This window comes from Chionomys nivalis, chromosome 10 (assembly GCF_950005125.1).
Source record: "Chionomys nivalis chromosome 10, mChiNiv1.1, whole genome shotgun sequence".
Classification (NCBI taxonomy): domain Eukaryota; kingdom Metazoa; phylum Chordata; class Mammalia; order Rodentia; family Cricetidae; genus Chionomys; species Chionomys nivalis.
The window spans coordinates 12,061,647-12,133,735 of NC_080095.1; the positions used below are offsets into that span (position 1 = coordinate 12,061,647).

The 72,089-nt window shown below is 39.2% G+C and overlaps 2 pseudogenes and 2 gene segments (V, D, J or C); all 4 read left to right on the forward strand.

Moving 5' to 3' along the window:
- The first annotated feature begins 12,961 nt into the window (after positions 1 to 12,961).
- Positions 12,962 to 29,458, forward strand: LOC130882872 (uncharacterized; annotated as a pseudogene).
- A 16,608-nt stretch (positions 29,459 to 46,066) lies between these two features.
- On the forward strand, positions 46,067 to 46,618 carry LOC130882873 (Ig heavy chain V region PJ14-like). The segment is given in 2 exon segments: positions 46,067 to 46,112; positions 46,197 to 46,618. Coding segments are annotated over 2 exon segments (468 nt in total).
- Positions 46,619 to 54,875: 8,257 nt separating this feature from the next.
- On the forward strand, positions 54,876 to 55,361 carry LOC130882874 (Ig heavy chain V region PJ14-like). The segment is given in 2 exon segments: positions 54,876 to 54,921; positions 55,006 to 55,361. Coding segments are annotated over 2 exon segments (402 nt in total).
- Positions 55,362 to 65,203: 9,842 nt separating this feature from the next.
- LOC130882875 (PC4 and SFRS1-interacting protein-like) lies at positions 65,204 to 71,229 on the forward strand (annotated as a pseudogene).
- Positions 71,230 to 72,089: the final 860 nt, after the last annotated feature.

A 72,089-nucleotide genomic window follows, 5' to 3' on the forward strand; every position in this document is an offset into this window, starting at 1 on the left:
CACACATTGGAGACTTAACAGCCCACCTGAAAGCTCTAGAAAAAAAAGAAGCAGACTCACCTAGAAGGGGTAGAAGACTGGAAATAATCAAACTGAGGGCTGAAATCAACAAAATAGAGACACAGAAAACAATTGAAAGAATCAATGAATCAAAAAGCTGGTTCCTGGAGAAAATCAACAAGATTGATAAACCCCTTTCCAAACTAATCAAACGGCAGAGAGAGAATTTGCAAATTAATAAGATCAGAAATGAAAAGGGAGACATAACCACAGACACAGAGGAAATTCAGAGAATCATTAGATCTTACTACAAAGGCCTGTATGCCACAAAACTGGAAAATGTAAAAGAAATGGACGCTTTTTTAGATAAATACCATTTACCAAAGTTAAACCAGGACCAGGTGAACAACCTAAATAGACCGGTTAGTCGTGAAGAATTAGAAGCTGTTATCAAAAACCTCCCTTCCAAAAAAAGTCCAGGACCAGATGGTTTCAATGCAGAATTCTACCAGAACTTCCAAGAAGACCTAATACCTATTCTCCTTAATGTATTTCACAATATAGAAACAGAAGAGTCATTGCCAAATTCCTTTTATGAAGCTACAGTAACTCTGATACCAAAACCACACAAAGACACAACCAAGAAAGAGAATTACAGGCCAATCTCACTCATGAACATCGACGCAAAAATCCTCAACAAAATTCTGGCAAACCGAATCCAAGAACACATTAGAAAAATTATCCATTATGATCAAGTAGGCTTCATACCAGAGATGCAGGGCTGGTTTAACATACGCAAATCTATCAATGTAATCCATCATATAAATAAACTGAAAGAAAAAAACCATATGATCGTTTCATTAGATGCTGAAAAAGCATTTGACAAAATTCAACATCCCTTTATGATAAAAGTCTTGGAGAGATTAGGGATACAAGGGTCATACCTAAATATAATTAAAGCTATATACAGCAAGCCGACAGCTAATATCAAATTAAATGGAGAGAAACTTAAAGCCATCCCACTAAAATCAGGAACACGCCAAGGCTGTCCACTCTCTCCATACCTCTTCAATATAGTTCTCGAAGTTTTAGCAATAGCAATAAGACAACATAAGGGGATAAAGGGGATTCAAATTGGAAAGGAAGAAGTTAAACTTGCATTATTTGCAGATGATATGATAGTGTACATGAGCGACCCCAAAAACTCCTCCAAAGAACTCCTACAGCTGATAAACGCCTTTAGTAATGTGGCAGGATACAAGATCAACTCCAAAAAATCAGTCGCCCTCTTATACACAAAGGATCTGGAAGCAGAGAGAGAAATAAGAGAATCATCACCTTTCACGATAGCCACAAACAGCATAAAATATCTTGGGGTAACTCTAACCAAGGAAGTGAAAGATCTATTTGACAAAAACTTTAAGGCATTGAAGAAAGAAATTGAAGAGGATACCAGAAAATGGAAGGATCTCCCTTGCTCTTGGAATGGGAGAATCAACATAGTAAAAATGGCAATTCTACCAAGGGCAATTTATAGATTCAATGCAATCCCCATTAAAATCCCATCAAAATTCTTCACAGATCTTGAAAGGACAATAATCAACTTTATATGGAGAAACAAAAAACCCAGGATAGCCAAAACAATCTTATACAATAAAGGAACTTCTGGAGGCATTACCATCCCTGACTTCAAACTCTATTACAGAGCTACAGTAATGAAAACAGCGTGGTACTGGCATAAAAACAGAGAAGTCGACCAATGGAATCGTATAGAAGACCCGGATTTTAACCCACAAACCTATGAACAACTGATTTTTGATAAAGGAGCTAAAAGTATACAATGGAAGAAAGAAAGCATCTTCAACAAATGGTGCTGGCACAATTGGATGTCAACCTGTAGAAGAATGAAAATAGACCCATATCTATCACCATGCACAAAACTCAAGTCCAAATGGATCAAAGACCTCAATATCAATCTGAACACACTGAACCTGATAGAAGAGAAAATGGGAAGTACCCTACAACATATGGGCACTGGAGATCGCTTCCTATGTATAACCCCAGCAGCACAGACATTAAGGACAACATTGAATAAATGGGACCTCCTGAAACTGAGAAGCTTCTGTAAAGCAAAGGACACTGTCATTAAGACAAAAAGGCAGCCTACTGACTGGGAGAAGATCTTCACCAACCCCGCAACAGACAAAGGTCTGATCTCCAAAATATATAAAGAACTCAAGAAACTAGACTTTAAAAGGATAATTAACCCAATTAAAAAATGGGGCACTGAACTGAACAGAGAATTCTCAACAGAAGAAGTTAAAATGGCCAAAAGATACTTAAGGTCATGCTCAACCTCCTTAGCGATCAGAGAAATGCAAATCAAAACAACTTTGAGATATCATCTTACACCTGTCAGAATGGCTAAAATCAAAAACACCAAGGATAGCCTTTGCTGGAGAGGTTGTGGAGAAAGGGGTACCCTCATCCATTGCTGGTGGGACTGCAAACTTGTGCAACCACTTTGGAAATCAGTGTGGCGGTTTCTCAGAAAAATTGGGATCAACCTACCCCTGGACCCAGCAATACCACTCTTGGGAATATACCCAAGAGATGCCCTATCATATGACAAAAGCATTTGTCCAACTATGTTCATAGCAGCATTATTTGTAATAGCCAGAACCTGGAAGCAACCTAGATGCCCTTCAATGGAAGAATGGATGAAGAAAGTGTGGAATATATACACATTAGAGTACTACTCTGCGGTAAAAAACAATGACTTCTCGAATTTTGCATGCAAATGGATGGAAATAGAAAATACGATCCTTAGTGAGGTAACCCAGACCCAAAAAGAAGAACATGGGATGTACTCACTCATAATTGGTTTCTAGCCATGGATAGGGGCCACTGAGTCTATAATTTGTGATCCTAAAGAAGCTAAACAAGAGGGTAAACCCAAGGGAAAACATATAGATATCCTCCCAGCTATGGGAAATAGTCATGACTGATGGGCAAAAAATTGGAATCTTGGGGGTGGGGTGGGATGGGGATGAGGGGTGATGGGGAGAGAAAAGTGTGAAGGAGAGGATGAGGGGAACTGGGGGAATCGGGGTGAATGGGGATAAAGAAAGGTTGGATAGGGGAGCAGGGAAACTCATACCTTAGGTAAGGGAGCCACCTAAGGGGTGACAAGAGTCTTGAACTTGGAATGGCTACCAGATGCCCAGGGCAATGTCCCCAGTTAGTTCATTGGGGCACCTGAGGATAGGGAACCTGAAATGAACCTATCCTATAATCTTACTGATGAATATCTTGCATATCGCCATAGAACCTTCATCTAGCGATGGATGGAGATAGAGCCAGAGACCCACACTGGAGCACCGGACTGAGCTCCCAAGGTTATAATGAGGAGCAGAAGGAGAGAGAACATGAACAAGGAAGTCAGGACCATGAGGGGTGCACCCAACCACTGAGACAGTGGGGCCGATCTATTGGGAGCTCACCAAGGTCAGCTGGACTGCTACTGAAAAAAACATGGGATAAAACCGGACTCTCGGAATGTGGCGGACAATGAGAGCTGACGAGAGGCCAAGGAGAATGGCACAGGAACTTTCATCTGGCGATGGATCGAGAGAGAGACAGAGACCCAATTTGGATCAACCGTCTGAGCTCTTAAGGTCCAAATGAAGAGCAGAAGGAGGGAGAACATGAGCAAGGAAATCAGGACCACGAGGCGTGCACCCACCCACAGTGACAGTGGAACTGATCTATTGGGAGCTCTCCAAGGCCAGCTGGACTGGGACTGAATAAGCATGGGTTGAAACTGGACTCTCTGAACATGGCGGACAATGAAGGCTGATGAGAAGCCAAGGACAATGGCTCTAGGTTTCGATCCTAATACATGAACTGGCTTTGTGGGAGCTTAGCCTGTTTTGATGCTCACCTTCCTGGGCCTGGATGGAAGTGGGAGGACCTTGGTCTTCCTGTAGGGCAGGGAATTTGGACTGCTCTTCAGTAGCGAGAGGGAGGGGGAATGGACTGGGGGGAGGAGAAGAGGAGTGGGGATAGGGGAGGGGAGAGGGGGGAGGGGGCAATGTGTGGGAGGAGGGGAGGGAAATGGGAAACGGGGAGCAGTTGGAAATTTTAATTAAAAAAGAATAAAAAATATATATATAATAAAAAAATAAATAAATAAAAAAAAAATAAAAAAAAAAAAAAATATTGCTGCTATGAACATAGTTGAACAAATGCTTTTGTCATATGATAGGGCATCTCTTGGGTATAGTCCCAAGAGTGGTATTGCTGGGTCCAGGGGTAGGTTGATCCCAATTTTTCTGAGAAACCGCCACACTGATTTCCAAAGTGGTTGCACAAGTTTGCAATCCCACCAGCAATCGATGAGGGTATCCCTTTCTCCACAACCTCTCCAACAAAGGCTATCCTTGGTGTTTTGATTTTAGCCATTCTGACAGGTGTAAGATGATATCTGAAGGTTTCACTGGCCTGCCTGCACCAAGCAAGGTAGGCGCTTTGTTTACGAACTACCCAACCAGCACGGAGATCTGAGCTCGGTACCAGGAGAGCCATCATTGGGGTGAGTTTGTGAAGCGGCAGCAGCCCCGGACAGGGAACTCAGAAGTTCCTCACTCCCACCCCCATCCCTCCTGGGCTCCCTGCAGAGACCCTACTCCACGCAGACTGCCTCTCTCTTCCTAGCCCACCCAGCTTGCATCCAGAACCCTTCTTCCTTCTGCCCCCTTCCTTCTTTGGGCACATAACACCACCTATCTCAGCCCATCTGGGTGCTGGGGGTGAATCATCAGGGCAAACAGGCGGGTGGTAGTTCCTTTGTTTCACTGGCCTGCCTGCACCAAGCAAGGTAGGCGCTTTGTGTACGAACTATGCAACCAGCACGAAGATCTGAGCTCGGTACCAGGAGAGCCATCATTGGGCACGGAGAGCTAATCTTGGCACCAGGAGAGCCATCATTGGGCACGGAGATCTGATATTGTCACCAGGAGAGACATCACTGGAGCACCAAGAGAACCATCACTGGGGAGTACCATCACTGGGAAGGTACAACAGTAGGCAAGGAGACCTGATCCTGTAAAGGAAGATCCATAGGAGACCATTCGGAGGAAGAGATGGGCAGGCGCCAATGCAAGAATTCACCCAACAATCTGAAAAATAATATGAAACCACCAGAACCCAGCGACCTCACAACAGGAGGACATGAACACCTTAATCATGAAGAAGTAGAAAAAATTGACTTTATGAAAGTGATTGACGCCCTTAAACAGCATGTAAAAAATGCCCTTATAGAAATGGATGAGAAGTATAACAGAAAGTTTGAAGAATTGAGTAAATCAGTGAATGATACCCTAGGAAACCAAGGAAAAACAATCAAACAGATAATGGAAACAGTTCAAGTCTTGAAAACTGAAATGGAGGCAAAGAAGAAAACACAAACAGAAGGCTGGCTGGACATGGAAAATCTAGGTAAAAGAATAGAGTCTACAGAAACAAGCATTAGCAACAGAATACAAGAGATAGAAGAAAGAATCTCAGATTCTGAAGATACCATAGAGAAAATAAACACGCTGATCAAAGAAAACAGCAAGGCCAACAAACTCTCATCAGAAAACATTCAGGAAATATGGGACACAATAAAAAGACCAAACCTAAGAATAATAGGAGTAGAAGAAGGAGAAGAAGCGCAGCTCAATGGTCCAGAAAATATATTAAATAAAATTATAGAAGAAAACTTTCCCAACCTAAAGAAAGATATACCTATGAAGGTTCAAGAAGCATACAGAACACCGAATAGGCTGGATCAAAAAAAAAAAAAAAACATCCCCTCACCATATAATAATCAAAACACAAAGCATACAGAACAAAGAAAGAATATTAAGAGCTGCAAAGGAAAAAGGCCAAGTTACTTATAAAGGTAAACCTATAAGACTTACACCTGACTTCTCTATGGAAACCATGAAAGCCAGAAGGTCCTGGATAGATGTACTGCAGAAACTAAGAGACTGTGGATGCAAGCCCAGACTACTATACCCAGCCAAACTTTCGTTCACTATAAATGAAGAAAACAAAATTTTCCAGGATAAAAACAAATTTAAACAATACGTAGCCACAAATCCAGCCTTACAGAAAGTAATAGAAGGAAAATCACTAACCAAGGAGTCCAACATTGACCACAATATCTCAGACAACTAGAGACCCTTCACCAGCGCAACTCGAAGAAGGGAAACACACAAAATTTACTACTAAAATAATGACCGGAGTTAACAACCACTGGTCATTAATATCACTTAATGTCAATGGACTCAACTCACCTATAAAAAGGCACAGACTAAGAGATTTGATACAAAAACAGGATCCAACATTCTGCTGTTTACAAGAAACACACCTCAACCACAAAGATAGACACCTACTCAGAGTAAAAGGTTGGGATAAGGCTTATGAAGTAAATGGACCTAAGAAACAAGCAGGTGTGGCCATACTAATTTCTAACAAAGTTGACTTCAAACTTAAATCAATCAGAAGAGATGGAGAGGGACATTTTCTACTCATAACAGGAACAATTCATCAGGATGAAGTCTCAATCCTGAATATATATGCCCCTAATATAAAAGCACCCACATTTGTAAAAGAAACATTGCTAAAACTCAAGGCAGACATCAAACCGCACACATTAATAGTAGGAGACTTTAACACTCCTCTCTCACCAATGGACAGGTCAATTAGACAGAAACCTAACAGAGAAATAAGAGAATCAATGGAGGTAATGAATCAAATGGACTTAACAGACATCTATAGATATTCCACCCTCTGTGACCACTGAGGATGCTTCCATGTATTGTTGTGAAAGAAATGTTGTGAGAGCACTTCTGAGTGAGCACAGGCACAAAATTTCTTTCAGAGGAACTTATCACCAGGAGGGCACAATCAGTAGACAATAAAGCCAAGGATTCAAATTCAGAACAGACATGAGGAAAAAACTAGGGATTTTACTCTACTCTTTTTTCTCATATTGTTTAGGACTGGTTAAAACAGAATATAATTGCAGCTAATGGCTTTGTGCATGCTTTCTTTTATGAGATAGGACATACTTAACAGAATTTGTACACACACAGGTGCATCAGACTGTGCAGTCACGTTTTTCATTGATGCTTAAGATGTGATAACTTACTGATATGACGAGGTCAGTTTAATTTCAAGCAAATGTTCCAACAAGAAATTTGTATGTGCACCCAAAATTAAGAGAAATGTGAATAAAAAGCTGAGCATAGTTTCACATAACACATCATGGCCAGAGAGAAAAGATGCCTAAGTCTATGCCTGTATATACAAATATCAAGTACTCACACATTCATCATGTATCATAGACATCTGTGATTCAACTATGTATCTACCAATTACAAATATTTAGTAACACAGTTATCCATCTACCTGCATAACATCTATCTATCATATATCTATGTACCAACTGACATGACATTCACCTGTCTATATTAACTGACTTAATAAGATGGGAGCAGAACTGAGTTTACTATATAAAAACTGATGTTTCCATATGTGAGTAAACACATAAGAAACATTGAATTATTGTTACTACTGTGTTAAAATTTTATCATTACCCTTTAATAGTTCCTGTTCTACATTTCTTCCCTGCGTGAAGCTTAAACTTCATTTTAGGGGACTTTTCAGCACACTCTACAAGTTACTACTACTGAGCTCGGGCTGTACATTGAAGTTACAGAGACTTCCCTTCTGCATAAAATTGTAATAATTAATCTCGGTTTTCAACTTGAAAGGATTTGAAAATAACTAATTTGTTGTCTACTAGGGATTCCCGTGAGGAACTTTTGGCTTTTTTATTATATTTTTTGTAAACTCCACACAGAGAATATAATTTATATCATGTTTATCCCTACCTCTCCCATCTCCAATGCCAACTTCACCACAATCCTTCTATCATTCCTTGTGTCTTCTTGATCATATTATTTTAGAAATGTCCTACTTAGATGAGTGTGGTCAGCACTGTTAGATAACAGACTAGATACCAGCACATGAAAGAAAGGAATCTAACTTTTTATCTTTTTGTTTTCATTCCTGGAAAGTTCATCTATCCTTAACTGCAGCATTCATGCCCAGATATTAAACATACAGTGAAAACCAGTAGTTCTCAAGGAATCCTGAAGGATTTTTGTAGTGAGATTGGAGCTGTTCGGGTACCTGAATTGTAGTCTGAAAAATTACCAGATTCCCGTATTCTCCAGTGTGAGACTCTTCTTTTGTACTACTCAGACCATATTCTGTAAGGAATTTCATTAAACTCTTTTTATATATCCTTTCCACTACTTTGGAAAAACCTGACTACATTAGAAAGCCCTGTCATCACCGCTTACTATTTTTTCTTCTCATCAATCAAATGACAGTCATCCTCCTCTTCAGTTCTTTCTGTGTTTTGTTTTTTTTTTCTTTTCTGCACATACAGGTAAATTCTTAAGTCAATTCCTATTCTGGATCAGGACATTTCTGCTCAATGTAGAGTCCATAAGATGATGAAAAATCAGAATTTCTTGCTTTCTGTAAGGTTATATTATTTCATAATACATATGTACACATATACAAAAACACACTTGCATCAATTTTATTAATCCATTCTTTCTACGATCAATATGAATGTCATTCCTATGTGTTACCTATAGTAAATAGTTCTACTATGAATAAGAGATTGTGGACATCTGAGACACTATTCAACACTCATTCATCTTCTTCTTCATAATTAAGGATAGTAGAAACCAACTCCTTTAAGTTCCTGTTGTACTGACTTTCTGTCGTAATGAACTGTGCTGTTGAAGTTTGACACAAAATAAATCTGTTCCCCTACTCATTGATTTTCTCAGGAAATTTTATAACCACAAAAGGAAACAAAGAAAAGTGTCATTTGAGACTCTTAGGAGGGAGTGTTGCCTGTTTGCCCTTAGCAGCATAATCTACAAAGTTAATGAAGTTTAAATTCAGCTTTGCACTTCTGTTCCCTGGTGGTTTACATTATCAAGAATCAGAACAAAGACCTTCATCTCCTACAAACTTTCTATACTGATCCTCAACTCAAGGTACTCAATTCCCCATGTATAAGCATGTTCTTCTCTTCACTACTTGCCAGCATCTCAGTTCTGTCATTTTTATTACCTCAGTTAACATAAACCTCAGGCCTGGTGGCATGCTATTGCTTTTTATGAAGTGTTATTTCCTGGTGTAGAAGTTTCTTCTGGTTGTGTTTTGTTTTCATTGGTTAATGAATAAAGAAACTGCCTTGGCCTAATAGACAGGGTGGAACTTAGGAAGGTGGAGAAAACAAAACTGAATGCTGGGAGGAAGAAGGGCAGATTCAGAGAAGCCATGGATCTTCTTCCAGAGATGTACGCCGGTTAGAATCTCGGAAGATGAGAGATCCTGTGGATTGCCTCCAGGCAAATATGGTTTCATGAATGAAGGCCTCTTGAAAGGTCACCATCAACACCCTCAAAAATTTACTTCTCCCAACTGCTGACTGAGATAAACCTAGCACACAGGATACACTATAAAACACCTGAGTAACAGTGCCCCCAATTAGCATGACGCAGTATGGATAAATCTCTTCCCATATTTCCAAATATCATTTATATGTTCATTTACATTTACAGAGGGATATGATATAGATATGAATAATTTGCATTGGTATGGATCTTGTTTTATTGATCCAATTTTAAGGTCTATTTTGTTATATGTATATTTCTGCTCTTGATTAAGGTATTGTGATTGTATAGTTCATTCAAAAATGTAATGTATATAAAAATAAGTAATAGATAATCTATAATAGTCATTTGTAGTCATGTTAGTTTGATTTTCTAGATGTATAGAGATACATTTAAGTTAGGTAAGTATTCTTCAAATCTTTCATAGACCTTAAAAATATGGCATTTAAATGTTTTAAAAACTTAGGACTTTTCATGACAATGAGTCACATCTGCTCCTGGCAGCACCAAGCTACTTCAAGAGGAAGATAGACATCAAAGGGCTCCTTATGGAGTTGGTTAGCCATTTGGGCAAGAAACTGCTCTTGCCTGAACTGCTATACTGGACATGCCGTACCCACAGAAAAATGACTGCTGAACTTGATTAAAGGTGAGATGATCTTTTGGGGTTTCTGCTTCATGAAAGAGTCTGCAAGACATTTTGCAAGATACAGAAGAAAGTGACTGAACTGTCTTTAACATCTCCTGCTTTGTGAAAAAGTCTGCTGGATATTATGGCCTGTAGGCTGAAGATGGATGCCCAGATTTATAGTACAATGAGCTATTCTTTATTTTACTTAAATGAAGGTGAAATGTTTGTATTCTGACTGTGTTAAAGTCTGTGTTTCTCTGACAGTCCTAGAAGATAAATAAGGGAGTTGTTCTCAAGGTACAGGATCCATAGGAAATTCTTTCCCTAGAACTAGATGTGACTAGTGTTTTTGAAGAACTCAGATTCCGTGAGAAGTGGAGGATGTGTTCAACACAATTGTTACACTGTCAGAACCTATTGAAAGTAAAAATCAAGATGTGATTGACTCAAGGGTTATTGGACATTATCTAATTTCAAGGACTTAAGTTTGTAATGAAAGGGAGTCATTGTTGGTGAACCAGATGTTCATAAGAACATTAGGGTTGGAGACCTTTAATGTTCTAAGGTGATGGATTTTACATGTTTGCAATGCATTTTGGTCATAGCCTCACTCAAAAATTTCCTTCCTGTTTCCCTACCTCTGGCCAACCACATACAGCTTCCTAACAAATTCAGGTCCTCTTTTTTGACACAACCAATCTTGTTAATGCCGACCACATTTTTGTGTGTGTGGAGTCACCCAAATGACAATGGCAACCAAGAGTAGCCACATCCTCACATAAAATTACATCAGCAGCAACTGTTGAATGCAGAGACTATGACTGTTCAGTACTAAGAATAAACAACTGTGTGAGTTTTTATTCACAGATAGAATCACTATATCAAAATTTACACATGATCTTCTTCCATATCCCTCTATATACATCCTACTTAGACACAAGAATATCACTAAAGAGTGGTTTGAAACCAGTGGTGGTGGTGCACTCCTTTAATTCCAGCACTTATCAGGCAGAGGCAGGCATATCTTTGTGAGTTCTAGGCCAGCCTAGTCTACAAGAGGTATTTCCAGGACAGGATCTAAATCTACAGAGAAACTCTGTCTCAAAATAAAAAAAAAAAAATAAGAGTGAGTTGAAAGAAGTACCAAAGAATGGGGAGGAGTGCTTAGAGACTGTAATCTCTGGACATCGCACACTTGAAATTACAATAGCTATGACTCCCTCTATAAGACATATGCAAAAACAAGCAAAATAAATGGTCTAGCAATTAGAGGAGAGGGGTCACTTATGTCCCACCAACCTAATATCTTCAATAATTTTTTGTGAGCTAATTATGCCATGGGTTGTTTGTGTCCGTGGGAGACCTGCCCCTTTCTGAATGGAAACAATAGATGAAATTGGATGGAGGGATTGAAGGGAGGCTGAGGGAGGAAATGAAAAGAGAGAGGGAAAACTGTGATCAGTGTGTAAAATAAATGTAAAAATTAATAAAGGAACTAATTTTCACCACTTCCCATGTTACAAAATATAAAAAAATAAATTAATATTAAAACACTTTAAGTTACAACACAGAAATATTTTAAAATCTACAGTACAAAGCTCACATAACAATAGTTACTACTTGTATTTTGCTAAACAGCATACACTTTAACTGTCTTCTAACTTTTTACTTATAGATCATTTATACCTTGGACAGAGAAATTCTTTCTGAAGCATATGACTTCTATAGCAGTATAAATGACTCTCACCACGTGTGTGTGTGTTTGTTTGTTTGTGTGTGTGTGTGTGTGTGTGTGTGATGTACCAACTGGAGCCTAAGAAATATAGCCTCAGACAATTGGAGGAATACTGTTGAGTTGGGCAAGGTCTAATAGATACAATTTATCTAATGCAATTATGCACATGGAGCAACAGCAAATTTCAGCATATTGCCAGAAAAAATAAAAAGATGGAAGTGTTTGAAAAAATGATGTGGGAGTGAGAGAGAAGGAAGAGAAGAGAAAGGAAATAAAGAAGAAGGTTTGTTGTCAGGAAGACAGTAAACAAAGAGAGGAAGAAAATAATAAATGAGAAATGAGAGAAGGAGAAGCAAGAAAGGTTCATCAGGAATGAGAGACAGAGGAAAGATGGAAGTAGGAAGGAATGATTCACAGAAACTTTTGGGTAAGCTTTAATCTAGCTTGATTGAAAGAGAATTCATAAAATGTCTTTCACAATAAATTCCCTTTGCCTGTTTCAAAGTAAATATTCTCCATCTCCTTAATAAAGAGATAAAGGAAATTGTGCCATTCCCATGTTTCTAAAATGTCACTCCAGGCAGGTTTGTTAGAGGCACTTTGTTTAAAACTGAGGTTCCCATTTTTCAGATGATCACTGTTTTAGCTACAATGACAAATATCTCACCACCATAAATGTCTACAAACTTTTCCTGTATCCTTACATGTACCATTAAATGAGTGTCCACGGGTCCCCTACACATATGTAAATTATTAACTGAACAAGCACTTAAGTATAAGGCTTTACCTCTCAAATGGAAAATAATTATAAATAGTGTATTTTTAATTTGAACTCTTTCCCTGTGAAAGTAATGTTTTCTTAATGACTTTCAACCATTTCCTCCAAGAAGTACAAGGAAAATATCAGTCACCTGAGGGAAAATTGTAACCCTTGCTCTGTTCTTACTTTTATTCTCTCAGGGACCTCCCCCAATACAAAGCAGTCCTTAGGCTCAGGCTAAAAGCAAAAAGCCTAGCTGGAAAGTCCCATCCCCTTCTAACTAGAGCCTCCAGGATAACATGGTTGTTGAGGAGCTGTTCCTCTGCATGGTGATCTCTCCAATCTGTAAGTGTTTCAGTGTTTCAGGAAAGACATATAAAAGATGTATAAATGATGGTGATGTTGCTTTTCCCTGGGTGTCTTGTCCCAGGTTCAGCCATCTCAGACCCCGTCCATCACCTGCACTGTTCCTGGATTCCCATTAACCAGCTATCATGTACACCGTGTTTACCAGCTTCCAGGAAAGGACCTGGAGTGCATGGGAGCAATATGGAGCAGTGGGTGCACTGATTATAATTCAGCATTTATATCGCAAATCAACATCAGCAGGGCCACCTACAAGAGCCAGGTTTCAAAAAATTGAACATTCTGCAAACCAAAGACACAACTATGTATTACTGTGCCAGAGATACAGAGAGGGATCCCCAGTATGAGCCTGCACAAAAGCTTCCTTATAGAAACAATATGAACTAGTAGGGGGCAGCGAGGACCAGCATCTTTCCTGAGTACCACCAGGAAGATTCATTTCAGAATCAAGGAAACTCTGGACTATGCTACATCAGCATGAGTTTTAATGTCAGAACCTGTGGTTTTCTCTTTCAGCCAAGGATGTCTTTGGAGGACCCTCTCCACTGTCATATTCTATTCAGCTCTCTATGTGTGCACTCATTAGAACAATTTTTTTTCTCACATACACTCTAAGCTATCCAATTCCTTCTGATTACCTGACAGACATACATTTAATTTTATATATTATGTATGTGTATATATACCACTTGAATTACTGATATATATATATATATATATATATATCAGTAATATCAAAAGTGTCTGAAATTATGATACTTGTTTTTTTGAGTATCTTGTAATTTATTCTATTTGCTTTTTAACATTTGATGGAGAAACTACAAATTAACTTTCCAAAAGTAGATTTGAAACTGAAATATCCATTATTTCCTTCTAAATCAAAAGAACTAACCAAGTATACTTGGTTATCATTTGTGAAAAAAAATGTTTTTAAACATCTTGGCAAAAGTTAGTTTGCACTTCAAAGTCTAAAGTAATTCTTCTGTAGATAAATTTGTGTTCTCGCAAGCTCCAAAGTTCTCAGCCACCCATCTGCATATTTCATCTGGAGTTAGCTCCATTCCATCTCTCATCAGCCCTTTCCATAGACAACTGAGTTCTATGATTTTCTGTTTGTGATTTGTTGATGCTTTTGCTAACAAAGGCTTCCAGAGTTACACCTACTCTCTGTTGATGATGATGAAGAGCCTGCTGTCTTATGTGTAAGCTAAGGAAGTGTCATTCAGAGACATACATTCTCTGAGTCCTGACTGATCAGGTTGGCTCCAGTCCCTTACTTCCCTTCCCCTGTGGTTTATACTACCAATACATGGAGGAAATCCCTGCAAGCTCTTGTTCCCTATGGTGATTTAAACCTCAAGGCACAGGATTCCTAATGATCCTGTCTTTCCTCTTTTCCACTTCTTTTTATGATTCAGCTTCCCTGACTTATATTTTACTTTTGATAATATAACCCTTAAGACTAGTTGCATATTTTGTAGTATGAATTTTAGTTAACAGCTAAACTTCTCATACCTTACCAATGCAATAATCATACTTAGGAATCTGGGTTCTTCTGCATTACATCCTAAAAAGAGAAACAGAAAGTACCCAGAGAAAGAGAGACTGTCAAAAAATTAAAGGTACTAAAGCTTGTCCCCATATATGGTGTTCCGAATGAAAAGGTGAATAGATTGATCTAAGTGAGGTGGGAACAAAATCATCTCTGGGGTCTCCTCTCATATAAACAGACAAAAATATACATACTAAATATTAATGAGCTGATTCATCACAAATTATTTTCTAGATGGTGATGAGAACAAGAATGATTCCATTGTCAAGAAGAGAATAATTTTTGTTTTCTTTTTATTATTATTATTGTTATTATCACAAATTTTCACCTCCTCACCTCCTCCCATTTCTTTTCCCCTCCTTCCATCCCTCCTTCCCCTCCTTCTCCAGTCCAAAGAGCATTCAGGATTCCCTGCCCTGTGGGAAGTCCAAGGTCCTCCCTCCTCCAACCAGGTCTAGGAAGGTGAGGATCCAAACAGACTAGGTTCCCACAAAGCCAGTACATGCAGTAGAATCAAAACCCAGTGCCATTGTCCTTGGCTTCTCAGTCAGCCCTCCTTGTCAGCCACGTTCAGAAGAGAATACATTTTAAGTTGCTGATTAAGCAAGGTTTCTGATTAATAGGAGGCCCAATTCCATTCCAAACCCACTGCTGGAATTTATAGAGATGTATAAATGCATTTAGGACATGGTACCCTGTGCTGCCTTTATTATGTGAATGTGGGTTCACTTAGTATAAACACTCCTAAGTTTATTTGCCAGGCCTGCACTGTGTCACTCATACTATTTCCTGTTTTTCAGGGTCTAGAAATCCAGACAATAACAAGGAAATATTCCAGAGTTTCCATCGCCAGTTCTCTAAGAAGCACAAAGGTAAATCTGTTCAGCTGAGGGAAGTGGGGAAACCTTATCCTGTGCTCATCTCAGGAACCTCCCCAAATACAAAGCATCCCTGAGGCTCAGGCTGGAATTCTAGGCCTACCTGAGAAGCCCCATCTTTTTCTCACTAGAGCCTCAATCATGGCTGTCCTGGAGCTGTTCCTCTGACTGTTGACCTTTCCAAGCTCTGAGTGTTTCAAGGATTCAGGAGAAGGTCCCGGTCATGATACGTATGAGAGGATCTGCAGATGGTAATATTGCTTGTTCTCAGATGCCCTGTCCCAAATGCAGCTGAAGGAGTCAGGACCTGGCCTGGTGCAGCCTTCACAGAACCTGTCTCTCACTTGCCCAGTCTCTGGGTTCTCATTAACTATTTTTACTGTACACAGGTGCTATAGGATATCCTACAGCAAGTAGTTACCCGCCCACTGGAATATGGCCTCTTATGCTATTTATGCCAATGTGGAGCATGCATTCTGCCTCTTTTCTGGCTGTGGGATTAGTTTTCTAATCTCCGTTCAACCAGAGGATTCTGATTTATGAGTCTACTCGTAAATAAATAACCATCTATTTCTCAGTTCTGAGCTAGTGTGGCATTTCTTTTAAGTGTCCTTCTTCATGTGTCACCCACGCTGATTCAGACGCCACATCTACCATGTGGATAGCCTAATGGTATAGCTGGTACATGGCCCAAGCAGTCTCCCAACCCTGCCTGTTTGGCTTGTTTGTTCCTAAGAAGCTTTTTGTAGAACCCCACCACAGCGGAGCTGAGGTGGCAACTTTGAAATTTCCCAAGCTGCACAAACAAATGTCATGTTCCCTGGCACTGTGCCCTAACACCTTCATTTCTCCCCTGATGTTCCAATCAATCTTACATCATACAATCTTACTAGTCACTTTGAGGTTTATATACTGAAATATTTAAGTCTCTGGATGATTTCTTCTGGCTTTTTACTACTTAGAGGGATGCCAACTGAAATATTTATAAATGATTTTATAATTTTTATAATTTTCTATGTTCGTTGCTGTTTGCCTTCAGCTTTACTGATTAAACACCTGTGTCTTCTATGGTGGGGAATCTATGGTATAAATGATCTTTGCTTCCCACTATCTTGAAACTCATCAGATATTCAAGAAATGTAAATTAGATGTGTTTTCAACAAATTTATAAAACATAAAAATTTATGATTACTGTCATCTGCCTCCTCTAGAGATCCTACAATTGTCGCATAATTCTGGGTTCCCTTGTAACATACCTCCTCCTCCTATGCACTCTTACTGATGGGAATCCCAAATGCCCATCCACTATTCAACCGGTATCTGGTATTTCTCTTCCTGGTACCTCTTTACTGAGCACTGCCCAAATAATAAGCACAGACTATCAAGGGTCCTCCATTTGTGTCACTAAGCCAGCACAACAATACTGTGAATGATCGTGCACATTTTATTCTGTGCACATCTCCACTAAGGAATTCTCTCTCTCTCTCTCTCTCTCTCTCTCTCTCTCTGTCAGTCTGGTTTTCACTGGTCCCTGTGGGACCCTCACCCCTTATTCTCAAAGGGGTGAGAAGAAGTTTCCTAGCAGAATATTTTCCCAGGAAGATAGTGGCCTTCCCCCCTTCCCCTCTCCTACCCAGGAGATTCTGAGCACAAGGTCACTTAGCTCAGCCCAGCCAGCCACCTGGTACAGGCTGATAAAGATGGCCTAACTCAAGAATGGAGGCCTTGGTCTAAAAACAAGGAAAAAGCTGACTAACAGAATGGGAGGGAGCAAAATTCCTTGTACCTATGCCAAAGCGTCTTCAAAGATCTCTTTGTAGTTATCTCTTTAAAAGCTTACCCCACAGAGGAGATACGACTCCTCTCTACCTTGTTGTAACAGGGATAGAGATGAGTTCCAAATTGTTTGTATTATGCTGATTAAACCTTGCTTATTACAGTCTAGGCCTCTCTGATGGTCTCACTCTGGGGGTCTTAAACTGAATTTATTATCATGGTACTGAGTGTAGCACCTGTAATAATGTGTATTACACCTTCATTAGCATTATTTTTACTGAGGGTTGCCTTGACGACCCCCTGTATATGACATTTAGCAAAATCTTACTTAAGCATTTTTGGAGTTTTGTTTTGTCTTTAAACCATTCAGTTATTCAGTAGGTACTATTTTTCTTTATTTTAAAAATTATCTACTCTACTTGTATACAATTAAATATGATCACACATCTATGCTATTTCCCCTTCAACTCCCTGCCATATCCTCACCAACGTAAGTTTCTCACCACTTCATGACATGTACAAGGTCAGTTAATAATGGCGATATGTACATGTGTGTGGAGACAAACATTGCCGCCTAGGAAACTACCAATCACTACAGTCTCAAAAAAGAAGTATTCTTCTTCTCCAGGAATTGTCTACATCCGACAGCTCCTCAGTAAGTGGTAAGGTAAGGGAATAATCTCCACTAGGGTTTTAACTAGCTTGGTCTTCTTTAGGGCTTAAACATGAAACAACAGCCATTATGATTCATAAATGTGATTACCATGCCCAATAGACAGGATTTCCCAGCTCTGTTCCCCATGGTCCACCTCTTACATTCTTTCTGCCTCCTCTTTCTCTGTGTTCTTTGAGCATAGGGGAAATATGAATAGGACTAGAAAATTTATATGTCAAACAATATAATAAAGATTGAAGGAACAAACACTGCCTTTTTGACCAAATTCAGAGCCTAGATTATGTGTGTTTGATGTTATGGCTTCATTTTTTAAGATATTGGAACTAAAATGAAAACCCTAGGAAGGGAAGACATCTTAATTGAGAAACAAAGGGGATGAATGGCAGAGGTACATACATGATGTGAAAGCAAATATGAATTGTGATGAGAGAAAGGGGATGAGTAGGAAGGAAACAACAGACTTAAAAATTGTTAAATACGGCCGGGCGGTGGTGGTGCACGCCTTTAATCCCAGCACTTGGGAGGCAGAGGCAGGCGCATGTCTGTGAGTTCGAGACCAGACTGGTCTACAGAGCTAGTTCCAGGACAAGCTCCAAAACCACAGAGAAACCCTGTCTCGAAAAACCAAAAAGAAAAAAATATTGTTAAATACTTAAAAAAAAAAACAAACAAGGTCAACCTAAATCTATTAAGCTAATAATATTAATTGGAGAAATGAAAATGAGGCTAAAGCAACATAAAGGCAGTCATGAGTTGCCTGGTGTAAAGAAGGGAGATGATAATGGCAGAGATTTTAAAATAATCAAAGAGAGAACATCATGAGACAGACAAGTGAGCTTGATGCAAATGGAAATATTACTACATTGTAGCCACAAAGTGGTAGAGAGACAGTGACAAGACATGTCTTATTATAAGTGTCCTATTGCCTAAGGACAGCAATTGTCTCAGAAGTGAGAAAATTAATAAAATTCCAAACAGTTCCCATCACAGTCATGGAGTTCTGCAAACATTACCTGGAGGGGCAGACCCTATCCAGAAGACACACCAGGGAGAAGCCATGTCCAGACCAGACAGTGTGTCAGACTGAAATCATGTCATACAGACATGAGTGGAACTACTTAATTATACATTTATACAAAGGAGACATGACATCATGGAAAGAAAGCAAATTCTGTGCATATGCACAAAAGAGAACAAAACAAAGGGTGATGAATACTTAATCAGGAAAGTATGAATACCAAACTACAATAATGTGTTGATTTCTATAAATGTCATCATTCCAAAATACTTTTATTTGCTCTGAGAAATGCCTTCCCCTGAGATCCAACTCCAGGACTTAGTATAGCAGGAAGACATGCAAATAAGGCTTTTATATGACCATGAAAATCAGGCCTGCTGACCCTACAGCTCTGACAGTGGAGACTGGTCCTGGATTCCCAAGTCTCCCCATTCAGTGATCACCATTGAACACAGAACACTCATCATGGACTTGAGGCTCAGCTGGTTTTCCTTGTAATTATGTTGAGAGGTATTTTATAGAGATAAGATGATGTGTGTTCTTTGGACATGAGAAAGAAAAAAATGGCTCCTAGACAGTTTCATCACCAGATTTCTTTTTGCTTTCAGGTGTCCAGTGTGAGGTGCCCCTTTTGGAGCCTGGGGGAGACTTAGTACAGCCTTGAAATTTCCTGTGACTCTCCTATACAGACTCTAGATTCACCTTCAGTGACTACTGAATTAATGGGTTGGTCAGGCCACAGGGTTGGGGTTGGAGTAGTAAGCATTCATTAATGGTGGTAGTAGTTCAATCTACTCTTTTGGTGCCATGAAGGGCAAATTCACCTTCTTCAGAAACAATTTCCAGATCACTCTGTACCAGTAAATGAGCAGTCAGGCGTCTGAGGACACTGCCACATATTACTCTGCAAAGCACACTGTGAGATAATACTACTGTGAGCTCAAACACAAACCTCATTGCAGAATCCTAAGGTCCAGGAGTGGGTGCTAAAAGCTCACAGAACTCAGGTTCACAGAACCTCTTCAGAGAGACATAAAATCTGGATGCCTCTGTTTCTTGTCTCCCTCTTCACATAAAATTCAGGATTCTCTCTACAGGTGTAGCGTATAGTAATTCTTGAAGTGTCTAAATGTTTATTCAAATTTCTGTTTTCTAGTGTGATATGTGTTTTTTAAATTATTTATTAAACTGTTTTCTTCCCTTCTCTCTACCTTCCTCCCTCCCCCTCTCTGTGTATGTGTGTATTTGTGTACATGTTGATATGTGATTCATTCATCTATCAGCCCGCACCATATTTATAAAGAGAACTTCTATCACTTGGCCTGGATTTAACAAATGGCTAGACCAGTAAGCCCCAGTGATTATTCCACCTGTACATCCCCCAGATCAGATAACTTGGTTACCATACAGCTCTTTTTTGCAGTCTTAGAGACCTGAAATCGTAGTTTAGATCTGAATCAACAGTTCTGCTGCGGAATAATCTGAATTGCAGAGTTATTTTCCCAGATCCATTAAAGTGGCTTTTTAAATTTAGGATATGCTCTGATATGTACAAAATGCAGATAATCACACAAGGTAGAAGTGATTCTGTAGTGACCAGAAAAGATCTGGGAGAAGCTGAAGAACCTGGAGACTGTAAATCCTAGACTCAGGGCCTCTCATAACCACACATGAGTCCCAAGGACCCTGTGACCTCTGTTTTTCTCCACGATCACTGTAGCATTCACACAGAAGCATATACAAATAACTTAAAATAAAGCATTTATTTAAAATTTCTTATTCATTCCTGGGAGACAGCTCAATGGGAGAGTTCTGCTGTATTATATATGAAGCTTTTATTCAAAAAGTCCCATTAATCCAGAGGGGTAAGTGTGTGCTCGCCTGGGAATGGAGTAGAGGACCCCTCCAGCTCCTGTTGCAAGGGCTTCTCTTTTCCATGGTATTCTGCCCCCCACGTCTGCCCTTTTGTCTGCGAGGTCCTTGGGCCAGCAAGAGTTCCTGCTCCTGTACTGAGGAGACCCATCCTGAGGGGTAAGTTTGTGCCCGAACACCGGAAAGCTCCAGGAACAGAGTACAGGGCACCTCCACCTCCTACTCCAGGAGCTTCTTTGTTCCACATAACCCTCCCTCTCACAAGCCTACCCTTTTGTCTACAAGGTCCTTGGCCCACAAGAGTCCCTGCTTCTGCGCTAAGAAGATCCATTCAGAGGGGTAAGTGTGTTCCTGCCCAGCCCACTGGAACAAAGTACAAGGCCCCTCCAGCTCCTGCTGCAGGGACTTCTTTGTTCGACATGACCCTGCCTCCCCCAAGTCCGCCCTTTTGTCTGCAAGGTCCTTGGCCCAGCAAGAGTCCCTGCTCTTGTACTGAGGAGATCCATCCAGAGGGGTAAGTGTGTGCCCACCTGGCTGGACATTCCCAGGAATGAGTACAGGCCCCCTCCACAATCCTAAACATTTCTGGCCATTCAGAGGGTTGTCTCCCAGGCTACTGGCTTTCTCTAGTTACCCCATCTCATCTTTCCCCCAAGCACTCCTTTCCAAATGCATAGTCCTTAGATCCACCATCACAGCATACTTCAGGGCAGAGGGGATCTGAGAGCCAGCTCTAGTGCTGAGGGTGCTAAGAAAGGGCAGACCAAGAAAATCCCCCAAGTACAGTCACTCAGAGCAAAGATTTGACCAAATGCCAAGACTCTCCTGGCTGCATTTGAAGGAAGAAATAGGCAGGCAACAATGCAAGAATTCCTCCAACAACCTGAAAATCAACATGACAACACCAGAATCCAGTGTACATGCAACAGGAAGAGTTGATCACCATATTCCAGAAGAAGTAGAAAAAATAGACTAAAACGTAACATCATGAAAATAATAGAGGCCCTTAAACAAGATGTGAAAATCTCCTTTAAAGAAATGGAAGAGAAGACAAAAAAAAGTTAGAAGAAATTATTAAATCCCTCAAAGATACCCAAGAAAACACTATCAAACAGGTAATGAAAACAATTCAAGACATGAAGAACAAAATGGAGGCAATAAAGAAAACACAAACCAAGGAACGCCTGGATATAGAAAATCTGGGAAAACAAAAAGGACCTATGAAGTCAAGTATATTCAACAGAATACAAGACATAGAAGAAAGAATCTCAAAAGCAGGAGATACTTTAGAGGAAATAAACTTACTGATCAAAGAAAACAGCAAATCCAACTAATTCTTAACACAAAACATCCAGGAAATCTGGGATACCATGAAAAGATCAAACCTAAGGATAATAAGGGTAGAAGAAGAAGAATTACATCTCAAAGGCCCAGAAAATATATTCAACAAAATTATTAAAAAAAAAAAAACAACTTTCCCAACCTAAAGAACGAAATTCCTATGAAAAGACAAGAAGCATACAGAACACCAAATACACTGGTGGGACTGCAAACTAGTGCAACCACTTTGGAAATCAGTGTGGCAGTTTCCCAGAAAAATTGGGATCAACCTACCCCTGGACCCAGCAATACCACTCTTGGGAATATACCCAAGAGATGCCCTATCATATGACAAAAGCATTTGTCCAACTATGTTCATAGCAGCATTATTTGTAATAGCCAGAACCTGGAAGCAACCTAGATGCCCTTCAATGGAAGAATGGATGAAGAAAGTGTGGAATATATACACATTAGAGTACTACTCTGTGGTAAAAAACAATGACTTCTCGAATTTTGCATGCAAATGGATGGAAATAGAAAATACGATCCTTAGTGAGGTAACCCAGACCCAAAAAGAAGAACATGGGATGTACTCACTCATAATTGGTTTCTAGCCATGGATAGGGGCCACTGAGTCTATAATTTGTGATCCTAAAGAAGCTAAACAAGAGGGTAAACCCAAGGAAAAACATATAGATATCCTCCCAGCTATGGGAAATAGACATGACTGATGGGCAAAAAATTGGAATCTTGGGGGTGGGGTGGGATGGGGATGAGGGGTGATGGGGAGAGAAAAGTGTGAAGGAGAGGATGAGGGGAACTGGGGGAATCGGGGTGATTGGGGATAAAGGAAGGTTCGATAGGGGAGCAGGGAAACTCATACCTTAGGTAAGGGAGCCACCTAAGGGGTGGCAAGAGACTTGAAGTTGGAATGGCTACCAGATGCCCAGGGCAATGTCCCCAGTTAGTTCATTGGGGCACCTGAGGATAGGGAACCTGAAATGAACCTATCCTATAATCATACTGATGAATATCTTGCATATCGCCATAGAACCTTCATCTAGCGATGGATGGAGATAGAGCCAGAGACCCACACTGGAGCACCGGACTGAGCTCCCAAGGTTATAATGAGGAGCAGAAGGAGAGAGAACATGAACAAGGAAGTCAGGACCATGAGGGGTGCACCCAACCACTGAGACAGTGGGGCCGATCTATTGGGAGCTCACCAAGGTCAGCTGGACTGCTACTGAAAAAACATGGGATAAAACCGGACTCTCTGAATGTGGCGGACAATGAGAGCTGACGAGAGGCCAAGGAGAATGGCACAGGAACTTTCAACTGGCGATAGATCGAGAGAGAGACAGAGACCCAAATTGGAGCAATGGTCTGAGCTCTTAAGGTCCAAATGAGGAGCAGAAGGAGGGAGAACATGACCAAGGAAATCAGGACCACGAGGCGTGCACCCACCCACTGTGACAGTGGAACTGATCTATTGGGAGCTCTTCAAGGCCAGCTGGACTGGGACTGAATAAGCATGGGTTGAAACTGGACTCTCTGAACATGGCGGACAATGAAGGCTGATGAGAAGCCAAGGACAATGGCACTAGGTTTCGATCCTAATACATGAACTGGCTTTGTGGGAGCTTAGCCTGTTTTGATGCTCACCTTCCTGGGCCTGGATGGAAGTGGGAGGACCTTGGTCTTCCTGTAGGGCAGGGAATTTGGACTGCTCTTCAGTATCGAGAGGGAGGGGGAATGGACTGGGGGGAGGAGAAGAGGAGTGGGAGGGGAGTGGGGGGAGGGGGCAATGTGTGGGAGGAGGGGAGGGAAATGGGAAACGGGGAGCAGTTGGAAATTTTAATTAAAAAAGAAAAAAAAAAATCACTCGCCATATGAAAACCAAAACACAATTCATACAGAATAAGGAAAGAATATTAAGGGCTGCAAAGGAAATGGTCAAGCAACATATAAAGGTAAACCTATCAGAATTACACCCAACTTCTCTATGGAAACCATGAAAGCCAGAAGGTCTTGGATAGATGTGCTGCAGACACTAAGAGACCATGGATGCGAGCACAGACTACTATACCCAGCAAAGCTTGCATTCACCATCGATGGAGAAAACAAGATATTCCAGGATGAAAACAGATTTAAACAATACATAGCCATAAGCCCAGACTTACAGAAAGTACTAGAAGGAAATCCAAATGCAAGGAAGCCAAAGACACCCAAAGTAACACAGACATTCGAAAACCCTCTACCAGCACAATCCAAAGAAGGGAAACACAAACACTACCAACAAAAAAAAAATTAACTGGAATTAACAACTGGTCATTAATATCCCTTAATATCAATGGGCTCAATTCACCTATCAAAAGGCACAAGCTAAGAGACTGGATACAAAAACAGGATCCAACATTCTGCTGTTTATAAGAAACACACCTCAACAACAAATACAGACACTACCTCAGAGTAAAGGGTTGGGAAAATGTTTTCCAATCAAAGGGACCTAAGAAACAAGCTGATGTGTTATCCTAATATTTAACAAAATTGGTTTCAAACTAAAATCAATATGAAAAGTTGGAGAAGGACACTTTATACAGGAACAATTCTTTCGGATGAAGCACATTCCTGAATATCTATGCCCTTAGGTTCCACTATTATAATTTCCAGGGTCAGTGTGAGGATTAGCTTACATGGGTGCTCCTGAGAAGGATGAACAGGATAAAGTTTTTAATGAGTTTTTTGGACACAAAATATATCAGAACAATACCTCTGTTCTAATCCCAAGGATTTTACTTTTTAACAAGAATATCCAGAACATTTTATGCAGAGCCTACCAATATTAATTAAAAGACTTCATGTATCCACACTAACATAAATAAATTATTGAACAAATAGGCATATGCAAAGTTTTCCCTCTGGAGTAGAAAAGAAGTAGCAGTTGTGTATAGAGATGCCTTTGAAATTCTCTTCTCTTCAGTATGTCCTCTGGTTTGTTCTAGATAATTTATAGAAAAGGAGATACCTAGATGAGACCAGAATGACTGTTATTGCAGCATGAGCCCTGAAAGGGTAGGCAGGATTGATATGTGTTTCCCTTAATTCTAAATGATGATGGAATAATGTCACCTTATAGTAAAGTAACAACTAAACAAATTTGAAAAGAGATTTTATAAATCATGTATAGGATTATCTGCAAATAAATTTCCAAAAACTGAGAAGCCTCTTTAACACAAAGGACACAGTCAATAAGACAGAAAGGCATCCTACCGAAAGAGAAAAGATCTTCACCAACCCCACTTAAGACAAAGAACTGATTTTCAATATATATATATATATATATATATATATATATATATATATATATCAAGAAATTAGGCATTAAATTCAAAATAACCCAATTAAAAATTGGGTACTGACTAAACAGAGAATTCTGAACAGAAGACTATCAAATGGCCAAAAGATATTTAAGGGAATGTTCAACATGTTCAACATCCTTAGCTATCAGGGAAATGCAAATCAAAACAATTCTGAGATACTGTCTTACACCTGTCATAATGGTTAAGATTAAAAACACTAATGATAGCTTATGCTGGAGAGGATGTGGAATAGAGGAACACTCATCCATTGCTGGTGGGAATGCAAACCTATAAAACCATTTGGGAAATCAGTATGGTGGTTTCTCAGAAAATAGGGAATCACCATACCTCAAGATCCAGCAATACCACTTGGGCATATACCCAAAAGATGATCAATTGTACTACAAAATCATTTGTTCACCTATGTTTGTAGCAGCATTATTTGCCGTAGGCAGAACCTGCAAACCACCTAAATGCCCCTCACCCGAAGAATGGATAAAGAAAATGTGGTACGTTTATACATTAAAATACTACTCAGTAGTAAAAATCAATGGCATTTTGAATTTTGCATGCAAATGGATGGAATTAGAAAACACTATACTGAGTGAGGTAACCCAGATTCAAAAAGATGAATATAGTATGTACTCACTCATAAGTGGATACTAGCTATAAACAAAGGACTTTGAGCCTATAGTTCATGATCCTAGAGAGGCTAAATAATAAGGTAAGCACATAGAATATATATACCTACCTGGAAATTGGAAATGGACAGGATTGACTGTCAGGGTTAGGAGCATGTTGGAGGGGATAAAGAAAGGGGAGGGTAGGATGAGAAGAGAAGGGGAGAGGTGGAGGGTAGAGGAGAACTTGCAGGAATGGAATGGTTGAGATGGAGGAAGACAAAGATAAGAGCAAGGAAAGAGATATCATAATTGAGGGAGCCATTATAGGGTTAGCAGAAACCTGAATCTAGAGAAATTCCAAGAAATCAAAAAGAATGACCCCCCAGGACCCTGAGCAATAGAGGAGAGAGTGTCTAAACTTGACTTGTCCTGTAGTCAGACTGATGATTACCTTAAATATCACCATAGAGCTTTCATCCAGCAACTGATGTAGGCAGAGACAGAGACCCACATTGGAGCACTGGACTGAGCTCCCAAGTACAGTTGAAGAGTGGAAGGAATAAGAATATGAGCAAGGAGGTCAAGACCATGAAGGGTTCAACCACTGAAACAGTTTGCCTGAGCTGTTGGGAGCTCACCAACTCCAGCTGAAATGGGAAGGAACAAGAATAGAACAAAACCAGTTCCACTAAATGGAGGTGACATTTGTAAGGTTGGGGAAGACTGAGGCATGGCACCAGGATATATCTCTACTACATCTACTAGTTTTTTTGGATCCTATTCTCTTTGGATGTATACCTTGCTAAGCCTAGATATGGTAGGGAGAGCCTTGGACCTTCCACAAGGCAATGTGCCTTACCCTCTCTGAGGATTAGATCGGGGTAGGGTTCGAGGGTGTGTGGAGGTAAGGGGAGCATGGGAGGAAGTGGGAACTTGGATTGGTAGTTTTTTTTTTAAAAAAAAAAAAAAACTAATATATTTTAAAAAACTAAATAAGTGAAGGACTCCACCAGTTCTTAGTTGGATGGGAAGATGGTCCCAGATAAAGTTGCCTACCAAGTTATTTGATATTTACCAGTGTTCCTTAATCATTTGCTTTCTGAATTTATTGTTTTGAGCCTCAGTTATATAGTTTATATTATTTTCCAAATCTGGCAAGCATGGGACCATACCAATCTTATACTTATTTAAGCACAGTAAGTGCTACCCATATGTGCATGGATGTGAACCCATGGACTGCAATATTGGAAGCATACCAGTGACCATACCCTTAGAAAAGAGGGACTATGTCCCTTGTCCAGAAAATACATTTCCATCTGCTCCTCTGTAAGAATTAGGGCCAAGGAATTATCAGCCCTATCTATACCAGGCTGGTTTGGCCCTAGTTAGGATTATACAGACAACAGCAGCCCTTATGAGTCCATGATTATAATATCCATGACATGTCCAGAAGACAGCATTTCACAGCACCACTCTCTGTGCTCCACTCTTTACATTATTCCCTCAGTTCAGTGGTCTCTGAGCCTTGGAAGAAGTTGAATGATTTTGAAAATCTTATATCACACAACATATTGAAGATTGGGAAGGACATTTTCTGCCTTATTGAAAATCTAGATTGTATGTTTGAGACTCTGTGTATTTGGTTTTGTGACTTCTGTTTTGTAGGCTTGGAACTAGAATGGAAGGCAAGACAGGAAAAGATATTTTAAGTGAAGGGCAAGAGGGAAGGAAATGGCACAGGATAGGACAGAGATTTTTAAATGAAATTTTGGAGGTAATGAGAGAAGGATGAGTCGGTAGAAAGCATGAGAATTCAGGAAAATAAAAACAGTCTTCTGACACTACCAAACTGACTCCAACGTTCTGTGTTTTGTTATAAAAATTTATTAAATGCCCCCATTATGCTGATATAAATATGCAGAAACAAAAACTGACATAAGACAACTGAAGACAACCATGTGTTGCCTGGTATCAAGTTGGGAAAAAGAAAGGCACAGTGGGAAGTAGAAAGTGATCATAGGAAAAATTTCAGAATGCAAAAGATTAAGTGCTGCAAATATAAATATATCTCCATAGCAGTCACTGATAGGAAGAAAGACAAACACAAGGAATGTTTCATTTGCAAACTTCCAGTGATCATAGGACAAAATTTCTCAGAACTGAGGAAAAATCAAAAAAGTCTCAAGTGTTCCTTTCACAGAAAAGGAGTTTTTCTTAGAGACAGGTGTCACCCTCCCAAATTCCACCTCAGGAAGAAGCCATGTCCAGCAGAGACAAAGGGACAGACAGAGATAATACCTAGAAACACAGCAGTGTGGACCTTTTCAATTTCACATTGATCCTAAAGAGACATGACAGTGTGGAAACCCAACATTTTCTACGCATATGGTGAAAAGGGAACTAAGTACAGTGTAGTGAATCCCTAAGAGGAAAATATTTATGCAGAGCTATGTTAATGATTCAGTTTCTGTAACTGTCATCAGTGTGTATGATGACTCATATGTGCTCTGAGTACTGCCTTCTGTTCAGGTCCAACTACAGAGCCTGCTTTAGCAGAAAGATATGCAAATAAGGCTTCTTTGTTTCCATAAAAACTAGGCCTGCCCTGACCCTGCAGCTCTGGCAGAGGAGACCAGCCCTGGATTCCCAAATCCTCCCAATCAGGGTTCAGCACTCAACACAGGCCACTCACCTTGGACTTAGGGCTTATACTGGTTTTCTCTGTCTTTATTTTAAAAGGTAATTCACAAAGATGAGATGCCATGTGTTCTGTGTACATGAGAAAGAGAAAAAATGTCTTCTGTGTCAGTTTTCTAATCTGAATTCTTTGTGTTTACAGGTGTCCAGTCTGAAGTGCAGTTGCTGGAGTCTGGGGGAGACTTAGTGCAGCCTGGAAAGTCTCTAAAACTCTCCTGTGCAGCCTCTGGATTCACCATCAGTAGTTACGCAATGGGCCGGGTCCACCAGACTTCCGGGAAGGGTTTGGAGTGGGCCGCAACCATTAGTAGTGATGGTAGCACTTACTATATGGACGCTGTGAAGGACCGGTTCACAATCACCAGAGACATGCCAAGAACACTCTATACCTGGAAATGAACAGTCTGAGGTCTGAGGACACAGCCATGTATTACTGTGCAAGAGACACAGTGAGTGAATGCTACTGTGAGCTCAGACAAAAACACCTTTGTGGGGAACACAGAACCAGCAGGGGGCACAGAAAGCATTTAGAAATCAGGGTCAGAGAAGAGCCCGCTCAGAAGAATGGAAGACTGGACTTCTCTGTGTTTGCATTGCCTCTCCATATCACACTTAGTGATTCTCTCTACATGTATAATAATAATGTAATAATGTAGTAACCCTTGAATGTCCAAATGTTTTTTCCAATTTCTTTTTTCTGTTGGGTTGTGTGTTTATTTATTATAGTGTTTCTCCTTGTTTCCCTTAAATCTGTCTGTCTACCTGTCTCTCTCAATGTCTCTCTCTCTCTCACTCTCATTTTTTTCTCTCTCTTTCCCTCTCTCACACTTTCTCTCTAACTACTCTCCATTTGTATGTGTTTGTGTTCTGACATATGATGCTCGACAGAACCTGTCTTCACTTTACAGTCTGTGACACACACTGTTACTCATATGTGCAGACTGCTCTCATTTTTACTTTTTAATTCAGGTGTGTGAGTTGAACATGAATAGTGAGATTCCAGCACATGCTGTGGTTCAGCTACATAGTAGTCTTGTAAAGGTCATGGAGTCCAGACTCAGAATAGGGGTCACCAGCTGAGAGAGAAGTTTCCCTCTACTTATCCTTGTCCTCTTCCTTCTGTTTTCTTTGTTTGGTTTGATTTATCCTCAATACCCCAACATTCTTGAGATCCATGCTCAGTAAATTGATCCTTTACAGAATCAGTTATAAGTGCTGGGCATCAAGGAAGAAAAATTTGCTGTTTCTGGTGTATTTGTTAGAAGTGCATAAAAGCAGGCTTCAAAAATTATTTTCAGTAGAATAATGTGATGTTTTATTTTTTTTCCGTGGGTGGTCTGGACTTTCTTTTTTTTAATTTATTTTTTATTTAAAAAAAAATTTTTCCTGCTTCCTCCTCGCCTCCCATTTCCCTCCCCCTCCTCCCGCCCCTCTCTCCCTCTCTCCGCAATCCTCTTCTCCTCCCTCTCCTGTCCCAAGAGCAGTCAGGGTTCCCTGCCCTGTGGAAAGTCCAAGGTCCTCCCCTCTCCATCCAGGTCTAGGATGGTGACCATCCAAACTGTCTAGGCTCCCACAAAGCCAGAACATGAAGTAGGATCAAAACCCCATGCCATTGTCCTTGGCCTCTCGTCAGCTCTGATTGTCCGCCATGTTCAGAGAGTCCGGTTTTATCCCATGCTTTTTCAGTCACAGTCCAGCTGGCCTTGGTGAGCTCCCAATAGATCAGACCCACTGTCTCAGTGGGTGGGTGCACCCCTCGTGGTCCTGACTTCCTTGTTCATGTTCTCCCTCCTTCTGCTCCTCATTAGAACCTTGGGAGCTCAGTCCGGTGCTCCAGTGTGGGTCTCTGTCTCTATCTCCATCCATCGCTAGGTGAAGGTTCTATGGTGATATGCAAGATATTCATCAGAATGTTTATAGGATAGGTTCATTTCAGGTTCCCTATCCTCAGGTGCCCCAAGGAACTAACTGGAGACATTGCCCTGGGCACCTGGTAGCCATTCCAAGTTCAAGTCTCTTGCCAACCCTTAGGTGGCTCCCTTAACTAAGACATGAGTTTCCCTGCTCCCCTATCCAAACTTCCTTTATCCCCAATCACCCCGATTCCCCCAGTTCCCCTCATCCTCTCCTTCACACTTTTCTCTCCCCATCTCCCCTCACCCCCATCCCACCCCACCCCAAAGATTCCAATTTTTTTGCCCGGCAATTTTGTCTATTTCCCATAGCCGGGAGGATAACTATATGTTTTTCCTTGGGTTTAGCCTCTTGTTTAGCTTCTTTAAGAAACTAGACTTTAAAATGATAATTAACCCAATTAAAAAATGGGGCACTGAACTGAACAGAGAATTCTCAACAGAAGAATTTCAAATGGCCAAAAGACACTTAAGGTCATGCTTAACCTCCTTAGCAATCAGAGAAATGCAAATCAAAACAACTTTGAGATATCATCTTACACCGGTCAGAATGACTAAAATCAAAAACACCAAGGATAGCCTTTGCTGGAGAGGTTGTGGATAAAGGGGTACCCTCATCCATTGCTGATGGGACTGCAAACTTGTGCAACCACTTTGGAAATCAGTGTGGCGTTTTCTCAGGAAAATTGGGATCAACCTACCCCAGGACACAGCAATACCACTCTTGGGAATATACCCAAGAGATGCCCTATCATATGACAAAAGCATTTGTTCAACTATGTTCATAGCAGCATTATTTGTAATAACCAGAACGTGGAAGCAACCTAGATGTCCTTCAATGGAAGAATGGATGAAGAAAGTTTGGAATATATACACATTAGAGTACTACTCTGTGGTAAAAAACGATGACTTCTCGAATTTTGCATGCAAATGGATGGAAATAGAAAATACTATCCTGAGTGAGGTAACCCAGACCCAAAAAGAAGATGATGGGATGTACTCACTCATAATTGATTTAAGCCATGGATAGGGGCCACTGAGTCTATAATTAATGTGATGTTTTAAAAGATTGATCTAGACTTGACGCTCTATGGTAAAATGTGTTGGGACCATGTGAAATGTGTTAAATTTAAGAACCAAACTCTCTTAAAAATAGGAATTAAGCACTTAGATAAATATGATTTCTTACTTATAGAAATTTAAATGAGCCATGCACATTGCTGGAAAAGGAATGGAAGTCCTCATAACAGGAAATGCAGTTGTAAAGTTGTGGAGAAGAAACAAGTCTACAGGAAATCATCTCTTGACTTCCATAGCAAGCAGTTCATCCAAGGTTTGCAACATCCATGACACAGTTTTAAATAACTATTAACTGTGAATCCAATGCAGGCTAATGGCAATGTTTGGATGGCTTGAAAACCTAACTGTCTAGACTGTGTGTGCATTGTGTATGGTTTGCACATGTATCTGAAGGCAAGAGATGAAATTGAGTGTGTTTATTGGTTCATTTCTACCTTATTTTTGAGACAGGATCTCACAGCAAACCTGGAGCATAAATGTGCAGATACATTCTTGGGATGGCAAGTTTTAGAAAACCTCCAGTCACAGTCCCCTCCAGTGCTGGGAATATAAAATAAACCATCACACCAATCTTCTAAGCTAAGTATTGTGAATCAAGCTAAGATACTAATACTGGAAGGAAGGAATCTTACCACTGAGCCAACTGTTGAGCCCTAGATACTATTACTATACATTGATAAAAGAATTCTAATATGTAAAAGCAAACACATGTATTGTAAAATACTTTTTAAAAGAGAAAATGCATTGGCAATTATGGATTTTTTAAACTATTAACTGTCTCTGTGAAAATGAATGACTTGAGTCCTCATAAATAACCCTTAAAATTACCATTATGGAATTCTGGAAATGGCAAAATGGGTAGGATCTACAAAAGAAGAGATAATGTAAATAATTAACAGAATATATTGTATTGAAAGTTTTTCAAGGAAATAAATTCTTTAATTATCGACAACAGTGTATTTGATGGTAGGGCATGGTGAAATACAGTCTTAATACATTCAATAGAGAGACAGAAGCAAAATAATCTCTCATACCTTGGTCTATATGGAAAGTTCCCACCACCTAGATAGATGACCCTGTCAAAAATCAAAAAAGTCATCCCTTCTACCAGTAAATGTGAGAGTGTTTCTGACTGTGGGTGTGAAGGATGGGTATGGGACTGTATCTGGAAGTGGGAATCTCATTTTCTTTGTGTGTCTCTGTCTGTGTATGTTGGAATGTGTGTCTGAGGTTGCAGAGAGTTGAAAATGACTGATGAAACATTTAAGAATAAGGATCCACCTCCCAAATAAAAGATCATTGTAAATAATGTGTGACTTTACCATCAACTCTTTCCCTTTGAAATGACTTTTGCTTAGTGAATTCCTTCTAGACCAATTCACAGAAACAGAAACCCAGAAATTAAGAGAGTACAGAATAGAGATGCAAACTATCTCTGCAGTAGACAATGTCAAAAATATGTGAATAATAAGTTGACCTATACCAATTTTCCAAATGTAGTATCAGAAATGTTTCTTTATTTCTCTGATATTCCTTTCCTGATTTTTGTAACCTCAGTGAGAATATCAGACAAACCCAAGATGAGACAAACTAAACATGCCTGAAAAATATTCTTTTAACTTACTGAACATAGCAAATAAGTAGAACACAGCACTCATAGTGTTTATTCCCCATCAGTATTTGGAAGGATGACTGTCTGACATATGTTCTAGCTCCCCCACTGCCACTCACAGTAAATATGTTGTGCACAACAAATTGAGGGACATAAAATGTGGGATTCCAATAAAGGAAGTGGTGGGTGTTCTTTTGGATCTGACGTGGCAGGTTGGTTACAGCTCCTGATTTCTCTTCCCTACTGATTTACATTACTAAGGCATTGGACAAAGCCATGCAGTCCCTTGTCCTCTATGGTAATCCTAAGCACAAGGCAAGCAGTTCCCACTGTTCAAGTACACCCTGTTTCCATGTCTTGTCATCACATAGGTTTCTCTGTCTTTTTATTACTTCAGATCACATAACCCTCAAGCCTGGCTGGATAGTACTTCTTTTCATGAGGTGTTATGAACTGCTGACTTCTCATCCATTGACAGTAAAATAATCATAAAACCTGGGTTCTTATGTGTTACAACCTGAGGACAGAGAAAGAGAAATATAAAAATACAAAGAGAAAAAAAGACTGATGTAAATAAAGATGTTCAAGGACAAGTTCCCAGGTATGGTGCCCCTAATTAAGAAGGTAAATAGTCTGATCCTAATAAGATCCGATCCAAGTCAGTCACTTGTGTTTTTTCCCAATGAAGACATGAGATCACACATACTAAATGTTAGTAATTGCAAGTTATCTTATAGATGAGGGATAAGAATAAGATGTCTCTACTGACACCAAAAAAAATAAATTCTAAGTTTTCATAAGTATGATTTCTGATCACTATGAACCCCAATTCCATTCTAAATCCAATTTATGAATTTGCAGAGACAGGCAAATACATATAGTAAGTTAAACCCCATTCTACCATTGTTGATTGAATGTGGACTCACCCTAAGCATTTCCATCTTTTCCTGGCAGATCTGCACAGTGTGACTCAAAATATTTCTTGTTTGTCAGGAATTGGAAACCCAGCCAGAACCAGGAAAATGTTCCTGAGTATCCATTTCTATTTCTACTAAAAAGCAGAAAACAAATGTCAGTCACCTGAAGGGGAAATGGAAACCTCCTCTGCTTCCTTTTACTCTCTCAGGAACCTCTCTACCAATTCAAAGAAGCCTCAGGCACAGGAAGAAAGCCAAGGCCTAGATGAGAATTCTAGAGCCTCTAGCAGAGCATGACTGTCCTGGTGCTTCTCCTTTGCTTCATGACCTTTCCTACCTGTAAGTGTTTTAGGTTTTAAGGAGAGAGACCCAGGTACACCATGTATGAAATGTTATGACTGATGATGATGTTGCTTGTCCACAGGTGACCTGTTCTAGGTCCAGGTGAAGAAGTCAGGACCTGACCTGGTGCAGCCATCAGAGACCAGACCTAGATAGACCCTGTCTCTCACTTGCACTGTCTCTGTGTTCCGAGCCAACTATCATATACAGTGTCCACCAGCCTCCAGAATAGGGTATGGAGTTAATGGAAATAATATGGTATAATGAGAACACTGATTATAATTCAGTTCTCAAATCCTGGGATACAATCAGCAGGGACACCTCCTAGTGCAAAGTTTCCTGAAAACTGAACAGTCTGCAAACTGGATATACAGCCGTATATTACTCAACCAGAGAAACAGTGATGGACCTCTACAAAACCTTCCCACAGAGATCTCAGGGCCAACTGAGACTCCCCAGAGCTAACACAAAACATTTCAGTGTGCTGAATCACAGCAGGTGCACAAGCCCATGACAAGTTTGCTTCTCTGTTCCTTGGCTTGCTCTGTGCATCAAAGTCGTGTATCTCATTGTACTCTTCTAGAATTTACTCTGTACTAATCTATAATGTATCTGAATATTTTCAAAGCCCTGTTTTCCGCTATAATGTTTATTTTTCTCTGTAATCTAATGTCTTTATGCAGCTGCTGTTCTATTCTTATTAGCATTAAAAGTTCAAGTTTATAGAGCTTTATGCAATCTATTTTGGCAGTCTTTCTGATTACTTTCTGTTAGTTTGACATATTCTTTATAGTTCAGTTCGATCAATCTATAACTGCCTAACTTGAAGGATTGTTAGCTATACCTATAATATATGCTATATTATAATAAGAAAAAAACTGTTTCATTTTCTTAGAGACATATACTGGAGCAATATCTGTTTTTATTTGTGCTGGTATAAACATGATGGACATAACTTCAAGCAAATCTATGATACTGAATCAGCCTTTCTTGAACTCAAGACAATTGCCCATTGAAAATGTGAATAGGTATCAATCGTGTGGGTAACCATACTTTAATTTTCCAAATTCTAAAAAATAAAACACACACACCTGCCAAATTTCATTCTTTTGAATACTCTTTGGGTTACTTCCTACAGGGAGTGGTGTTTTGTTTTAAAAAGAACAAGTACAGCATCTCCTTATAATTCCCTTGTCTTGTTGCCACATAATGAAAAAGTCCTTTTTTAAAGCTTTGCTCTAGAAATGATGGGGTTATTTTGTGAAATTCTGAGATGTTTAACACATTTCCAATCAATAATGTGTTTTTGGTTAATTTGTACCCCAAATTTGAACACCAAATGTAACATGATTAAGAAAACTCAGAGACAGAAATAGGGGTTAAATCTGAAGGTCAGATAAGCAAAACAGCCAGCTACAGGCTCTTAACTATACCTCAGTCCAAAATGACAACCCTGCCTCCAGGAAACTCAGAATGAGACAGAGACTGAGAGCAGTTTCCTCCTGCTTTATAATCCACTCTAGTGCTAGGATTAAGGACCTGTACCACTACTGCCTGGTTTCTAAGGCAAGCTAGTGTGGCTACTGGGATTAAATGTGTGAACTGGTCTGTAAGGTTGGCCATTGTATTTGTTTACTTGTCTGATCCTCAGGTAAGATATAATTTTTAAAGAACAAATGTAATGCCACTGCACCTTTCATTGGGAACATGGTTCTGCTAGACATTGGTTAATAATGTGTAGATCTTCATAGAATCAGAAACAAAGGTCATGTGACCAGCAATGGATGACTTGTGTAGAAATGGAGTGGAATTTCCATTTAGAATAGATTTTTTTGCATTTCCATGTTTATTTCCTGATACCACAGTTACATACACTATCTCTCAGTCTGAATTCTCTGTCTGAAATCCTGAGCCCCATAACGTCCCATAAAGACCCCCTCAGTGAATGGTGCTTCTACCTCTCACATTCCCACTGTCCTTATATTATGGACATGGAGCATGGAGCTTTTCCTTGAATTAAAAAGCATGGAGCTTTTCCTTGAATGAAAGTGGGGACTTGCAATGAACTGGCTCAGCGAGGGCACTAGGATTGATGGAACAGGGTGTCCAGGAATAGGTGGGAAAGGAGTCAGTGAATGACAGACACAAGACTCAAAAGAATTGCATCTGAATGCATTTTTACTAGGCATGAGGCTCATCATTTATACAGAAAAAAAATGCTTAACAGCATGCATTGCTTTTTATGTGATACAGATTATTCTTAGAATCATTATATCAGATACATGAGAATAGATTTTCATCAGACAGATGTTCCTGGTATGAGTCTGTGATTGGTCATGCTTATCATGGCTTGGCATTAGTTTTGATATAAATCTTTATCTTGGATATGAATTCAGGCATTTTGAGCTGAGGGCAAGGAGCTGGGGTTAATAGTCAAATAGTCTACAGTCTTTTTATATTTCTGCAATCTATGCAGAAGAACTTTTTTTCTTCTCCTCCATGTTTCTAACTCCTTTTCAAACTTTCCCCAAAGCCAATCTCAAGATGTTACAGGCATTTGTCTCTCTCTTCTTAAACTTATCTTATCTTTGCTGAATCTGTCTTAATTCCTCAATTAAGTTTTCCTTTTGCTCTTTATTTACTAAGCACCACATTAAATCTGGAAACTTTTTCTCTTTAATGTTAACCCATTGTCTTCCTTTAGCCTTATATACTCCTGTAGAGATGACTCATCAGTAGACTCTAGAAACATAAACATACTATCTTTCCTTCCAGAAGAAATCAGACTGTATTCCTTAGAACATAAACAGGTAATGCCCAAAGTTCAAGGGATCCAATGCAGGAAGGACAGCACACGCACACCTTCTTTGCAGGTACTCTTCCTTGAAGATTGTGCCACATCTTAAATGAGTAGCCACACAGACTCTGCAGAAAGTGGCATGACAGGAACTGAAGTTACATTAGTCAGAATTTTAAAAAGAAATTTATTGAGATATTTTCAGCACTACCATCTCTGCTTACTAATGTATAACTTGATATACATTAAAAGAGTTGTCTTGGGAGTAAACACTAGTAAAACATTCATTTCCCATCAATACTACATCATACAATTTTGTAAACCACTTTGAAGCTCATGTATTGAAATATTTATGCTTTCTGGATGAGTTTTCCTGGTCTTTTCATCTTTAGAAAGATGCTCACTGAAATTTTATAATGGATATTATATTTTTTATAATTTTCTAATCTCATAGATTGTTTGTCTTCAGTCTTCCTGGTCAAACACCTGAATCTTCAAGGGTGTAGAATCGATGTTATGAAGGATCTTTGGTTCCCACTATCTTGAAATTCAGTAGATATTAAGGAAATTTTAATTAAATGTGCTTTTACAAATTCATGAAACATAAAAGTTTATGGTTATTTTCATCCCCCCCCCCACACACACACACAAAGATCCTACAAATATCTCGTAAGCCTGTGAGGCCCCATGAATACACCTGAACCTCCTAATCACTCTTATCAATAGGAAATTCCCAAATCCCCATTCACTGTTGAACCAGTATCTATATTTATCTTCCTGGTCCCTCTTTATTGAGGCATCCCCAAATCACAAGCACAGACTATCAAGGGCCCTCTACTTTTCTCACTAAGCCAGCAGATCAATACAATGAATGATGTTACAACTTTTACTCTGTGAACATCTCCACTTAGAAACATCATAAAGTCCCACTTGCTAATGCCCCACTATTCTGTCTCATTCCCTCTCTGTTAAGAGTCTCTATAGTTATATTTTCATCAGTCATTGATCCTTCAGTTGCCCCATGTGTTGAGGAAGTATGAGTGGTAAATTTTCATTTTCTCCTGGGCCCTGCGCTCTTCCCCAAACTCAGCCATCATCCTTTATCCTGCACATCTTCTGGTTTTCTACATTTCAAATATCCCCAATGTCCTGCTTTCAGTATATCTTTTGTCCTTAGATGGCTAAAGTAACCCATTTAGTGACCTAGCTATACTCATTGTACTCTTGCCATCTCCCTAAACATCATCCAGTGAGGAACACTGCGTGTTTTGATTATTTTTAGAACCTAGATTATGTGTTTGGTGACAGTTAGCACTAAAAACAGGCCACTCACCATAGACTTGAGGCTTAGTTCACTTTTTCTTGTCATTATTTTAAAAGGTAATTTATAGAGATGAGACCGTGTGTCATGTGTATTCATGAGAATAAAAAATAGATTTTGGTCAGTTTTATGATGAGATTTCTGAAGGGCGTGGTTGACCAGTAGTCAGAATTAACCAGATCAGCTCAAAAGCAAGGAATATAATTTTAATAATTGGGAGCAAGAGAAATTCCACGACCGGGATCCAGTGAAAATCAGGCACAGCTGTATGAATACAAAACAAGGGGCGGGCACCTGGATGCCCAGTTTCTTCTTCCATCGCCCCAAGTGGCCACACCCTAGCCAAATGTGATTGGCTGAACTTCCTCATCAATTTTCTCTGTGCTTTTAGGTGTCTAGTGAGGGGTGCAGTTGGTGCAGTCTTGGGGATTCTTAGTAAAACCTGAAAAACTCCTGAGACTGTGTGGATGCACCTTCAGTAACTATAACATGAACTGGGTTCTGCCCAGCAGGAGGGAAGGGGCTGGAGTGGTTTTCATGCATTCAGGGTGGTAGTAGTTCAACAACTACTATGCTGATGCCATGAAGATCTGATTCACCATCTCCAGAGACAGGGACAAGAACACTCTGTACCTGGTAATAGGCAGTCTGAGGTCTGAGGACACAGCCATGTATTACTGTGCAAAGTACACAATGAATACTATTGTGAGCTCAGATGCAAACTTCCCTGCAGGAACCTAAGAACCAGCAGGGGGCACTAAGTTCACACAGAGCTCTGGGTCACAGTAGAGCCTATTGGGAGAGGCATAAAAGGCCGGACACATCTTTGTCTGTGCTGCTTCTCCAAATCACACTCAGGATTCTCTCTACAGGTGTGGTGTGTAGTAATCCTTGAAGTGTCCAAATGTTCATTTAAATTTCTGTTTTTAGTTTGATAAGTGTTTTTGTATTTATTTTATTCATTTTTATTTTATAAAATTATATATATATATATATATATATATATATGTCATACTATTTTTCTTCCTCTCTCTTCCTCTAACCCCTCCCACATGTATGTGTGTATTTCTGTACATTTGATATGTGATTTATTCATCTATCAATCTGCTTCTTATTATAAGGACAAGCTGTATCACGTAGCCTTGTTGCCAGAGGCTGTTTGTTCATTTCGCAGTCTCACAGACTCCCATAATAATCACATAGAAACTACATTATTTAAATCACTGCTTGGCCAATCACTTAAGCATGTTGATAGTTTGCTCTTATATCTTTGTCAAACCTACTTCTATTTACTTTATATTTTACCACAATGCTCATGCCCTACTGAAAAGATTCTGGCAGGTGGCTCATATCTTCCTCCTCTGGTAGTTACATGGAGTCTCACTGACTCTGCCTAAGATCGCTACATACATATATCTTCCAGCCTGGCTATATTCTGTTAACCCATTGGCCGAAAGCACCTTATTTATTAATCAATACAAGCAACACATAGACAAAAGGACTTCCTGCACCATGGCTATCACAAATGGTTAGACTAGTTTTAGTGAGTACCAGTGATTATGCTGCCTCCACATCATATGAATGTGAAAACTTGTTGGCTGACACACAACTCTTTTTGTAGCCTTGAAGACTTGAGCTCATAATTAAGATCCCAGTTGAAGGTTGATCAGCAAGAACCTAAACTGCAGAGCTATTTTCATTGTCCCATTTAAGTTGCTTTTTAAATTTAGGGTGTATTCAGACATGAACAAAATGAAAACCATCATAAAGGGTGGAACTAATTCTGTGGTTACCAGCATCAGATCTGAAAGAAACTAAAGAAACTGGCCGGGCGGTGGTGGCGCACGCCTTTAATCCCAGCACTCGGGAGGCAGAGGTAGGCGGATCTCTGGGAGTTCGAGGCCAGCCTGGTCTACAAGAGCTAGTGCCAGGACAGGCTCCAAAGCTACAGAGAAACCCTGTCTCGAAAAACTTAAAAAAAAAAAAAAAAAAAGAAAAAGAAACTGGAGATTGTAAACCCTAAACTCAGGACAGTTCATAACAACATGTGAGTTCAGAGGACTCTGTGACCTCTGTTTGTCTCCATGTTCACTACACCATCCACACAGGATCATGTATGCATAACTCAAATAATGTATTTGCCTGGTGGTGATGGCTCGCATCTTTAATTCCTGCACTCAGGAGGCAGAGGCAGACTGATCATTTGAGTTCAAGGCCAGCCAGTTCCAGGCCAGCTAGAGAAACCCTGTCTTGCAAAAAAACAACAAAAATGTATTTATTAAAAAAAATACTCATGTGGTGTTGGGAGTTAATTTGATGGAAGAATTCTTGTGTAATAAAAGTGCTGTTTCGATTCAAAAAGAAACATTTCAAGAATTAATTCCTCATTTTGATTAACAAATGCTGTGTTTGAATCATCACTACTCCGTGTTAAAGATTAGGACACCTTTTCTCATGAAAAGTACTGTCTCATTTTTCTTTTCAAAAGCAACTCATTTCAATCAGTTCTCTGATATTTCAGTCCACAGGGCAACACATAGCTCAGGGAACACAGGGTCATCCAGAGTAGGATACAGAGAGAGAGGGTACTGGAATGTATCAATATTATCAAGTTATATTATGAATTAACATTATATTTTAAGTAGAATAAATGACATTCAAATAACATGTTTACATACATATATCTGCTTGCTCTAGTATATATGTCTTTGTGTAGGGTTGTCTCTGTTGCTATATGTCTGTCTGTCTCTGTCTATGTCTGGGAGTTTATGTGTTTGCTTAAGAGAGGCATATTTTCTCATACTATGTTAATATTTTGCATTATAGTGGTTAGCACACCATCCTTTGACCACAGGGACAAGAGAAGGTGTGATGTACCCTGGGAGACTTGGGGGACTGACTTTACATTTGGGGCCTCCCTTCCATTACAAAGACTCTGAACACAACCCAGATCCACTTTCTGCCTAAGATCCAAAGTGACAATCAGACCATCAATGAGTGAGAGCACAACTCAGTAGCCCCGGCCTCCTCAGTTCAGTGGGTTGCAGACAACATGTTGTTCGTGTGCACAGTACATTCTTATTTTTTACTATTTCATTCAAGTGTATGGTATTGAATATAAATAGGGAGATTCTTGCATGTTCTATGAATCTTTACAGAACATGATGATTTCATTATTTAATGTACTCTAGATTGTGAATGGGAGACACCAGCTGGGAAGGAAGTTTCTTTCCCCTGGCCTCATTTTATTTCTTTAGTTTTATTTGTTCTTCCTACTCTACACTCTGGACATTGATGCTTAAAATATTGATCCTATACTTTTTTCTTTTTGTGTTACATGCAGTCATAAGTGCTGGTTATCAAGTAGAACTTGGAGAGGCTGGAGTTTTTTCTAGAATGTTATAATCAAAACATTATTTTCTCATGTAAAATGTGATATTTTAAAGAATGGGAGTTCTTGGCTAGCTCAGAGTTATAGTATTTGCCTTCCATCTACAAGGTATTAAGTTTAAGAACAAAATTCAAACTAAAAAGAAAATTATCAGAATTATAAACAGAATATATCATTTCTCACATTAATACAATTAAAACAACCAATCTTATGACTGGAGACAAAATGATAATTCCTAGAGTAGGAAGGGCAGATGAAGGTTTTGGAGTGGGAATAAGTATACAGTGAGTGAGATGACTGCTGCTCTTGCTTCCCATAACAATCAGCTCTACCTAGGTCTGCAGCTTCCATGACTTGCTTCTAAATAACTATAAACTATGAGCTCAACGCATGTCAAGGGAAATGTTTGAATGAATGGAAACACTAAATATCACAGTATATGTTTGCACATGTGTGTACATACCACAAATTGATTCTGAGTGTATTCCTCAGTCGGCATCTACCTTATTTTTAGAGGGTCTCACACTAAACCTGAAGGTCAGGAGGAGGGTCAGATAGAATGGTTGGATAGCAAGATCCAGAGAAGCTCCTTTCACTACCTCACCAGGTTAGAGAATATAAGGATAAAACATCATCACCAACTTCAGTGTTAAGTGCTGAAAATCAAACTGAAACTCTCATTATGTGAGGCAGGCATCTTTCTACTGAGCCATCTCCTCAGCCCTGAATTGTAGCACGATTCATTGTAAACATTAAGAAAAATGTTGTAAACTATGAAACTAGAATATACATAGTATAATAATTTTTAAAAGAAAAAGTGTTGACAATTTTGGATTGTCAAACCATTTATTGTTAATATGAAAATCAATGTCACAAGTCTGGTCCCAAAATTGGCTGTAAAACTATGCCTGTTATGGAGTTGGGCAAGTTGTGAAAGAGAAAAAACATGGAAAAAGATGAGGGAAGAAAATAATGATCAGTATTTATTATATGAAAAAAAATTTCAAAGTTTTAAGAACTCTGTATGAGATGTTTGGGACTGAATGTGCACACCTTTGATTCAGTAACCAGGGAGACAGTAACATGATTCAATATCACCTTGGTGTGCATAGTGAAACCAAGCCAACCAGAGTGGAACTGTGAAAAAGACAGGAAGAAAGAAATTAAGCCCCTCTGCTTATGAATAAGTATTTCTACATGTGGATGTGGTAGTTGTGGTGGTGGTGGTGGTGGTGGTGTGTGTGTGTATGCTTTTGTATGCACCTGTGTCTGTGTTTGTGTTTGAATGTGTAACTATATTTGTGACCATATCTGTAAATGTGATACTGTGTGACTGTGAATGTGTGTGTTGCAGAGTGTGGCTGTACCTAACAGTGTAACTGTATGTGTGACTATGGTTGCAGTTGTACACACTGTCACCATTCTCCACCCATTCTCTCAACAGAAAAATTTTAAACTGGCCCAGTCTGCTACCTATTGAAGTGGTCAGCAGCATGGAAAGGAAAGGGTTTGTGTAATCTTAAATATTACAGACCACCATTGAGGAAAATTAGGATATGAAATCAAGACAGAACCCTGAAAGTGTGAACTGAATCAGAGATCACAAATAAACTAAATTCATAGACTTTTCTCTATGGTTGTGCAGCCTGCTTCCTTATACAATGCACAAACACCACCTGCCAAAGGATGACAATGTCTACATCTGTCTGGGCCCTCTTACATCAGTTATTAATCAAGACAATGACATCATAGTCTTACCTGCATACTAATATAATGTTGGTAGTTTTTTTCCAAATAAGTTTTATTTTTCCAATGATGACCCTAGTTTATACCATGGACAGGCTGGTACTGTTAATTCTACATGGCTCATTAAGTGAGTATTCATCTATCCACTTTAAATAATTAAACAAATGACTGAATAAACCCTTAAGAATAAGGATACACCTCTCAAATAGAAGATAATAATTAATAATGTGTGACTTTACCATGAATGAATTCCCTTGGCAAATGCTGTTTTCCCAGTGACTTCCTTCTTGAGAGTCTCATGGGAAAAGAGAAACCCAAGGAGTAAGAGAGGATGGGATATGGACACAAACTCTCCGTGGGAGTTTGAATGAAAATGGCCCACATAATCTCAAAGGGATATTTGACACTTTTAAGATGTGTGGCATTGCTGGAGAGGGCACGGCTTAGATGGAGGAAATGTGTCATTGTAGAATGTAGGCTTTGAGGTTTTCTATGCTCAGAATGCTGCTTAGTCAGCTGACTGCTTGTTTCTTGGAAGATGTTGGCCTCTCAGCTATTCCTCCAGCATCATGTCTTCCTGAATGCTGCCATTCTTCCTGCCATGATGAGAATGGTCTGAACTTCTGGAGCTTCAGGAAAACCCCCTAAATTATATGGTTTCCTTATAACAGCTGTGGTCATGGTGTCTTTTCACAGAAATGGAAACCTAAATTAAACAATATCTCTGAAGTAACTAATGACAAAAAATATTTTAATAAGTGGATTTATACCTAGTTACCCAATATAGTATAAGAAATGTGCATTTATTTCTGAGATACTCCTTCCCAGATTATTGTAAGCACAACGAAAATATCAGAGAAACTCAAGAAGAAAAAATACTAAGCATCATGTCATTTCATAACCCTGAAGCATTCAAAAATACAGGGAACATTGAACTCATACTGTACATGATGATGAGTGCTTTCACAGGATGGCTGTCTCCTTAAAGTGAAGAGCAGGTTATATCACAACAACTCACAGTAAAAAGTGAAAGGTCTATGCATAAAGAAATGATGGACACAAATTATGGCGTCTCTAATGCCAAGTTAGACAGACATTTCCCGAGTCTTGAATGAACAAATTAGTTCCATTTCTTCACTTCTCTTTCCTGGTGATTTCCATTAACAAGACACAGGAAAAGACACTAGAAACTCTTGTTACCTATGTCTTGACTATCATTCAAGTCACAGGGTTTCCCATGTTCATATCTGCTTTCCAGTCTACTTCTTTTCATCACTTAATGTTCTCTGTCTTGTTATTATTTCAGTGAACATAAACCACAAACTTAGCTGCTTGCTTTTGCTTTTTATGAAGTATTATGAGTAGCTGAGCTTTCCATAACTTACCAAATCAATAATCATATTTAGGAACATGTGATTGGCAACACACTGAGGATAGTGATAGAGAAAAATATAAAAGTACATGGATAGACTGAAATAAAACAAGAGGAACGAAAACTAGTGTTCAGGTAGGATGTTCCTAAGTGAGAAGGTGAAATCTGAGCCTAATAAGATGAGACCCAAATCAGTCTCACAGATTTCCTATCAGATAAATATGTGAAATCACATGTATGAAATGTGTGTGAGCTGCTTCCTCACAAGTTATTTCCTGAGAAGTTATAAGAATGAGACAACTCCATAGACAACAAAAGAAAGAATTTTAAGTAGTCCCTTAAACAGAATTTTTGATCACCAAAAGTAACAATACCATTCATATTCTCTACTGGAAGTTATAGAGATACATAAATCCATTGAGAACCTGGTCTTCTCTTCTGCCTGCACTGAATGAATGTGGACTTAGTTAATGTAAACACTTCCTTGTTTTGCTTCTAAGGAATGTACAGTATGACTCTTAATATTTCCTGTTTCTCTGGAATTGGAAATACAGACAGCATCACAGCAACGTTCCTGATGTTGAATACTGAGTACCTCTAAGAAGCACAAAGCAAATCTCAGTTTCCTGGAGGAGAAATTGGAATCACGGCCTATGCTTCCTTTTATACACTCTGGGACCTCCCTCAATGCAAATCAGTCCTCAAACTCAGAATGAAATCCAAGGCCAAGCTGAGAGGCACCATCTCCTTCTGACTAGAGCCTCCAACAAAGCATGGCTGTCCTGGTGCTGCTCCTCTGCCTGGTGACATTTCCAAGTTGTAAGTGCTTCAGGGTTTTAGGAAAGGAACCCATATTTTTTATCTATGGGTTATATGACTGATGGTGATGTTGCTTGTCCCTAGGTGCCCTGTCCCAGATACAGCTAAAAGAGTCAGGACCTGGCCTAGTGCAGCCCTCACAGAGTCTGTCGCTCACCTGCACTGTCTCTGGATTCTCATTAACGAACAATCATGTACACTGGGTCCGCCAGCCTCCAGGAAAGGGTCTGGAGTGGATGGGAATAATGTGGAATGATGGAAGTACAGATTATAACTCAGCTCTCCAGTCCCGAATCACCATCACCAGGGATACCTCCAAGAGCCAAGTTTTCTTAAAACTGAACAGTCTGCAAACTGAGGACACAGCCATGTATTACTGTGCCGGAGACACAGTGAGAGAACTCCAGTGTGAGCCTGTACAAAAACCTCCATATGGAGACACTCATGACCAGCAGGGGGCGATGGGGACCAACAGGGTCTCCCAAGACAAATATATGGTTGCTTAATAAGATAAGAAGTTCTAGACTATGCTTCATGAGAATATGTTTCAACATTAGAATCCGTGTTTTCCTATTCCAAACACAAATAAGAAAAAAATTCTCTACAGGCAACACTTTACTGTCATAGTCTAATAAGCTTCCTATTTGTTCAAATACTATAACGAATAGATTTTCCCACAAGCCCTGTAAGCTAACAATCTGCTTCTTATTATTAGACAGAATGACACAAAACTTTGCATGTTTTACATACAAACATACATACATATTCACACATTTTCTTAATATATTTTAAAGGAGTCAGCAGTTATGACACTTGTTGAATGTTAGGTTCAGTTATAAGCTAGAGAACTTTAAAAGAGCTGTAATTTGTCCTCTTTGTTTTTGCACCCGTGATAGAGAATCCACAGCTTCCCTAATTTAAAGTCACTTTCCCACAATACCCTGGAAACTGAAATACCCATAGTTTCCTTCTACACCAAGAAGGTCTCATAAAAGGAAAGAATTGATGATAGCTTTTGACATATTCCATTTCATGCATTTGCACCTTGGTAAAAATTAGCTTTCCCATCAGACTTATAAGCAGTGGTTCCTCAGGCTAAACAAATTGTTATTGTTTGGGGTCTATTGTAGGGCCTGGGTCTGCCCTTGTTCCTGGGGTGCATTTGTGGGGACAGTTTCTGGTCAGCTAACTAAGCATCCTGTTTGTTCCTGTGCTCTCCCTGCCCCACCTGGTGATTACCTGCAGGACTTTGTCTCCATTGTTAATATGTTAATTTCCCACCTGCCTGGGCAGGGGTCCTTGTGCAGCAGCTAGATACTGAAGGACTTCCCCAAGTCTGAATAAACGGCATTCGGCTGATCTCCTTTTGAATGACCCTGTTCTCTTTGTGTGTTCAATCTCCAGGCCCTTGCCGGACTCGCGAAAGTTATAGTGGCGCGCGAACTGTACCGAGGGTGTAACACAGAATAGGGTGTTACAGTCTGTCTAACTTTAAAACTGACTTTCTCTGTATATGGAAACAGGATGTGTTCTTATGAATTTATGTCAACTTCCATATAACTCATTATTTGGGATAATCCTTCCCAACTAACTGATTAATCTTCTCACTCCTCACTCTCCAAACTATGATCAGACTTCCCTATTTACTATTCCTAAAATGAGCTTCTTAAGTTCCACAGATTAAGTGGTCATCTTGTCCTCTTGATGCCTGGCTGTTTTGATACAAGGCCCTCCATGTTCATGCAGATTGATTTGATATTTCAACTGTTGAGAACTGAGCTGCAGCAAACATAAAAGGGAAGGTTGCCACTGCTCATCTGTGCATTTGGGAAGCAACCCAGAGGTTCAGAGAGCATACTGTTCTGGCAGGGAAACAGTTTCAATTTCTGGCACCCACAATGGGTAAGTCATACCTACCTGTAAATCTGGAGAACCCATGGTCTCTGCTTGTCCCCATGCACACTACACTACTCACACAGAAACACACACACATAATTAAAAACAAAATATTTCATTTTCTCATCCACTGTTGAGAGTTAACCCAATGTGAGTGCTCCATTGTTTATATGAAGCTTTGATACATATAGAAAATTTCAAAAAGTAAAAGATTAGGACCTTTAACTTCTAACCTTTTTGTCTCATCCAAGAGATCAGTCTCAATTTTCTTCTCAAATATAACTCATTTCTATCACTTGTCTGAAATTTGAGTCTAAGGATAGCACATAGCTCTATTGCCCCCATGAACAGACATTTTCCTGCATGCCATCCTCTCCTGTGGTTCTTCCATCTTGGTCAATGCATGTGGGCAGAGTAGGTTGCATAGAGCAAGAAACTTTGATCAACATAAAAATGCAAGATATATCCAAAGGGATAAGTTGTTTGTAACCAATAATTCAAGACAGGAAAGAAAGACATCACAGTGCTATGGGGATGGAGAGAAATGGGCCCTGTTCCTTGAAAAAGGGAACATGGTTTTGTTACGTTACTCTAAAGGAGTTTGGGCAAATCACAAAAAATTTGTATACAAGAACATATGCCCAGCATTCTCACTTCTATGTGAGGATATGAAGAAAATGACATTTTCAGTTAATATAGATTATTGCATTTCAATGATTATTTCCATATCCCATTGCTCTACTGTCTCTCACTGCTATACTCTCTATAGTGAAGCCTGAGGTGTCAAATCTCACAGAGAAACCCACAATTAATTGTGATTTTAATTATCACATGTCTATAATTTTCACTTAATTGTTTTCATTATGGCAATAGTCCATAAATAAAAGTGGGCACAGAAGTTACATTGGTAATATTTGTGTAAAATAATTTATTGAATTAATGTGACTGTACAATAATTTGTGCATTCAAATATCAGCATCCTGCAAAGTTTTCAAGTGAGCAAACTGCTATGAAAATATTATACTGTAAGACCGGAAAATTATATTCATTGTTGCCTTGAAGCTGCTTTCATGATTACCTCATATGAATATTTTAGGGAACATGGGGCATTTTTATTTACAACAGTTATTTACAACGAGAGCATATAGATTCCTTAGCTGTTCTTTCCTTTATTCTGTCTGACCCTCAATTTTGTGTCAATTGTAAAATAAACAAATTTGTGCAAATAACTATTTTATAAATTATGTACAGATTTTTCTGTAAATAGGTCTTATACAAATGACTGAAGAATCTGACCAGTTCCCTATTGGTCCAGAAGATGGTCCCATAATAATTGGCTGACCCGGTTCAGTTAGAGCAGACATGAAAATACATTTCATCAGAGCCTGGTAGGCCCATATTATGTGTATATATATTTCCACTTTAAATCATTTTAAAACTATTCATACTATAAACTTGTTTGAGTGAAATTTTTCAAATTTTTTCTTACTAGGTAAAAAGTAAAATTACTGATATTTGTAAAGTATTATAATTGATTAGAAGAAATCCAGGAATAGAAAGGAGATTAACTAACAATATGGTTATGATTATAATAGTAGTATAATTAAAATATAGTAAATTATTGTTTACATCTTAAAATTTTTAAATATATGCAAATGGTGCTATAATTTCTTAATGTAAAATAAAAATTTGTACACTTGATATTTATGAAGTAACCTCACTAGAGTATGATCTAACTGCTAGCCAGAGAGATGTTCATAATGCACTTATTTCTCTTCTGCCTGTATTTTTAGTAATGGTCTTATACTACTGTGTGGTGCTTGAAACTTTATTTACCATGTCCAACATTATCTTCTCACACATGTGTCCACTGTTGAGTGACTACACAGTTATTGTTTGGGGGGAATATCTCAGAAGATCAACTCACTCCATAGATGTACATAATATCATAATAACTGTGGTCAATATCCATACAGTTCATTGTTGGAATAATCTTCCCAATATAACTGTTTAGACATCTCAATCTACAATATGTAATCAGGGTCAACCTTCCCTCAGTGTTATATAACCTGAAGTCAGTTTTCTCAGGTTCGATTGATAAGAAGTCCTTTCATCCTCTTGGTGTCTGACTTTCACTCAAACAATGTCTCTCAGGTCATTCAGCTCAATGTGATATTTAGACCTTTGTGAACTGAAATTGAATAAAACATGACAGGAAAGGCTTTGATTGCTCATCCAAGTAGTGAAAAAATACCTCAGTGATTCAGAGAACATACTGTTCTTTTAGAGGATTGTCTCCAGTTTCTGACAAACACAATTGGCAGCTCATAACCACCTGCAATACCCAGTACCATTTCTTGAATTCCATGAACACTGTTTTACCTACAATCAGCACTATATTGAATCAAGGCCTTGATTCAAATAGTGATATTTCAAAAACATGTTCATTATTTTGATTAATAAGTATTGTATTTGAATTATCACCCCCTGTTAAAGGTTAGAATACTGTTACTGATATTCAAGAGACTTGTTTCATTTATCTTATCAAGAAAAATTTATTTTTATCACTTGTCTGAGATGTGAATCCAAAGGATAACATGTAGATTAGATATCACATGAATGAGAGGTGTTGCATTCTTGGGCAAACATCTTCCTGTCCTCAGTCTGGATTGGGTCTTTTATCTTGACCAATATGTTTGGGTAGAAGTGACTGTATCAAGACAACATCTTGGGGAAGAGGTTACATCTTTGTTTCCATAGAAAACAAAAATTATGGATTCACCTTCAGTAGATATGAAATGCATTGGGTCTGCCAGGTTCCAGGAAAGGGACCATAGTGGGTCACATGCATTAACATTATTAGTAGGTATATCTACTATGCTGTTATTCTAAAGAATGAAATACAATGCATAGAACAACCTGTACCTGGAAATGAGCATTCCTAGATCTGAGAACACAATCACATATAACTGTGCAAGAGACACAATAGGTAGATGCTACTGTGAGCTCAGACTCAAACCTCCCTGTAGCAAATTAGGAGAAGAAGAGAGTGCTGAGAACACAGAGAGTTCTGGGAATACAGAGCTGGATTCCTCTGTGTTCTGGCTGTGAATCCATATCACATTCAGAGATTCTCTCTAGAGGTAGTGTGTTTTAATCCTTGAAGTTTCCAAAGGTTGATTTATTCAAATTTCAGGTATTTTTGTTGAGATCTGTGTCTATGTATTTATTATTTATTATAGTGTTTCTGTCTTTCTGTCTCTCTCTGTATGTCTATCCCATGGTATCTCTGTGTCTCTTTGTGTGTCTTTTTCGTTGTGTTTGTGTATATGTTGACATGAGATGGTTTTCTCTACATGTCTATATGATAATTTTAAAATAAGTTCCATCACTGGGCAAGGATTTCACCAATTGCCTAGATTAGTCTCAGTGATCATACTATCTCCATGTCTCAGAGATTGGCTCACTGATTGAGTATCACATATACCATTATTGTTTAGTTCTACAGAACTAAACAAAGTTCCTTCTGTTTATGTGGTAAAAACTTGAATCACAGAGCTATCTCCATAGAACACTTTAGGGTATTTAAATGTAGGATATACTCTGATTTGAACAAAATGTAGATCATCACACAGGGCAGAATGGGCCATATGGGGGCCAGAATTAGATCCTGAAGAAGCAAAGAACCCTTGAGATTGTGTAATCCGAGACTATGACCAGAGATTCAGTAATATTCCCTAGTTAGAGCACTGTGTTATTTAATGTCAGAGCCAATAAGGAAATTAGTCAGTGTCAGTGAACCATGAACACAGATTGCCTTTAGACTGTATGTCTTCATCACACAGACTGGGAAACAGACCTAGCCTTGAATCAACTGTGGTTCTAGTTAAAAAAAAAAAAAAAAACAAAAGGGTGTGAGGCTCCAGCACTGAGATTGTGAGTTCAATGTATCTAGTGATACTCACTGATCTTCAGTTAGTTTAAAATAGCTCCTAACCCACTCATACATAACATGATTTATTTGCTTCTTTCCTGTATGGGTGTTAAAGTTCATCTTGTGAAATTTCAGCAGAATATAATGGGTGCAATGAGTTTTCTTTCCTACAAGTTTCTAAGAGTCTTATTTACACTGTTTTTCAAAAATTATGGTGTATAACACCTCTGGCTAACTCTGAACTGAGGATATTTATCTAGAGCTCAGATGTATTCATGTTACAAAAGTTGAAAGAAAGCAGTATTCTGAATAGCATGCTGGAATCATATACAGTTTCATTATGAAGGAGTAGGTGGGCATTGGAAGCCAAGTGATTTTGTTTCTTCAATCAAAGCATGATGTCACCTATGAAATGATCTAGACTTTTCAGAAAATCATGAACATTGTTGCCTGTAATGATGGAATAGCTGTGGCTGTAATACATTCACATCCTGTGAGTTCTGGAGAAATAGCAAGGAGAGGGCTGTGCGTGCATAGGTTCAACCATTAGGCAAAGATCTGGAAGATGCAGGCATGAACCAAATCTTATTATCCATCATGTAGGTATATCAGTACACGAAATCATAGCAGTAACCTGAAGGTGGGAGCTGAATAGAAAACCATAAAGAACCCTGTTTATTAGCCTGCACTCCCTGGTTGGTCACCATGCTTGCTTATATAAATCAGGAACAACTTCCCATAGATGGCACCAACCTGTGTGTCTAAACCCTCCCTCATCAATCATTACTGATGAAAATGACCCTGCATTCATTCTTAAAGAACAACCTAGTGGTGGAGATTTTTACAAATGAAGGCCCTTTTCCCCTGATGACTGTAGCTTGTATTATATTCATGGAATTCTAACCACACCACAAATGTACAAGGTGGAACTAACATTATAATATAACCCATTAAATGAGTCTCCATGTGTCCACCAGACATAAGTAAACAAATAACTGATAAAAGACTTATGGATAAGAATTTACCTATCAAGTAGAATATAATTTATATGTAATGGGTGGATTTATCATGAGTTCTTAACTTTTACAAATAAAGTTTAAGAAGGAGGGAGCATATGAAGGGAGAACATGAGCAAGGAAGTCAGGGTGGCGAGGGGTGCACCCATTCACTGTGAAGGTGAGACCAATCTAATGGGAACTCACCAAGGCCAACTGGACAGGGACAGATGGAGAATCTGATCAAACCAGACTCTCTGAATGTGGCTAACATGGAGGGCTGACTGAGAAGCCAAGGACAAATGCACTGGGTTGTGATTCTACTCCATGTACTGGCTTTGTGGGAACCTAGTCTGTTTGGATCCTCAACTTCCTAGACCTGGATAGAGGGGAAAGGACCTTGGACTTCCCACAGAGCAGAGAACCCTGACCACTCTTTGGAATGGATAGGGAGGGGGAAGGAGAATGGGGGAGAGGGAGGGAAATGGGAGGAGGGGAGGAGGTGAAAAATCTGTAATAAGAAGAAGAAGAAGAAAAAGAAAAAAGAAAAAAAAAGAAAGTGCAGACACAAACTATCTCTGAAGCAACCAAAGGCCAAATTTACCAATACAGTACAAGAGATGCACATTTGTTTATGTAATACTCCTTCCCAAATTTTTGTTAACATAATGAAAATATTAGATAAACCCACGATGAAACATGTTGAGAATAATATCTGAAAAATATTCTAACATCTAGAGCAAAGAATATGTGAAACACAGTACTCATAGTGGAAGTAACCATCAGAGCTTGCACAAGATGGCTGAATCCCTAATTGTTAAGAGCTGTCTCTACCATGGCCACTCTAGTCAAAGATTATGCACACACAAATAAGGAATTTAAAATGTGAGATCTCCAATACCAAGTAATAGGCAGACATTCTCTGAATGCTGATTGATCAGTGTGGGTCCAGCTCTGTACTTTATTTCCCCTATGGTTAGTTTTACCAAAGCAAGGATGAAAGCTCTACACACTCTTGTTCTCTACGGTGATCTACAACTCAAGGCATATGGTTCCCATATTCATATCTGCCTAGTTCTTCACTTTTTGTGATGATTCAGCTTCCCTTCCCTATTTTTCACTTTCATTAACACAACTCTCAAGACTAGTGGCATACTACTGTGCTTTCTGAATTTTATTGACAGCCAAATTTCACATCCCTTATAATGCAATAATTACATAAAGGAACATGGTTTTTTCGGTATTACTGGCTAAAAAGAAAGATAAAGGTGCATAGAGAAAGGTAGACTGACATATGTCAAGAGGTACTAAAACCAGTCCCTTGATACTATGTTCCAAAATGAGAAAGTGAATAGGTTGAGCCACATGAGGTAGGAACCAAATAAGTCTCTTGGGTATCCTCTCAGATAAACACTTAAAATCACACGTAATAATGTTAGTGAGCTTTATCTTCACAAGTTACCTTCTAGACAAGTGATGAGAATAAGAATGATTTCACTGACACCAAGTGAGTAAATTCTAAGTCGTTCCTTAATGTAGGGTTACTGATAACTAAGAGGCCCAATCCCATACTAAATTTAGTGCTGCAATTTATAGAGATATACAACTGCATTTAGGTTATGGTACACTGTTCTTCCTGCACTGCATAAATGTGGACTCAGTGTAAACACTCCTACACAGTGTTATTCATACTAATTCCCATTTGTCAGGGTTTGGAAATACAAACAATAACAAGAAAATGTTCCTGAGTTCCCATATTCATCCTCTAAGAAACATAAGACAAATCTCATTCACCTGAGGGAAGTGGAAACCAAGACCTGTGCTTTCTTTTATCCCCTCAGGAGCATGTGCCAATGCAAAGCAGCCCTCAGACTCACTATAAAAGCCCAGGCCTAGCTGAGAGGCCCCATCTCATTCTCACTGGAGCTCCAGCAAAGCATGGCTGTCCTGGTGCTGCTCCTCTGCCTGGTGACATTTCCAAGTTGTAAGTGTTTCAGAGTTTCAGGAGAGGGACCCAGGCATGTCATCTATGTAATGTATGACTGATCATGATGTTGCTTGTCTCCAGGTGTCTTTTCCCAGGTACAGTTGAAGGAGACAGGACCTGGCCTGGTGCAACCCTCACAGACCCTGTCTCTCACCTGCACTGTCTCTGGATTCTCACTAACCGGTTATGATATACAGTGGATTCGACAACCTCCAGGAAAGGGTCTGGAGTGGACGGGAGCAATATGGAGTAATGGAAACACAAGATACAGTTCAGCTCTCCAATCTCGAATCACCATCAGTAAGGACAACTCCAAGAGTGAAGTCTTCTTAAAACTGAACAGTCTACACACTGAAGATACAGCCATATATTACTGTGCCAGACACACAGTGAGGAAACTCCAATTTGAGCCTACACAAAAAAATACCTCCTTGTAGAGACATCTGGGACCAGCAGAGGGCACTAAGGATAAAAAGGGATTTCTGAGAACCAAAAGTAAGATTCACCTCAGAGGCTAAGGCTTCATGACCTCGAATTTTAATATCACAACCTGTGATTTGTTCTTTCAGCAAAGCATATCCTGAGGCCCCTTCCCTTTGTCTTATTATGTTCAACCTTCTATGTGTGCAAACATGAGATCAATTTTTTTTTTACATACTCTCTAAGTTAGTCAATTGTTTCTGATTAACAGAATGGCATATAATTTAATATATCCTGTGGTGTTCTCTCTGTCTCTGTCTCTCTCTTTTTGTGTGAATAATTCAAAAGGAGTCTGTAATTGTGACACTTGTTGACTTAAATTTTAATGTAAAGTTTTGGAATTTTGAATATTTTTAATTCATTCTCTTTGTTTTGAATATGTGATGGAGAAACTGCAGCTTCTCTGTAAAATACACTTTCCAAGGGGAGATTTGAAAATGAAATATACAATATTTGCTTCTTCTAAACCAAGAAAACTTAGAAGATTACACTTGGTTATCATTTGTAAAAGGTTCTAATATTTGCATCTTGTTAAAAATCAGTATGCACCCTAATTTTCAAGGTATTATTCCTCTGTAGGCATATCTGCATGCCCTTGATGTTCAAAACTCTCAGCCACTAGTGTGCACATCCATACTGGTATAAGCTTCATTACTGCCTCCAACTGTCACCAGCCCTTTCCATAGCATCTGATTTCTATGAAAAGTGAGTTTCTGTTTGTGATTTGTTGATGTTTTTACTGCTAACAAAGGTTCCCAGCGTTATCTGCTTCTCCTAAGCACCCTTAACTCTAAAGAATTCCAAATTCTCATCCCCTGTCCAACCACTACTTGTATTTCTATTCCTGGTCCCTCTTTATTGAGGAGTCCCCAAATAAAAAGCACAGACTCTCAAGGGCCCTCCATTTACAAAATATTTATAAAGACAACTTCTATCACCTGTCTTGGATCTCACAAATGGCTATACTGGTGAACCAGTGAGCCCCAGTGATAATTCCATCCCGACATCCCTCAGATAAGATAACTGTTTGTTTTGCAGTCTCGGAGACCTGAATTCATAGTTTAGATCCCAGTCAATGGTTCTGCTATGGCAAGAACTTGAAGCACAGAGCTATTTTTACAGCTCCATTAAAGTTGTATTCTAAATTTAGGATATGCTCTGAAATCAACAAAACGCAAATCATCACACAAGGTAGGAGTGATTCTGTGGTGATCACCATAAGATTGGGGAGAAGCTAAAACACCTAAATAATGTAAATCCTGGATTCAGGGCAGCTCAAAACGACATGTGAGTCCAGAGGACCCTGGGACCTCTTGTTTTTCTCCACAATCACTACACCAACTACACAGAAACATATATACTTCATTAAAAATAAAACATTTATTTAAAAGTTTCTCATTCCTTGCTGGAAGTTAGCTTAATAGGAGAGTTATGGTGTAGTATACAAGAAACTTTGATAGAAAAAGTACCATTTCAAGTTTGTATTCCTCATTTTGATAAATACATACTGTATCTGAATAATCACTAGTCCTTGTTAATGGTTAGGACACTTTTTTTCTCATAAAAAGAACAGGCTCATTGTTCTTCTCAGAAACAACTCTTTTCTATCACTCATCTGAGGTTTGATTCCTCAGGACAGTATAGAGCTCAGGGAACATGGGGTCATCTGGTGTAAGATGCAGCAAGGGTATTAAGATACATTAATGTTATCAAGGTATATTGGTTTTTTTGTTTTGTTTGTTTTGTTCTGTTTTGTTTGGATTTTTGAGACAGGGTTTCCCTGTAGCTTTTGGCTCCTGTCCTGGCACTAGCTCTTGTAGACCAGGCTGGCCTCGAACTCGCAGAGATCCGCCTGCCTCTGCCTCTGCCTCCCGAGTGCTGGGATTAAAGGCGTGCACCAACACCGCCCGGCTAAGGTATATTGTTAATGAGGTAGATTTTTTTTTAAGTAGAATGAGTGACATAGACTGAAAAGGAATGTTTTCAAATAAATTAAGATTTTAGCATACATATATCTGTTTCTCTAAGTATGTGTGTGTTGTGTATCATTCTTTCTGCTGCTATTTGCGTATTTTTCTGTGTTAATGTCTTGAAGTTAGCATGTTTGCTTTATGGAGGCATATTTTCTCATACTATGTTAATAGTTTACATTACAGAGTTTACCACAGCATCCTCTGACTACAGAGTTCAACTCAGGTGTCAAGTGTCCTGGGAAGCTGTGACTTGGGGGATTTCTTCAGGGTCAGGGCCTCATTTCACATTATAAAGGCTCTAAACACAGCCAATCTCCACTTTATACCTAAAGGTCAAAGTTACATTCAGAACACTAGTGGTTGAGAACTCAGCTCAGCAGCCCCTGCCTTACGCATTTCAGTGTGTGGCAGATACCATGTTACTTATGGGCACAGCCCACTCCTATTTTTATATTTAATTCAGGTGTGTAGTATTCAAGATGAATAATTAAATTCCAGCATTATCTTCTTTACAGTAGATAATCATGTCATCACATCATGTGGTCCAGATTCTCGATAGAAGGCACAAGCTGCCCCCCCAACTCTCTTTCTCCCTCCCTCCCTCCCTCCCTCTCTCCCTCCCTCCCTCCCTCCCTCCCTCCCTCCCTCCCTCCCTCCCTCCCTCCCTCCCTCTCTCTCTCTCTCTCTCTCTCTCTCTCTCTCTCTCTCTCTCTCTTCTCTCTCTCTCCCTCTCTCTCATTCTCATTTCTTTGATTTTATTTGACCTCATACCCTATGTTCTTGAGATTGATGAACAGAATATTGATCATACATTTTTTTCTGTCTAACATACAGTCATAAATGCTGACATCAACAAGAATTTGGGGAGGCTGGTGTTTGTTTTAGAAATGAATAACCAAATGCTGTAATAAAAATGTTATTTTCTGTAGTAAAATGTCATGTTTTAAAAGATAGGAGGGCTAGATCTATAACTCTGGGTTATAATGTTTGCTTTCCATGAGCAAGGTATTAAATTAAAGTACCAAGACCAATTTCAAAAGAAAATATCAGAACCATATGCATAAAAATATAATCTCTCACATTAATAGACTTAAAATAGGCAAGCTTGTGGCAGAAGAAGGAATGGCAATCCCTAGAGAAGGTAGGCCAGATGAAAGTGGTAGAGAAAGAACACGTATACAGTGAGTCACGAGAGTTCTCTTCTTCCTTCCCATAACAATCAGCTCAGTGTAGGTCTGTGGCTTCCATGGCTTGCTTCTAAAGAGCTTCAAAGTTCAATACAGGAAAAGGGAAATGTCTGAATGAATGGAAACACTAATTGTCACATGTATGTTTGCCCATGATGTTGGAGGTGAAAAGTAGAGCATGATTGTGTTCCTCAGTTGACATCTACCTTATTTGTTGAGAGAGGGTCTCACACTGAACCTGAGCTCAGAGGTTCAGATAGAATGGTGGGATGTCAAGTCACAGAGAGTTTCCTACCACCACCTCCCCAGTGCTGGGAGTACAGAATAAAGCATCACACCCAGCTTCATAGTTAAGTATTAAGAACTTAACTGAGACAGTCATATATGGAGACAGGAAACTTAATGCTGAGGCACCTCATTGGTCCTGAATATTTTTGCTATATATTGTACACATTAATAAAAGCATTTTAAACTATAAGAACAATATATACATTATAGAATATTTTATAAGATAAAATGTATGGTCAATTATGCATTTTTCCTTTTTATTTATTTTTTTTTGAAAAAGAAAACAAACCATCTTTTTTCATTATACATACCAAACCAAGTTCCCACTCCTTTCACTCCTCCCCTTCTCTCCACATGCCCTCCAACACCACACCATCCAATCCTCAGAAATGGTAAGGCACATTGCTTTGGGAAGGTTCTAGGCCATATTTACGTCTAGGTTGAGCAAGGTATCATCCAAAGAGAACAGGTTACCCAAAAGCCAGTACATGCAGTAGGGATAAATTCTGGAGCACTGCCAGTGGTCCCTCAGTCTGTCCCAGCCATGCAACTGTCAACCACATTCAGAGGGACTAGATTGGTCTTTTGCTTGTTCCTTCCCAGTCCATCTGGAGTTGATGAACTCCCATTAGCTCAGGAAGACTGTTTCAGTAGGTGAACCCATTATGGTCTTGAGCTCTTTGCTCATATTCTCATACCTCCCTCTCTTTAACTGGACTTTAGGAGCTCAGTCCAGTGATACAATGCAGGTCTCTGCCTTTGTTTCCATTAATTACTGGATGAAGGTTCTATGGTGATATTTAAGATATTCATTAGTCTGATTACAGGGCAAGTCAAGTTTGGGTTTTTTTTCTCCTCTATTGCTTAGGGTCTTAGATGGGGTCATCCTTGTAGATTCCTGGGCATTTCTCTAGAGCCAGGTTTCTTGGTAACTCTAAAATGGCTCCCTCAATGAATATATCTCTTTTCTTGCTCTCAACTTTGTTCTTCCTTGTAATCAATTAGCCCATTGCCTCAAGTTATCCTCACCCCTCCCTTTCTCTACTCCTCTTCCCCTTCTTTTGTTTTGTTAATTTGTTAACTTGGATGTTCTCTCTCTCTGCCTTTTCACTAGTTTAGATAAGGGTTTGTCTATCTTCTTGATGTTCTCAAAAAAAAAAGGCTTTTTGTTTTATTTATTCTTTGTATTGTTTTCTTTGTTTCCATTTTGTTAATTTTATCCTCTATTTGATTAATTCCTGTCTTCTACACTTCCTGGGTGCATCTGTTTCTTTTTTTTGTTATAGAGCTTTCAGGTGTGTTTTTAAGTAATTAATGTGAGCTTTCTACATTTTTTAATGTGGGCCCTTAGTGTATGAATTTTCCTCTTAGAACTGTTTTCATGGTGTCCCATAGGTTTGGATATGTTGTATCTTCATTTTTATTGAATTCAAGGAAGTCTTTATTTTCTTTCTTTATTTCTTCCTTGACCCAGGGGTGGTGGTTCAGTAGTTCACTGTTCAATTTCCATGCGTTTGTAGGTTTTCTGAGAGTAATATTGTCGTTAAATTCTAACTTTAATCTATGGTGATCTGATAAGTCACAGAGGGTTACTCCAAATTTTTTTGTATCTGTGGAGGTTTGCTTTGTAACTGAGTATATGATAAATTTTAGAGAAGGTTCCATGAGGTACTGAAAAGAAGGTATATTCTTTTGTGTTTGGGTGGAATGTTCTATAGATGTCTGTTAAGTTCCTTTGATTCATGACATCTGTTAGTGCTCTTATTTCTTTGTTAAGTTTCTGTCTGGTTGACCTGTCCGTTGGCAAGAGTGGAGTGTTGAAGTCTCCTGTTATTAGTGTATGGGGTTTAATATGTGATTTAAGTTTTGGCAACATTTCTTTGACATGTGTGGGTTCTTTTGTATAAGGGCATTGAAATTCATAATTGAAACTACATCTTAATGGACTGTTCCTCTTTCGAGTATAAAATGTCCTTCTCCATCTCTTCTGATTGATTTTATTTTGAAATCAATTTTGTTAGATATTAGGAAAGCTTCACCTGCTCGTTTCTTAGGTTCATTTGATTGGAAAACCCTTTCCCAACCCTTTACTGTGAGGTAGTGTCTGTCTTTGATATTAAGGTGTGTTTCTTGTATACATCAGAAGGTTGAATCCTGTTTTTGCATCCATTCTCTTAGCCTGTGTTTTTATATGTGAATTGAGTCTATTGATATTAAAAGATATTAGTGGCCAGTGGTTGTTAATTCCAGTTATTTTTTTGATATTAGTGTTTGTGTGTTTCCCTTTGTTTTGCTTTGCTGGTGGGAGGTTATCTGTTGCCTGTATTTTTGTGGGTTCAGTTAGATTCCTTGAGTTGGTGTTTTCCTTCTAGTACTTTCTGTAGGGTTGGGTTTGTGGATACATATTTTTTAATTCTGTTTTTTTCATGGAATATCTTGTTTTCTCCATCAATGGTGATTGATGGAGATAGTAGTCTGGGTTTGCATCCGTGTTCTCTTAGTGTCTGCATTGCATCTTACAAGAACCTTCAGGCTTTCATGGTTCTCATTGAGAAGTCAGGTGTAATTCTCATACATCTACCTTTATTTGTTACTTCTCATTTTTCCTTTGTAGTTCTTAATATTCTTTCCTTATTCTGTATGTTTTCCACTTTGATTATTATATGGTGAGGTGACAGTTCCTTTTTTGTTTGTTTTGTTTTTTGATTCAGTGTATTTTGAGTTCTTTGATCTTCTTGCATCATCATAGGGATATCCTTCTTTAGGAAGGGATACTTTTCATCTATGGTTTTGTTTAACATATTTTCTGTGCCATTGAACTGAAGTTCTATCGCTATTATTTTATATACTTTATATATTTATATACTTATATATTTTATATTATTTTATTATACTTGTTCTACCCCTATTACTTTTAGGTTTAGTCTTTCCATGGTGTACCAGATTTCCTGGATATTTTGTGTTAAGTATTTGTTGAATTTAATGCTTTCTTTAATCAATGAGCCTATTTCTTCTATAGTATCTTCAACATCTGAGAGTCTTTCCATCTCTTGTATTCTGTTGGTTATACTTGTCTCTGTAGTTCCTGTGCATTTATCCAGATTTTCCATATCCAATTTTTCCTTTGTTTTTGCTTTTTTTTTATTACCTCTATTTCAGTCTTCAAGTCTTGAACTGTTTCCTCTACCTGTTTAATTGTTATTTTTTTTTCTTGGTTTTCTTTGATGTTTTAAGGGATTTATTAATTTCTTTTATTTTTTGTTTTTTTACTCCTCCATTTCTTTAAGGGTGGTTTTTTTTTTTATTTCTTCTTTAAAGGCCCCCGTCATTTTCATAAAGTTACATTTAAAGTCATTTTCTTCTGCTTCTTCTCAATTGTGATGATCAAGTCTTTCTGTTGTGTGCCTTCTGGGTTCTGGTGTTACCATATTGCTTTTTAGGTTGTTGGATGAATTCTTGCATTGGTGCCTAACTATTTCTTCCTTCAGTTGTGGCCAATGGTGTCTTTGCACCTTGCTCCAATCCTTTCTTTGGCTGTCTGAAATTTTTATTTTTTTGGTTTGCTCTGTAGTTTTAATGTCTATGTCTTAGTAAGCCTCTGAGGTTTCTCTAAGACTTCTCTCTTGGTCTTCTCTCCTGGTTCTCTCTTTTGGTCCCCTCAGTATTGTAGCAAGTTCTTAGTGCTTTCTGTCTTGTTGCAAGCTGTGTTTCAGAGTTCCACAGAGGTTGCTGAAGGATAGACAAGTTTGGGGACAGGGTGGGGCTAGTAGCTTGGAGGTTTGGGTGGATGAGTTTTTGTTTTGGGAAAGCCTAGCTGCAGGAAACTCTCCTGCAGAACTCTTCTACTGGCTGGTTAGAAAAGTCAAAGGAGTTGGGGAATGTGACCAGGTTTTCATCCCACAGTGGAGGTCCTACAGAGTGGGATGTCCTCACACATGGATGTTCACTCACCTCTTAAGTCCCCTCAGTATTGGAACAAACTGTGTTTCCATCAATTATGCATTTAAACTATTTATTATCTATATAAAAAAGAATGCTCAGAGAAAAATGTAGAGCTCAATAAAAATCAATAAAAATTGAATGCCTTAAATCACCACAAAAATCTACTTGTTTTAGAGTCGGGCAATATGGGAAAGAGGAAGGAACTGGGAAAAGATGAGGGAGAGAAATAATGATCAGAATATTTTCTATGAAAATATGTTTCAAGTTTTTGCAAAATCTCCATAAGATGGTCAGTAATTATAGTGCGTATATTTAATCTTGTCACTAGGAAGACAGTAGCAAGAGAATTTTTCATGGTTAAAAATCAGCTTGGTCTGTATAGTGAGTCCAAACCAACAAGAGTGGTAATATAAAAAGATAAGAAGAAAGAAATTCAGCCACTCTGCCTCTGAATATGTGTTTCTACATGTGGATGTGATGGGGTAGGTACTTGTAAGTTGATGGGGGAGAGTCTTCTGTTTTGTGTTAATTTCAGTGATTAAATAAAGAGACTGCCTTGGCCCTTTAATAGGATAGAAAATTAGGTAGGCATAGTAGACAGAACAGAATGCTGGGAGAAAGAAGCTGAGTCAGGCAGTCACCATGATTCTCCCACTCCAGACAGACGCAGTTTAAGATCTTTCCTGGTAAGCCAGCTCATGGTGCTACACAGAATATTAGAAATGGGTTATATCAATATGTAAGAGCTAGCCAATAAGAGATTAAAACTAATGGGCCAAGCAATGTTTAAAAGAATACAGTTTCCGTGTAATTATTTTGGGTAAAGCTAGCCGGGTGGCAGGAAGCAGCACCACTGCTCCGTTCTTACTACAGTGAGTGAGTGTTTGAATTTGTGATTGTATTAGTAAGTGTGACTACTTGTGGGGTAATTGGATTTGTTACTGTCTGTAATTGGGACTGTGTGAGTGTGTAATTGGGATTGTTAGTGTGTGTGCACATGTGTGCATGTGTGTATGTGTGTGTGTGTTGAGATGTATGGATGCATCTAAAACTGTAACTATGTATATAACTCTGGTTGCAGTCGTACAGACTATCACCATCTGCATATCTATCCATTTATCAGAAAAATTTTAAATTGTCTCAGTCTCTTTTCTATTGATGTGGGGTAGTGGGAGCTGCGGGCTGTGCCCCAGCTCCTGGTAGCCTGGCTAGCTTATGCCCCAAAATAACAACACACAAACTCTATTCACTTAAACACTGCTTGGCCCATTTCTGTTCATGTGTGTAGCACCCCAAGGTGCGCTTACCAGGAAGATTCTAGCCTACGTCCATCCTGGGTCAGAGCTTCATCGCATCTGCTCTGGAGAGGAGAGCATGGTGGCTGTCTCTTAGAGGAGCTGCCCTGCATCTGAACTCACTTCCTCTTCCTCCCAGCATTCTGTTCTGTTTACTCCACCCACCTATGTTCCAACCTATGAGGGCCAAGCAGTTTCTTTATTCTTAACCAATGACCTTCCTCCATCAATGTGGTCAACCCATGACCAAAAGTGGAGTAGAAGTGACAAGGGCTCTCTCACTTGTAGAGTTCTATGGCCTGAGGAGAGCATTGTCACATAAATATGTAAAACACAGAAAATTCCAAGTGCTCCTGACTCAAAGAAGAAGCTCTTCTAACCTCTCCAGACTGGCATGACTCTGTCCAAGATCCACATTATGGAGAAGCCATGTCTAGTCCAGACAGTGAAGAAGACAGAGCGTCTGTATAGAAACAACAGTTTGTGGATCTTTTAAATTACATTGATGTGCTAAGGAGATAAAACAGTGTGGAAGCACAACATCTCCTAATCACATCCGTGAAAGAGAACCAAGTGAAGTGTGATGAATCCTTAGCAAGGAAAAGGTGTACGTGGAGGTTCTTTACTATGTCAGTTTCTGTAATGGTCATCAATGTCTTTGATGCCTTATATCTGCTCTGAGCATTGCCTTCCCAAAAGTGTCCAACTCCAGAGCTTGCTACAGGACGAAGATACACAAATAAGGCTTCTCTGTGCCCATGAATAACAGCCCTGCCGTGAACCTGCAGCTCTGGCAGAGGAGTCCAGTCCTGGATTCTCAGATCCTCCCATTCAATGATCACTCCACATAGAATTGTGGCTTATTTGAGATTTCCTTGTTGTTATTTTAAATGGTAATTAATGGAGAGGAGATGCTGTCTGTGTGTTGTGTGGACATGAGAAAGAAAAAGTAGCTTCATTGATAGTCTTCTGACCAGCATTCTCTGTGTTTCCAGGTGGCCAGTTTGCAGAACAGCTGGTGGAGTTGGAAGGTAAGGAGGCCTGGAAAGTTCCAAAATCTTTTCTGCCCAGCCCTTAGATTCAACTTCCTTCAGTAATTACCAAATGAGTGGGTATGTCAGGACTGGAATGGGTCACACATATTAGTACTGGTGGTAGTAACTGCATCAAATATGCCAATGCTGTGAAAGGCTGGTTCACTATCTGCAGAGACAATGCCAAGAACACCCTGTACCTGGAAATGAGCAGTGTGAGGCCTGAGGACACAGCCATGTATTACTGCAACAGATTCACAGTGATTCAAAGTTACTGTGAGATCAGACACAATCATCCCCACAGGGTGCTCATGACCAGCAGGGTTGGGGAGCTCACCCAGAGATCTAGGTTAGGTAAGAGACTGTCCAGAGATGCATAAAAGTTTGGACTCCTTTGTATCTTGACTGACTCCCCAAATCACACTCAGGATTCTCTCTACAGGTAGAGTGTGTACTAATCCTTGAAGTGTCAAAATTTTTTTATTCAAATTTCTGTTTTCCATTGTGACGTGCTACGATTTTTTCATTATATTTCTCTCTTACACTCTTCCTCTCTTACTCCCTCCAATTTTACCTCTCTCTCTCTCTCTCTCTCTCTCTCTCTCTCTCTCTCTCTCTCTCTCTGTGTGTGTGTGTGTATGTGTGTGTGTGTATGTTTTGAGATTTGGAATTGTGTCTGTCAATGTGTCTCTCTCTGTGGGTATGTTTGTGTGTGTTTTAGTTCATGTGCATGTATGTATGAGTATAATTGGACACATGTTCATATGAAATGTTTTATTTCAATCAGCCTACACCATATTTTCAAGAGAAATATTTCACTGGCACCAGATCAAACCAACTAGCTGTATTGGTTGGCCAGTGTTCCACATTGATAACACTATCTCCACAGTCCAGAGATGTTGGCTGCCACACCAAGCTTTTTGTGGTTTGACAACTAAGAGTACAGATCTCACACAAAGATTCTTGTGTGGAAGAAATAAAATGACAGAACTATGTCCATGTCCTTATTATGGGTTACTTTTATAAATATGTCATCCTCTGATCAGAATAAAATGTAGAGCATCACAAAAGGAGAAAGTGATTTTGTATGGGTTCTGGTGTCATAACCTGAAAGGGTCAAAGGCTCTGGAAATTGTGAAGTACAAGAAGACAGGGTCAAATATTCAAGAACACTGTTCTCTTCACTCTCAACTTCATCATCAAAAATATGTGCAGACCAGATACAGGTATGGAACTGGTAATAAAATGTGTCTGAGACTCCATCATTGAGACTGTGAGGACAATGCAACCAGTGTCACCTCACTGCAGGCAGTCACTAATCTACTCAGCAGAGAGCATGTCTTTTGTTTTCTTCATTAATATTTATTTGTTGATTTTACTCATGTAATTCCATAATTTAAAGGGAATAAAGAATTTTCTTTTAACATGCCCATCCAGTTTCTTTCCTGCAGGCTCCTTACTACAGTTTATTTACATTACCTCTCAGCAAACATGATGGGTAATCCCTGTTGTAAAATCCGAGACAGAGTCTTTATCTGAAACTCAGGTAAACTGAAGTTGTATCATACAAGGACCTGGAAAAACTGATGATCCCTCACTGGTGTGATGGGATCCTATAGACTGTGTCACTATGAAAGAACAGATAAGCATTGGAAACATGTTATTTTCTTCAGTGTAAATATAATGATACCTGAGAACTGATCAAGGCATGGTCAGATTTTCTTGAAATTTTTTCACCTTTAATGTTGTCATAACTGAGAATGGTATTCTGTGAATTCTGTAAAAATGGCAGGAAAGAAGCCGGGTATTGGAAAGTTCATCCAATAGATAGAACATCTGGGAGCTGCAGACAGGAGACAGACTGCTCCTAGAAAGCAGTTGCATCTTTTCTGCACTGCTTTTCCACCATCAGGTTCACATACTTTTGTGTAGAATGTTTTTCTGACTAACAGGAAGGTGAGACTTTGAACATCATGGCTTTGACAGCTCACAGTCACAGGAGGACTAGAGAATGTCTCAGTAACTGAAAATTAATCCAGCCAGGCTGATGCCTGAGTCTGATCATTGTTGTGATTGACAGTTATTTCAAACAGACCTTTAACTCTTTTTCAAATCTTTCTTAATGGATTTGCTCAGAGATCCAAGCACCACAGTTCTTATACTTCCTTTACAATTATAAAGCAGATGTGGACCCTCAGAGGGAGAAGATTGAGGAAGCTGAGAGCACTAGATAGAAGATTTATACTCCAAAGTAAATGACAAGAGGAGTCAAATATTAATAAATTTCCATGTTTCCAAAGAAGGTTTTTCAGACTCAGTTTTCACAGTGTCCTTTTTGTAGATAGAAGAATCATCAACATAGTTTCATGTCATTAATTGTTATAAAATATATTCTTGACTTAACTGAGCAGTCTAAGAGTTTATGTTGCTGGTTTACAGATCTGTTAGTGATTAACTATATTGTAAAGTTTCACTTCCTCTTTGGTGTCTTCTGTACATCCAAGGACAGATGCATGCAAGTGATGAAGTGGTGTGGAAGGTCCTTCTGACTATGCGTTGCTTTTATTGGTTGACTAAAGAAACTATCTTGGTCTTTTGATAGGGCAGATTTAGATAGGCTGGGTAGACTGAACAGAATGCTGGGAAGAAGGGCAGTGTGGCAGATGTCATGATTCTCCTGCCCGAGATGGATGTTGGTTAGACTCATGCTGGTAAGCCACAGTCAAGTGATGATACACATTAATGGAAATGGGTTAAATCAAGATGTGAGAGATGGCCAAGAAGAGGCTAGATATAATGGACCAGGAAATAATTTAATTAATACAATTTTTTGTGGTTATTTCAGAGGTTGAGCTAGTTGGGCAGAGGGATGTGGGCCATGCCTCCTACTACAGATTGGCACCCAATGTGGGGCTAAATCCACTTAAAAACCTGAGAAGGCTTAAAAAGCAGAGAGAGTTTAACACAGCTTTTTGCTGTTTGCTGGCAGTGTGCTGTAGAGAGAGTTTTCTGACTCAACAACAACAAAAAAACCCACACCATTTTAGAATGAGGCTTCCTGGGCCCTGTCACAAGTATAATCTCTGGCTATGGAGCATTTGTGAGCTTGGATGTTTGTTTACCCACTCAGGGTTGGGAGTAAGTAGCTGAGACCATGCCCATGGCTTAGGTCTTCCTGCCTGAGTAGGCAGCGGGATCAGGTTTACTAGAAAGTGGCTATTTTTAAATACCAGTTTTTGGGCAGTGTTGCCAGCATGACCTCTGTCTCTTGTGGGAGACAAAAAAATTAAATGGGGTTTGTGACTAAAGTAGTATGGTTTGCTTGATGGCAACTGGACTCGCTGTGTGCTGAAAAGGGGGACATTGTGTGTAGCTACTCAGAGGCACAAGTGACTCAGAGGCACAAGCGGCTCTGCCATACTAATGGTGCAATGTGCATGACTCGTAGGCACAAGTGGCTCTGACATGCTGGACTGAGCAATACAAACCCACAGTACCTGTTTTGACCTAGGAATGTTGCAGCTTAGATTTTTAAGCACTTAGTGATTTAAAACTGCAAAACAAAACTGTTCTTGGACAGTAAAGAATTACAGATCCACAATAGGACAGATTCAGACACAAAAGACCTCTAAATGGTCACACTGTTAAATAAATGTACATATGCTTGGGGAAAAAAGATAAAGAGTATTGAGACTCATAAAATAAAGTTAATGCTTTAAAAAAGGTAAAGTATTTAAAGAGACAAAGTACAGAGAGTCATAAATTAAAAAACAAGCCACATAAAAAAATAAAAATAAATCACAGAGAGTCTGGATTATATACATTGTGTTTTCTTTAAAATTTTTGACTGTAAAAAAGCTAAATGCAGAGAGACATTTCATATATGGGTTGCCAAAGTAAACCAGCATATATTTTATAAAGCTATCTTGATTTCAAAATTTGGGTGTAAGGATATGATACTTTGGAAAAGAGGTTCTTTTGTTTTCACAGAAGATGAGAGCCTGCGGATTACCTCCAGGCCAATACGATAGACAATGCCCTCCTGAAAGGTTGCCATAAACACCCTCAAAAACTTACTTTGCTCAACTGCAGAGATGAACAGAGCACACAGAATATACCATAGGACACCTGATTAATTGCGCCTCCATACAGCAGAAAGAAGTTTGGAGAGAAAAAATGCACCCATATTCCCAAACATTATTTACAAATGTTCTTTTACGAGCAGCACAGCAACAGTGGCGGTGGCAGTGGAGGTTGCAGCTCCGAGCCGTTGAGACGCCTCTGAGGCAGCTGGTGGCGCAGGTGGCTGGTGTGGACATGGGCAGAGGTGGCCTGCGCAGCCCCAGCATTGCCTCCTGGCAGGCTCCGTCGGGACACCCTGAGGCATCCTCCCCTGCCCGCACGCCCGCCAGTCCCAGCTCGTGTCCTCGCTCGCATCTCCCGATAGCCGCTGCACCGCTCCCCCTTCTGGTCTTGGGACTCCCGGCATCGCCCCTCCAACCTGACTTGCAATTTCAAACCTGGAGACCTCATCTTAGCCAAGATGAAAGGTTATCCTCATTGGCCAGTTCGAGTAGATGAAGTTCCTGATGGAGCTGTGAAACCACCCACAAACAAACTACCCATTTTCTTTTTTGGAACCCATGAGACTACTTTTTTAGAACCAAAGGACATATTTCCTTACTCTGAAAATAAGGAAAAGTATGGCAAACCAAATAAACGAAAAGGTTTTAATGAAGGATTATGGGAGATAGATAACAATCCAAAAGTGAAATTTTCAAGTCAACAGGCACCAACTAAACAATCAAATGCATCATCTGATGTTGAAGTCGAGGAGAAAGAAACTAGTGTTTCAAAGGAAGATACTGATCATGAAGAAAAAGCCAGCAATGAAAATGTGTCTAATGCAGTTGACATAACCACTGCAAAAGCTGCCAGGCAAGGAAGAAAGAGAAAGGCCGAAAAACCAGTGGAAATTGAAGAAGCATGCAACAGCATGCATGGCTGCAGCAACAGCTTCTGCTAACTTGAAAGCAAGTCCTAAGAGAGGACGACTGACCTGCAGCTACTGAAGTCAAGATTCCAAAACCAAAAGGCAGACCTAAAGTGGTAAAACAGCCCTGTCCTTCGGAGAGTAACATGGTTATTGATGAAGACAAAAGTAAAAAAAAAAAAAAAAAAAAAAATGGGACCAGAGGAAAAACAACCTAAAAAGCAAGTTAAAAAGGAAGAAGGTCAAAAAGAAAAGGATAAGCCAAGAAAAGATAAGAAAGAAGGCAAGAAAGAAGTTGAATCTAAAAGGAAAAATGTAGCAAAACCAGGGGTTATATCAACCTCTGATTCAGAAGACAAAGATGATAAAGAAGGTGAAAAGAAGAGAAAGGGTGGAAGAAACTTCCAGACCACTCACAGGAGGAATGTGGTGAAAGGTCTACATGAGAAGGAAGCCACAGAGGAGAAGCGCAAGCAGGAGGAACAAATGGAAACTGAGCAGCAGAATAAAGATGAAGGAAAGAAGCCAGAAGTTAAGGAAGTGGAGAAGAAGTGAGAAACATCAATGGATTCTCGACTTCAAAGGATACATGCCGAAATTAAAAATTCACTCAAAATTGATAATCTAGATGTGAACAGATGCATTGAGGCACGGATGAACTTGCTTCACTTCAGGTAACAATGCAACAAGCTCAGAAACACATAGAGATGATCACAACATTGAAAAAAAAACACGGCTGTTCAAACTTAGTCAAGTTATCATGGAAAAGTCTACAATGTTGTATAACAAATTTAAGAATATGTTTTTGGCTGGTGAAGGAGATTCAGTCATCACCCTAGTGCTGAACAAATCTCTTGCTGAACAAAGACAGCATGGGGAAGAAAATAAAACCAAAGTTCAAGGGAAGAAAGGGCCAAACAAAAAGCTAGAAAAGGAACAAACACATTCAAAGACCCTAATTGGGGGATCTGACGCTCAAGACAGTAGTCATCCACAACATAATGGTGACAGTAATGAAGAAAGCAAAGACAGCCATGAGGCTGGCAGTAAGAAAAACTCACCTGGAAAAGTGAGGCCGAACTATCTCTGAAGGAGTCACCACTAGATAACTAGATTGGCAGACATGGGGTGTAATGAGTATGTGAAGTCTGTTGTGAGTGGCTTCATCTGAAATACTTAGGCTGCTGACTGAAAGGATTAAATTTTTTATAAGTATAGGTTTTGATGTTTAAGTAGTTTGGGGGAAGAAAAATCCCTTTATGTTTGTGTACAAGTAAAACTTATTGCTAATTTTCCATGTGCAGTATTAACAACTCCATCATCCAGTTCAAGTGTGAGGGAAACCTACTTAGAAAGGTTGACCTGCTTTATAGACGTGACTAGTGTATTTTGGTTAGAGTGTGTGTGTGTGTGTGTGTGTGTGTGTGCACATGTAATTGGTAGTAGGCCAGTTACATTTTAAAACTGCTACTTGTATAAATCGTTCTTCTCCCAAATAACATGGGTTTTGTGCATAGTTTTTACAAATCTTGGTTTTACCAGACTGTCTTTTCACTGTTTGTGGGTTTTTTAGAAGTTGAGCATTTTTATGGTTAATAAAATGAATGTTACTTCTAAGTACTCACTCCTTTTAATCAGAAGTTATTGTAACCTCAGTCTATTGTGCTGCATTACTTGCCTCTTCCTAATAATGTGTAGTCTGTGTGACACCCACATGTCCAATTAGAAGGTACAAATTTGATGACTTTTGAAAGTAATTTAGTTTCAGGGCTGCGAATTCAGTGGAGTCAGAATTAAAGAGAACAGATTGGGTATATAGAGAAACTTCATATACAATCCTTTATAGTTACTAATCACAAAAACCTAAAGCTAGTTTGTTTTTAATCTCACACATTAAGAAGGTCATGCTCATTGAGGTATGTGTGTGTTTTTGAATTGTAATCAGTCCATGATGCCTATTAAGTGGTAAATAA